The sequence below is a fragment of the Ursus arctos genome, unplaced genomic scaffold (assembly GCF_023065955.2).
Source record: "Ursus arctos isolate Adak ecotype North America unplaced genomic scaffold, UrsArc2.0 scaffold_37, whole genome shotgun sequence".
Lineage (NCBI taxonomy): Eukaryota > Metazoa > Chordata > Mammalia > Carnivora > Ursidae > Ursus > Ursus arctos.
Window position 1 is genome coordinate 4794837 of NW_026623053.1, and position 71578 is coordinate 4866414.

Genomic DNA, 71578 nt, shown 5'->3' on the forward strand with positions numbered 1-71578 from the left:
GAGCCCTGTGTGTGTGTGTGTGTGTGTGTGTGTGTGTGTGTGTGTGCATGTGTGCGTGCATGTGTGCGTGTTCCCTTGTGTACAAGTGTGAGTGTGTTGAGGGTTTTGATGTGGAAGGAAGTAAAATAAGAGGACCAAGAAAGAAAATTTCTAAGACACAGAATAGCCATGCGTCCATGGCTCTTTATAAGAAGAAATGATCACTTTTAAACCCAGGAGAAAATTGGCTGTTGGTCTTTGAGGAATTGAGAAGAGCACATAAAAAACTTCCCCACATCTTGCATAGTACTAAGCTTTTTGATTTTTGCTCACCAGTTCAACTTTCCTTTACTTAGAGAAGTGTTTCAGTTCCTCCCTCTTAACCCCTGGCAGCCACTGATCTTTTACTGTCTCCATAGTTTTGCCTTTTCCAGAATGTCCTATAGTGGGTATCAAACAGAATACAGCCTTTTCAGATTGGCTTCTTTCACTTAGAAATATGCATGTAAGTTTCCTCCACGTCTCTCCATGGCTTGATAGCTCATTTCTCTTTAGCACTGAAAAAGATTCCCTTAATCAGGCTGTACCGTAGTTTACTTACCCTTTCTTCTACCGAGGACATTGTGGTTGCTTTCATGGTTTGGCAATCATGGATAAAGTTGCCATAAACATTTTTGTTCAAATTTTTGTGTAGGCAGAAGTACACAGCCATTTGGGTAAACACTAAAGATTGTCATTGCTAGATCATACGGTAGGAGTTTGTTTAGTTGTGTAAGAAACTACGCTTGTGTTCCAATGTGGCACAACCACTGGGCGCTCCCGTCAGCCATGTGGAGTTTTCCTGTTGCTGGACATCTTGCCGGTGTTAAAATAAAGAAGAAAGAGACCAGACCTGAAAATTCCCTGGCTAGACAAAACCAGTTTAGTTCTAGAAATAAAGCTTAATTTAGTTTATTTGGCCAGACTACCTTGACTTGTATCATTTTTTGCTGTGCCTCTGAAAATCATTAGTGAAAACCGAACTGTTTCTGAAGTTTGGTGTGAGGTACCCACTGACTAATTTCTGATATAATGTACAACATTTCTGATATTATAGCCAATCGCCATGAAGAACAGACACTCACTGCCTCACTCTTAGCTGTTTTCTAACGATATACCCCTGAGCTTCATTCCATGCTTTGGTTTGAGTGCTCCCAGTTTATGAGCTGTCTTTTCAGTGTGTGCACATGACACTTTCACTAATTACTATGTTAGTGACATTTGTTGGTTTTACTTGGGCTACTTCTAAGGTTCTGAAACCCGCATTTGTGGTGTTAGTGTTGTGGCGTTTTATTCATTTTTTTAAAAAATTCATTTGTATCATGTAAAGAACAGTTACCATGAGATAGAGCCTCCTAAAATTTTGTGTACAATGCATGATCATTGGTTATGGGTACAGTGCTGCACAGGAACTCTCTTGTTTTCACCTTGCTGGATTAGTAACTAATTTGACTATTTTAGATACCATATTAGAATGGAATCTTGCACTGCTTGTCTTTCTGTGACTGGCTTATTTCAGTTAGCATAATGTCCTCAAGAGTCACCCATGTGGTTGCATATTGTAGGATATCCTTTTTTTCTTTTTAAGGCTGAATAGTAATCCATTCATGTACATACCACATTTTCTTTATCCATTCATCTGTTGTTAGACATTCATGTAGTTTCCCCATCTTGGCTATCGTGAACAGCGCTGCAATGAGCATAGGAGTGCTTAGTATCTCTTCGAGATCCTGATTTCAATTCTTTTTGATGTGTACTCAGCAGTGGGATTACTGGATCCTATGGTAGTTCTGTTTTGAACTTTTTGAAGATCCTCTCTACTGCTTTCCATGGTTACAGCATTGTGCATTCCCACCAACAATGTGCAAGTGCTGCAGTCTCTTCACATCCTTGACAACACCTACATTTTGTGTTTTTGATAATAGCCATCAATTTTCTGAAATGTATAACTTATGGATGATACCAGAAGTTATTGTAAAAGCAGTGGCAAGTACATTGAGAGAGTCACCATTAAAAAGGAACTAGGAGGCCCTGGGTGCCTCAGTCAGTTAAGCATCTGTCTTCCACTTGGGTGGTGATCCCAGGGTCCTGGGATCCAGTCCCCCATTGGGCTCCCTGCTCGGTGGGGGGTCTACTTCTCCCTCTGCCCCTCCCCCTTGCTCATGATCTTTCTCAAGCTCTCTTTCTCTCTCTCAAATGAATAAATAAGTCTTTTTTTTTTTAAAGGAACTAGAAAATGATACATGTTTAAAGCATGTGCTTTTATCTGTCACTGTTAAGTTGTGGTTAATACCAACATATTCAAAACCGAAATCCTTAATAGGATGGTCCATTTTCCCATATCTGCATGACTGTGTGAGGTTGTATTTCATGGGGTTTGATTGGCATTTTCCTGATAATCAGTGACATTGAGTGTTTGCTCACATACTTGTTGGCTATTTGAATGTCTTCTTAAGGAACTCTCTATTCTAGTCCTTGGACTGGAATATTGGCTTATTCGTTTTTAATTGGCTTATTAGTTTTGTTTTAAAAACTATTATGGTAGGAGTTCCTTATACAGTTTGCATATTAACCCCTTATCATATATGTGGTTTGCAAATATTCTCTCTCATTCCGTAGGATGACTTTTGATGCTGTTGATTGTTCCCCTTACTGTGCCGAGTATTTAGTTTCATTTGGTTTTTAACCTCTTTTTTTTTTTTTAAGTAGATCTTCCTATTGTAGGCGTTAGCTTAGTTTGCTAGCTAGATGTTCTATTAGACACCTTTTGACTGCCTCTTTGGCTGAACTGACACTCCTTTGGGATCTCTCTGGTGGCTGTGGTGGCTGTCGCGGGTGAGGAGGGGGCTTTAGACTTTGTACCCTGGGCCTCAGGAAAATCCCATCCCATCTGCTCACCTTTCTTGGTTGTCTCCTTTTAGGATTATGTCTTCAGCAATATGGAGAAATAGTTTTAAATTTTGATTCAATTCAATCATTTCCTTTTATCTGTGTTTTGATTACTGATATATTTGGATTCATTTCTAGTATTTTGGAATATACTTCTTTCTTTCTTTTCTCTTCTGTTGTACTGATAGAATTTTCTCTTTTTCGTTGCTGACTTGGAAAAAGTAAAGTGTCTTTCTGTTTTAATGACAATATTCTTAAATTGTGTGTGTGTGTGTGTGTGTGTGTGTGTGTGTGTGTTGTGGAAGTGTGTACATTTTTTTCTATGTCTAATTTTATTCTGTAATATTTTTTCCTTGTATATACCACTGCTTCTCTTTGAGTGTGCTTTTTCTTTTGCTGATTTACTATATTTAGAAAACCTCAGTGACTGGTTGTAGAAAACTGTACATTATCTGTACTAACAGGACTGTATTTCAGAGAGAGTTTATGAAATGAGCTGATAAACTATAGTTGCAATGCACATTAAGAAAAAAATAAAAAATGAAAACCTTCCAACCCAATATTCAGAGCATGAATTATATTCATCCTTCTTCAGGCCCTTTGTCCCTGACTTTCCTCCACATGGAGTAATTTTCATCTGCTGGTCCCATGGCTATTCCTTCAGTTCTTCCTACTCTCTGTTCCTAGCAAAACATGTGCTCATGTGAGGAATGCTTAATAAGGCTTATTGTAGTGCAGTACTTCCTGGATTAAATAAAACATCTTAGCCTTTAATCAATAGAGGAAAGGATGTATAAATGGACGTATATCCACAGCATGGAATGTCATGGAACAAAGAATGTGTATGGGTTAATATAGGAAGATCTACAAGATTTACTATTGAGTTTATAAAGGAAGTTACAGAAAGGTATACCCAAAATGTGTATTTGTATTATAATATAGGCTAAATAAAATACTATATATTTTCTGTTGATTCAAATCTAGTAAAACGTCTGGAAACATCGACTCCAAATTGTCAAGATGAACAAAGAAATAATGTAGTAAGTGACAAAAGGGTCAGAATTGGGAGTGACGGTCAAAGGGATTTTACTGTCCAGGTAATGTTTTATTACTTTAATAATTCATATATTCACAAATTTCTCCTATTGTTAAAGGTAATAAAAAGTCATAAAAGTCATCCTAAAGGTTTATCTATACTGTCCTCAATTCTTGTCACCAAAAAGAGGAAAGGAGAGAATGATTATCTTCTTCGTAGGATTTTGTCCATCGACCTGATGGATTTGTACGTATTTGTCCCTCCTCTGGGGTCACATAGTTTTTAGTTTTCACTCCTCTTGGGGTCCTACTCTTTCACTCTATTATAATTATGTATATTTTTGCCTTTCCCTGTAGACTGTAAGCTAGTATGTTTTTGACTTTTATATATTTTATTTATTTGTTTGTTTTTTAAATTTTATTTCCAGTTAGTTAATGTACAGTGTTGTAGTAGTTTCGGGTGTACAATAGTGATTCAGCCCTTCCACAGAACAGCTGGGGCTCATCAGGACAAGGACAGTCTTCGTCCCCTCACCAATGAGCCCATCCCCCAGCCCTCTCCCTCTTAACCATCAGTTTTTTCTGTTTAGTTAGGAGTCTGTTTCTTGATTTATCTCTGTCTATCATATCCTTTTCCCTTTCCTTGTGTGGCTTGTTTCTTAAATTCCACATTTGTAAAATCATAGGGTATTTGTCTTTCTCTGGCTGACTTATTTCCCTCAGCATTATACTCTCAGTCTCCATCCATGTCATTAAATGGCAAGATTTCATTCATTTTTTAAAGATTTCATTCTTTGTTTATGGATAAATAATATTCCATTACACTTTTATATATTCTGAACATCTAGTAAATTATTCCATTGAAACAAAAAGCTCAAGAATTATTTATGGATTTCTTTTGAACTAAAGTACATAAACAGCACATGATGCTTTTCTTGCTTTTCTTGCCTTTTTTCTTCCCAGTAAGCCCTTTGCAGCTAAAAAGCTCTATGAAGAAGCCATTGGGACACATGACAGATTATCATATGGAATACCCTGGGAAAACAGATCCCCTGGCAACTAGCATATAAATTAATGTAAATTATTCAAATAAAGAAGGCTCAAAAAAATAAATGGTTTTCAACAAGTAGAGATGAGTATATTTTTTTGTTAAATATAGGTGGTTCTTTTTCAAAGAAATGTAAGACAATGTGCATGATATTTTTAAAGTCTGAATTCAGCTTTTTACTCCTGGAAATACAAATATAGTAAAATAATTTTATTGAAGATTGGGCACTATACTTGTCTTCCTACATTTATTTTCTATTTCAGTAAGATAATACTCAGTAAATAAGTACTTTATTTTATGCATGAATAAAGGGAGGATTTTAGAGCAAAAGTGACTTGGTGCAGCTCATATTATTCCAAAGTTAGTGAATCTAAGGTGACATAAGAGCTTACCCTCTGAGTACCTCATACAGAATTCGCTATAGAATCACAAAATCTAAATAATTTCTATTGATCAATTTGTAATATGTGTTGACATGTATCACGGACAATAGTATCCTTTTAAGTCATTTCTAAATAGCACCTTGTGGGGAAGAGCTCACGGAAATTTTCATTGTGTTCCATGAAAATCCGTGCTCTTCCTTGCATTTTGAATGAATCTATAGATCACGGTTTTATAACATCATTCCCAGTTTGGGAAAGGGAGCAGAGAGCTTCCAGGATTCCCCTAAAGAACCCATCTCTGTTGTAGCCAGAGACAAAGACTTCTGACCCCAAACCCAAAGTTGAAACTTGCATGTGTAAGGATTCCAGCACACAGGGAATCCCAGCCTGCTCTGGTTGTTATGTTGACGAAAGGGCATTGACAGGAAAGACTGGGTCCCTGAAAATTCAGATGAAGGTAACCAGGCAGACTCCCAAAGCTGGGAGCAGAGCCAGCTTCTTGAACAGGGGACCTGGGCAGTTACACAGCCCCCCACTCTCCCAAGGAAGCCTGCCCTTGGTTTAATGCTGGGCCCTCACTATCTTGAAATTCATAGTAATTTTATCTTTGTCCTTGTCCTTTCTAAGGGAGTCCCGTGAGTGGGAGGAGCAAGTGCCTGAGCAGAGAGACACGTGAGGCAGGAGGACACAGGCAGGAGCGCTCACAGGCTTGGGGTCTGGTTCAGGGCAGGCGGCATGTGTGCTGAGCAGTGGGCAGGGCCACCTGGGGTCTGTGGCTGCTTTGGACTAGCTGGGGCTTTGATGTCAGCAAAGGGCTTAGTAAATATTGTAGGGAAATTACTACAGAAGGAAAGTGTTTCCGCGGATGTTTCAATAAAGCTGTTTGGCAGTTTCTTATACAACTAAACATACTCTTACAGTCCGATCCAGCAGTGGCTTCCTGAGTATTTACCCAAAGGTGTTGAAAACTTATGTCCACACACACAGATGTTTTATAGCAGCTTTATTCATAATTGCCAAAACCTTGAGGTAAGTTGCATGTTTTTCAATAAGCGAATGATTAAATAAATAGTGATATATCCAAACATGGGAATATGATTTGCTGCTAAAAAGAGAAGAGCTCTATAAAGCCATGAAGAGAAAGGGGAAACTTATATGCATTTTACTAAGTGAAAACAGCCCATCTGAAAAGGCTACAGACGGTATGATTCAGATTCTATGACATTCTGGAGAAGGCAAAACTCCAGCAGGAATAAAAGACTGTGGTTGTCAAGGGTTGAGGGGAGCAGGAGGGATGAATAGAGCACAGAGAATACTTAGTGTAGTGAGCTAGTCTCCATGACACCCCAATGGTAAATAAGTTCAGTTCATTACACAGAACAAAGGAGATCAGGCCAGCAGCCCAACAGGACCATGGGCTCAATTCTCTCGCTCCTTGTACCCCCAGCTCCCGCGCCACAGAAGCAACGTGACTCCTGATTGGCCCATTTCCTGCCGGCCTGACAATGGGGTTGGAAGGAAGCCTGTGTCTATGTTATCAGTTCATTTCTTCTTAAGTCAGTTAAAGAGAGACAGAGGGTGCCGTTGCTACAGGTTTGAACGCTCGATCCTATTTAGAGGAGCACAGACACAGTGGAAGCAGCAAGGGTTTAGCCGGAGTGCGCAGGGAGCCCGTAGCTCAGATCCAGACAGGGTCAGGCTTCACACCTTCACGCGGTGGGCGTGTCTGTCTCCTACTGCCTGGGACCGCAGAGCACCAACTTCAGGGCCTTCTCTCCATCCTGCGAAGCCAGACTGGGTGCTGAGAGTCTCTCTCTCTCTTTTTTTTTGGTTTGCTTTTGTGTTTGTTTTTGCTGAAATACAGTGATGATCATGTGACATCTTTTTTTTTATTATGTTATGTTAGTCACCATACAGTACATCATTAGTTTCTGATGTAACGTTCCATGATTCATTGTTTGCATATAACACCCAGTGCTCCATGCAGTACATACTCTCCTGAATACCCCTCACCCGGCTAACGCATCCCCCCATGCCCCTCCCCTCTGAAACCCTGTTTGTTTCCCAGAGTCATCTGTACTGGCATTTAGTTTCTAGGGGTCTGCTCTGTGATGCAGCTTGTACTAGGGTTCATTCCTTCTTACTAATGCCTCCAGCGTAGATGTGCTCAGTCTGCATACTGGCCGTTTCCCTGCTTCCCACCTGTCTTATCCACAAATGCTCATAGCTAGGGGCTCTTGGGGGACACTGTGAAGGTGCAGAGTGTGAATTTTCCTCTTTGTTCCTGCCCTTGACTTCAGCACACCTTTAAAAATCGCTTCTTGCCAATACATGGTTCAGTTTGCACACTTCCCAGCACTCTTGTTTGTTTAATGTTCCACACTCCAAAATCCTCATTCTCTCCGTTTCTTTCCTTCCACCTCTAATCGCATTCCCACAGTGCCTTAAAATTCAGATGGTAATGGGTGGTCAATAATTGGTCTTGTATTGTATCATCCTCATATATTTGCTTGGAAGGCAGATGTGTAGAGTAGACATCTTAACAAGAATCTCCCCATAATTTTTGTTAAAGTTTTTATTTATTTATTTGAGAGTGAGAGAGGGCAGAGGGAGGAAGGGGGAAGGGCAGAGGGAGAGGGAGAAGCTGACTCCATGTTGAGCAGGGAGCCTGACACCAGGCTGAATATGAGGCCCCTGGGATCATGACCTGAGCAGAAGGCAGATGCTTAACTGACTGAGCCACCCTGGTGCCCCTCCTCAAATTTTTTTTTAATTACAGATTTTACCATTTTAACATTCATTTTTACCATTTTAACATTTTTTGTGTGTATAGTTCAGTACCATTAAATACATTTATGCTGTTCCTCAACCAGCAACACCATCGATTTCTAGAATTCTTTTCATCTCAAAAACTGAGTATTTGTACTCATTAAACAGTAACTTTCCATTTCTTCATCCCTCCATCCCTGGAAACTGCCATTCTGCTTTCTCTTTCCATGAGTTTAACTACTTTAGATAACTCGTAAAAGTCAATGATACAATATTGGTCATTTTGTGACATTTCGTTTGACGTAGTGTCCTCGGGGTTCTTCCTTGTTTCAGCATGTGATTGAATTTCTTTGCTTTTCAAAGTTGGATACTGTCCTATCCCATTTTGTTTATCCATTCCTATTTGTTGATGGACTTTTGGGTTGCTTCCACCTTTTGGTAGAAACAGGAATTCATCAACATCTCAATATTTTTGGTATATAGACAAATTCCTTCCATTTTTGAGTATATTCCACAAGTGGACTGCTGGGTAGTAAGGCAATTCTATTTCTAAATTTTTGAGAAACATTTATACTTGTGAACTTGAACAACTATGCTATAGACTGGGTTACCACAAGCAAGTTTCAAGGAACAGAGTGATCACTAGTTATGAACGGAACTCCAATATCACTGAATCACAAAATCCTAGAAGAGTTTGTCACTTTTGCTACAGCGCATTGCATAGATCAGGGGTCACTAATTGGTCTGGTTGGAATGGTGAAGCCGATACCCAGTGGTCAGCTCCTGAATAGCAGTTTGGGTATCGTAATATATTTTCCTTCCAATTTTGGGAAAGGGGCCAAACCTGCACACATTTAAATCTCTTTCTTAGTTCCACTTGTATAATAAAGAACCTGTTAAAGAGTGTCTTAAAATATTTCGAAGGCTTTGGAAGAAGTCATTCTGCTACCCTCCAGGCTCTCTCTCAAATTTTCTCGATCATCAATCTTTAGTGGCAAAAACAAGGAACATGTTTTTGCCCTCATCCAGCTCTGTGTTCAAAAGTCTTAGCTCTGTCATCAAGTTCTTGATACTTTTGACCTTCCTTTAGTATTTGTAAAATAGGAGAGTGCTATCTTCTTTAATCTTTTGTTGTGAGAATTTATCAATAATGTGTCCAAAGTGATTGAGAATAGCAGATGAGCAATTTAGGAGGGTATCTCAATAGGTACAAAAAAGCATTTGACAAAACCCAGATCCATTCCTGAGAGAATCTCCTAGCAAAGAAGGAATTGAAGGGAATTTCCTTAAGGAAAAGGGGGCTCACTCAAAAACCTACATCAAGTGTCATAGTTGATGATGAAATCTTAAATGCTTTCTGCTTCATTTCAGAAATAAGGGAAGAGTTTCGGCTCTCAGCACTTGTAGTTAATATTGATGTAGAGGTTCCAGCCAATGCAATATGGCACGTAAAAGAAACAAAAGCCATACAGTTTGGAAAGGGTGAAGTGAACTTACCTTTATTAACAGCCAGCATAATTGAGCAGAAAACCCAGGGGAATCTACAAAACAGCTACTAGAACAAATTGGTCTAACAAAGTCAAATGTGCACCTACCATATTCCACTCCCAGAAATCGATCCAATAGAAATGAAAGCGTATGTCTATAAAAATCTTGTACACAAATGTTCATAGCAGCTTTATTTGTAACAGCCCCACTGGGACTAATCCTTAGGGTAGTGGCAGGTGAATAAACACATTGGTTCATAGGCACGTGACGGGATTCTACATAGCAGCAAAAAGAAACGAAGTTTTGATAATTAAGACTATGGAAGGTTTGGAAAGTAACTATGCTGAGAAGAAACCAGACAAAAGAGCACATAGGAGTCCATTTATACAAAAGTATAAAATATACAAACTAATTCACAGAAGGGTTCTCTGAAATGGGGGCGGTGAGGGTTGAGAGAAGGATTACAAAGAAATGTGAGGGAACTTTTGTGGTGATGCATATGTTCATTATCTCAATTGTGGTGATGGCTTCACAAATACCTATATACGTCAAATCATACAGAATTGTTTAATTGTGTGCAGTTTATGGTTATGTAAATTATGTATTAATAAAGGGTTAAATATCCAAATTTACTATGCAGTATCTTCCCTCAATGACATGCAAGTCTTCTTGTGTGACATCAAATGCAAACTACTTCTCCTGTTGGCTTTCATTGGCCTGAAATTATCTTTTTTTAAAGTTATGCATAAGAACTTTTTTCATCCATGTGCTAATCTGTTTATTTTCAACCAGCATTATCACAGCCTATTTCCCATTGTTCCTGCATATCTGAATAGACATTTGTAGTGGCTTGTCCAAAATTGCTTTCTAGCGTAATGATGAGGCAGGTTCTGACAATGTGATTTGGAAGACGAAGGGGAAGTGAAGGGGTGCATGAACCAAAACAGTATCCAGGCCTGAATTTCTTACTTCACTCTGCACCTGGAAAACCTTTCCCACATTGGCTCTGGACTCCTGATGTTCCTCGACCTGAATGTGTGGGGAATCGACTCCAGGAAACAGCTGAGCTAAGCTTCCTTATGTGTCTAGAGTAAATGTTTACAGGGCTTTACGGAAGATGAGTCCCTCTCCAGAACTTTTTCATGAAAATCCTGATTTCTTACCTTTTGGGAAAAGTTACTTGATTAATATTTGACAACAAAATGTGTCAGATGGATGGTAATAGAAAGCATCCTTTAGGCTAAACCTGTTAGGAGGATAGGATTAGTATTGGTGACTAATTCACATATTCTAGTCACCTTATGTTGGAGTCAATAAAACTGTGAGAACATAAGAATCTCAGATCATCTGTAGGGTTTCAGTGACACCATGTATGATGTTTCTTCTGTCTATAATTCTTATATTTCACTTTTTAATTATTCTAAAAATCAGAAATATTTGACTATTACAATGTTTGATTATCAAATAGTGTGACTTCTTCTGAATGCTTTTCTTAAAAAGTAGTATTTCTTGCAATTGCTAATAATTTAGGAACAAGTAAATAGGGTAATTCAATTAAAGGCCATTTGTTCATTATTTTTGTTTAATTTAAAAGTATTTAGTTAGTACTTAAAAAATGACAGTCATGGTTCTAAATATTGGGTTACAGGCTGGCCCACATGGACGCATGAGAATGTGAAGCACTGTAGTAAGATGCTTAGAAGATTGTTACCTCCAGCTACGGAAACGCCGTGGGATGCTGTGTTAATGAACTTCCATATCAGGTAGAGTCTTAAGAACAAATAGATCTGAGAGGACAGGACTGCTGTTGTTCAGACTTCCAAGGGCACCTGAAGACTGACATGTGCCTCATGAAGTCAGGGATGAAACACTTGGCCAACAGGCATGCACATCAGTCCCCGTCCCCCAGGGGGCGCAGCTTCCTACCTCAATCACATTTCCTGTGTGAAATGTGGGCTTGCACTGATCATTTCTCTGTCACTCCAAGGTTTCTTCGTGGTAAGAATGAAGAGCATTATTTAGGTGACACTGCAGAGATGAAGTGTTCTCCAGGCTTCGTGACTGTGGCACTCTTAATCCTTGGTGAGTAAAATGCCTCTTAAAACTTGGGATTCTTTCTTCCATTGTGTCTGCAAAATCTTTAACTCTAACGCTATCCAAGAGCTTTATGCCCAAGGTGACACAGGTCTCTTTTCTCTTTCCTCAGGACAAACCCATGGAGACTCAGTGACCCAGACGGAAGGCCAAGTGACCCTCTCAGAAGAAGCTTCCTTGACTTTGAACTGTACTTACTCAGTGCCAGGTTCTCTCGCTCTTTTCTGGTATGTGCAGTATCCGGGAGAAGGTCCACAGCTCCTCCTGAAAGCCTTGAGGGACAAGGAGAAGGGAAGCAACAAAGGATTTGAAGCCACCTATGCCAAAGATTCCAAATCCTTCCACTTGGAGAAAGGCTCAGTGCAAGCATCAGATTCAGCTGTGTACTACTGTGCGGTGAGTGACACAGTGACGGGGACTGCAGGGGGAGCTGAGCACAAACTCTGAGCAGAACAGGGGCCTGGATGCTGAGTGTCTCTGACTGACCCACTGTGGTTCCAGCTCAGTCTGTGGTTGTCTGTCCCTCAGTGTCTGCATGATAACAAAAATCATACAAATGACTAGAGCACAGAAACCGGAAGTATCATCACCAACACCAGCTGTTCCTTAGCGAAACTGAGGACAGTTTGATGCCAAGAGTCCCTCAGCCAGGGCATAATTGATTTCAAGGTAAAACCACTAACAATGAAGGGGTCTATTCTCATCCCTGCAGTGAACGTCCAGCCCCACAAGATGTTCAGGGCAGCCTGGTGGGTGTTGCTGTGTCTGTGACACTTTTAGAGACACACGGTGTGTCTGAGAAGGTGATGTCCAGTGTCTTCCTGACAGAGTGTGGCAGGAGAGGTGACGGGAGAGCTTCAGCCCCAAACCAGGTTTCAGTAGAGAAAGAAGGGAAGGGAAGAAAGGAGGAGAAACACATGTACCAGAGCAAGGAAAAGAGAGTTTGGGGACTCTGCCCTGCTTTCTTTTCTAGTGAATCAGGTGGCAGACACAGGCTAATATTCAACATGAAGGAGTGGGGGCAGAAACAACTTTGAGGAAGTAGGTCATGTCCTGGCCGGTTAAATAGGTCAGTTGGCTTTCTGACAGTAAAACTCAAGTGAGATGGTGCAAACCGCACACTATTTCTGTATCAGGACAAATTGTCAGGAACAGTACCTTAAATGAGTGGATAAATTACATTTGCAATGTGCATTAAGAAAAGTAATAGAAAAAGGAAAAACTGCCCACAGATAATCAGAACATGAATTCTCTCCATTCTTCCTCAACCCTTTGGCCCTGACTCCCCTCCGACTAGAGTAATTTTCACCTGTTATCCTCATGGTTTATTCCTTCCGTTCTTCCTAGTCTCTGTTCTAGAAAAACATGTGCTCATGGGAGGAATATTTAATAAGGTTTATTGTAATGTAGTATTTCCTGGATTAAATAAATCATCTTGACTTTTAATCACTAGAGGAAAGGATGTATTAATGGGAGTATATCCACAGTATGGAATATAATGGAACAATGATGCATATAGGTTCATAGAGTAAGACGTATAAGATTTACTATTGTGTTGATAAAGGAAGTCACAGAAAGGTATACCCTGAATACATATTTGTATTATAATAAAGTCTAAATAAAATACTATATATTTCCTTTTGATCCAAATTCAATAAAACATCTGAAACGTCAAACTCCAAATTGTGAAGATGAACAAAGAAATAGGGTAGTAAGTGACGAAAGAGTCAGAATTGGGAGTCGTAGTAAAAGGGCTTTTCCTCTGTAGGTAATGTTTTATTACTTTTAATAATTCATATATTCACAAATTTCTATTGTTAAAAGTAATAAAAGGCATAAAAGTCATCATAAAGATTTATCCATATTCTCCTTTATTCTTATCACCAAAAAAAAAAAAAAAGGAAAAGGAGATAATATTTACCTTCTTGATAAGATTTTGTCCAATGACACAAACTATACTTATTTCTCCCTCCTCTGGGGTCATATGTTTTTAGTTTCCACTCCTCTTAGGGTCTTACTCTTTGACTCTATTAAATCATGTAACTTACATGTAGACTGTACACTGGTACGTTTTCCACTTTTATATATTTTATTTGTTTGTTTATCCTTTCAATTTTATTTCCAGTTAGTTAACAAACAGTGTTATAGTAGTTTCAGGTATACAATAGAGTGATTCAGCCCTTCCACAGATCACCCGGGGCTCATCAGGACAAGGACAGTCCTTCATTCCCTCACCAATGAACCCATCCCCCAAACCTCTTCCTACTAACCATCAGTGTGTTCTGTTTAATTAAGAGTCTGTTTCTTCCTTTATCTCTCTCTATCATTTTTTCTTCTTCTTCGGTTTGTTTTTTAACTTCCACATGAGTGACATCGCATGGTATTTGTCTTTCTCTGACTGACTTATTTCCCTCAGCATTATACTCTCTAGCTCCATTCATGTCATTGCAAATGGCAAGATTTTGTTCTTTTTTATGGCTGATTAATATTCCATTACTCGTTTACATATTCTGAACAGATAGTAAAACATCCCATTGAAAAGAAAAGCTCAAGGATTGCGGATTTCCTTTGAACTAAGGTAAAGAAATCAAATAAATAGCACAAGATGAGAATTACTTAATTATTTTCTGATATAATTTCCTAGAAGTTCCATTTTAAAAGTAGGATTAGGTTCACTTGTAATCCCCATTCAATCCAAGCAGGTGTCTTCTTTTCTGACCATCTGCATTTCCTTCATCAGGAAGCTTGGAATGAAAAGGGCTGGGGATCTGGGTCTGCTGAATTGCTTGGTCTGAAGGGGTCTTTGCTGACTGCTTCAATCCTCCAGGGGGCACTCTAGGCTTTACAAGAAACAAAGACTTTCTGAGGGCCCAGGGTGAACAGTTAGAGAACAGAACTCATGTGAGCCTGTCCAATTACAGATAGCAAAGGTAGGTGGAGAGGGGGGACAGGGATTGTGTAAGTGCATCTCAGGTTTTGAGTTCTGCCATGGCATAGCAACTTCAGACATCTGGAGGCCATATCTCTAGAAATCCATTATGCGCATAATTCTTCACAGATAACCAGGACAGGATTATTTCTGGGTATTGTGACCATGGAAACTCAACAGAGAACATCCCATTATCTGTTGTCAATTGTTATGAATAAAATCGCCCAAACTTACTGGCCTTGAAATTATTTCAATATCCCAGATATCTTACCTTTTCATACATCTCTGCTGAGAGTGGAGAGAACAAGAATGAAGAGAAGAAGAGGGGAAAAAATAAGGAACAAAAATAGAAGGAAAGGAAGAGGACAATATTGACGTTGAGCAGCAACGAGTGGCCCAGTCAGACTCAGCTCTGTGGGCAAGCAGGGTGTCCACCAGTTGCACTGGAGAGGTGGAGAGGTAGAAATGAAATCAGAGAGGACATTATGCAGACAACCTATTTTTCACCAACCAACTTCTGGTTGGAATCATTTTCTATGCAGATGGTGACTGTCTGTCTTGGTTTCTAGAACTCTCTTGATTTCAAGAAGTTGTAGTTACTTCTGCAATACACAATGCATGCTATCAGATAGTTTTCCTTTATTGGTGTTTTTATATAATTGAATTGTCACATTGTCTTCAAACTATGCAATTTTGGGAATGGTGTCACTCTTCCCTATGTGTCTTCAAGGTTCTTTGTAACCCCTTTTAGGCCCTGACTCTACTAGAAATATCATTCACCTTTCCTCCCACACCGTGCCACAAATTTCTTACATAAAGTGTTCTAAGGTAAAGCCCTCTTATCCTCCTATACTGGAAATATTGCCTATCCCTCCCTGCCCTGTTAGCAAGCACAATTTTGGAGAGATTCCTATGCAGTGCACCTGGGTCACTGTGGGTGAGGTCTCGAATTCCACGAATCACAAAGCAGAGGTGTGATTGGTGCAAAGGTTCTGTGGGAACCCATTGAGTGTAAGAACACAATTTCTCTAGACCGAGGACTTTACACTCTGCAGACTGAGGATGTGGGTAATTCAGCCCCAAAGAAGAAATATGAAGAGCCACTGGGGAGCTCTGCTGGGGCTCCTGTGGGTCCAGGTTTGCTGTGAGTGGGAGCGTCCAGACGGGGCTGGGGAGCGGTCCGCAGCCTGCAGTGGTGGGGGGAGCTGACACTGAGCTCCTAGACAGTACTACAGCCCCAGGGGTGTGTCTCCGGACATTTTACAAGTTTGAAATCTGCATCAGTGACCCCCTGGAGACTTGACTTGTGTTTGTTCTTCTCTTTCCACGCAGGGGTGAGAGGGCTGGAGGTGGAGCAGAGCCCTTCAGCCCTGAGCCTCCAGGAGGGAGTCCGCGCTGCTCTGAAGTGCAATTTTTCTAGCTCAGTGCAGAGTGTGCAGTGGTTCCGACAGAAACCCGGGGGCGGCGGCCTCACCCGGCTGATTTACGTGGCTTCGGGCACGAAGCAGAGCGGAAGGTTCAACTGCACACTGAACACGAGGGAACGGTCCAGCACCCTCCACATCGCGGGCTCCCAGCTGGAAGACGCCGCCTCCTACCTGTGCGCCGCGGAGACACAGTGCTGCCTGCTGATCTGGGGCCTGCACGCCAACTGCAGCTGCACCTGCGCCTCGGCCCCTCCCTGGGGCATCTGCACCCACAGCAGCCTTGGCTCCTTTTCAGATTTTCAGATCTATGTTACAGCACCTTTTCCCTCCAAAATGAGACCCATCAGGGTTCTCATTTCACTTGCTTTTCTTGCCCTTATTTTTCTCTACCATGGACACTTTGGAGCAAGTGATAGAGATGCCCCTATCTACTGCCCTGGGAAAGCAGACCTTCTGGCAGCTAGCATATAAATTATATGTAAATTACTCAAATAGAAAAGACTCAAAAAAAATAGATGATAATGAAGAAAAGAAAGAGATGACTAAATTTTTTAGTTACCTATAGATGGTTCTACTATCAAAGGATAGTAATGAGTATATGTGTAATGTTTTTTCCAGTCTGTATTCATCTTTTTCCTCTTGGAAATAAAAATATAACGAAATAATTTTAGGGGCGCCTGGGTGGCTCAGTCACTAAGCTTCTTTCTTCAGCTCAGGGCGTGATCCTGGCATTCTGGGATCGAGCCCCACATCGGGCTCCTCTGCTGGGAGCCTGCTTCTTCCTATCCCACTCCCCCTGCTTGTGTTCCCTCTCTCGCTGGCTGTCTCTCTCTGTCAAATAAATAAATAAAATCTTTTAAAAACATGATTTTATTGAGGGTCAAGCACTCTACTTATTCAATTACATATACCTTTTATTTCAGCAAGGTAATACCCTGTAAATAGTACTTTCATTTCATGTAAGAATAAGTCAGGATTTTAGAGCGTAAGTGCCTTAGATGAGCTCATATTATTCCAAAGTTAGTGACTCTAGGGGGACATGAGAGCTTATCCTCTGAGCACCTGAGGAAGAAGACACTTAGAATGACAAAATCTTAAGGATTTCTATTGCTCAGTTTGTACAATACGTACATATCACTGCCAGAAGTGTCCGTTTAAGTCATTTCTAAATAGCACCTTGTGGAGAAGAGCTCATGGAAATTTTCACTCTGTTCCATGAAAATCCATTGCCCTTCCTTGCATTTTGAGTGAATCTACGACTCATGATTATGTAACATCATTCCTAGTTTGGAAAAGGGAGCAGAGAGCTTCCAGGATTACCCTAAATGATCCCCATCTCTGTTGTATCCAGAAACAAAGACTTCTGACCCCAAACCCAAAGTTGAAACTTGCATGTGTAAGGTTTCCAGCACAAGGGAATCCCAGCCTGCTCTGGTTGTTATGTTGATGAAAGGGCATTGACAGGAAAGATGGGGTCTCTGAAAATTCAGAGGGAGATAAAGGGCAGACTCCCAAAGCTGGGAGCAGCCAGCTTCTTGAGCATGGGACCTGGGCAGTTACACAGCCCCCCGCTCTCCCAAGGAAGCCTGACCTTGGTTTAATGCTGGGCCCTCACTGTCTTGAAATTCATAGTAATTTTATCTTTCTTTGTCCTTGTCCTTTCTAAGGGATTCCCATGAAGGGAGGAGCAAGTGCCTGAGCAGAGAGATGCGTGGGGCAGCAGGACACAGGCAGGAGCGCAGGCAGGCTCGGGGTCTGGGTCACGGCAGGTGGTGTGTGCGCTGAGCAGCGGGCAGGGCCACCTGGGGTCTGTGCCTGCTTTGGACTAACTGGGGCTTCGACGTCAGCAAAGGGCGTAGTAAATATTGTCGGGAAATTACTACAGAAGGAAAGTGTTTCCGTGGATGTTTCAATAAAGCTGTTTGGCAGTTTCTTGTACAACTAAACAAACTCTTACAGTCCGATCCAGCAGTGGTTTCCTGAGTATTTACCCAAAGGGGTTGAAAACTTATGTCCACACACACTTGTACAGAGGTGATTTATAGCAGTTTTATTCGTAATTGCCAAATTTGGAAGTTAGCAGCATATCCCTCAATAAGTGAATGAATACATAAATGATGGTCCATCCAAAATGGAATATGATTCAACGCAAAAAAGAAACGATGTATGAGGCCATGAAGAGATAGGGGAACGTTGTATGCATTTTACTAAGTGAAAACAGCCCATCTACATAGGGTATGATTCAGATCCTATGACATTCTGGAAAAGGCAAAACTCTGGAAGGAGTAAAACATTGTGGTTGCCAACGGTTGAGCGGAGCAGCAGGGATGAAGAGCACGGAGCACGGTCAGGGCAGTGAGCCCACATCTCCGACACGACAGCGGTGGATGCGTACTTACATTCGTTCACACCCACAGAATGTACAACACAGGCGTGAGCCCCAGGAGACCTGCGGGCTTTGGGCGACCTGATGTGGCAGCATAGGCTCCTTCACCATGGAATGTGTCCGGGGTGGGGGTTTGACAATAGCAGAGGCGATACCTGTGTGGGGGCACGAGGAGCACCAGAAGCCTCAGTACGTCTGCCTCGGTTTTATTAGAACCTGGATGAGATGGTTGAAAAGAAGAAAGTCTTTCAAAAATTAAATTCAGAGACATGAAACTAATATGTATGAAGAGTGAAAGCATTTTAGATAAATGGCTCCCCTAGAAACATTACCTGATGACACCTTTTCCTGGTTTTTGTATAAAGATCCCAGATTTTCATTTTGAAATGATCTCACAAATTGTATAGATATCTGTGGTTGGAAATTTTGAAACTCCAAAGTAAGGTTTCAAGGAGAAAGCCAGAACCCAGAAAGAAATTAGGCTGTTTTATCTTTTATTTTATTTTATTTTATTTATAAAAGATTTTATTTATTTATTTATTTCCAGAGAGAGAGAGCAGGAGTACAAGCAGGGGAGCAGCAGGCAGAGGGAGAAGCAGACTCCCCACTGAGCAAGGAGCCAATGTGGGACTCGATCCCAGGACCCTGGGATCATGACCTGAGGAAAGGCAGATGCTTAACCATCTGAGCCACCCCGGCATTCCTATTGTTTCATTTTTTGTCTACAAGCAACTCACTTTATTTTTTTCACTTTTTTGTTATTTTATTTTATTCATTTTTATTTTATTATGATCTATTAGTCACCATACAGTACATCATTAGTTTTTGATGTAGTGTTCCACGATTCATTGTTTGCGTATAACACCCAGTGCTCCTTGCAGTATGTGCCTTCCTTAATACCCATCACTGGGCTAGCCCATTACCCCACCCCATTCCCTTGAAACCCTCATAAGTAGAAAATATTCTATGAAACAATCAGGGAGCTGGGAACTTTGTCCAATGGATGGCCTCATCTTTGCAACAGGTAATACATGGAAGAGCATTATTCATATGAATGGTCACATTCAGTCCCCTACATTCAGTTCTGAGTGTCACGCCTCAAAAGCGCAAACATTGGCCTAAGTATCTATCTTGGAGAAGAGGGGAATTTGCCCAGAGAAGAGTTTGAGAATTTTTATTTAATAAGGAATGGGTGAGAGAAAGGAAATTTCCCCGAATTAAGACGTTTTCCTTTCATAAAAACAATTTCATATATTCACATATGTTTATATATTGAGTTGATGTTCTTCACCATAGCTGCCTTTAAATCTTTCAGGGTGGGAGAGGTGGAAGGAAGATTTGTTAATTCTTTGTCAATTCAGAGGATCCATGAGTAGGAATCACAGGACAGGGGCTTCCACTTTTGGAAATGAGGTCGTCTTCCTTCCCAGGAACCTTTTCACCTGATAGTTCTTTAGGGCCAGGTTCCTGCTGGTACCATTCCTGGAACACATGCAATATTTATCCTTCCCTGGATTCATTCTCACAGAGGTCATCAGAAATTTCCAGAAATTAATGTGAATGAGAAAGAGGTTTTGGCAGAGAGAGATAATTCTGGAAACTCAAGGACTGGAGAACTTTATCAATGAGCATCAGGGAGAGAACACTGTAGTGGCGTTTAGGAGAAATCTGATGGAGTATGGAACGTGAAGCAGTGTTACCAGGAAGTGGGAAGCGTGACAGGATAGATGGTAACACTGAAGAGGAAATCGTCCTGGGGCCACGAGTCAGTAATTGCACTGGAGGACATGTTGTCCATTTTGATTGGAGAAAATGTAATCACCTCAAGTATAAAGTTATAAACGGTTATATTTTCTGAGTTTGCATCTTGATGTTTCCTCAGAATTTCTACTCTGTCTTTCAATACTTCGCATTATATAAGACACACAACATTCGAAAAGATTTCTTAAATCATGTCAGATTTCTCTGTGCAACTTATTCAAATTTGGGTCAAAAGTTGCCTTTGTTGACATAGTATTAACTGATGGAAGTTACTCCCTTGCTCTCTTGTCATCGAGATTTGGTCCTTTACTTTTTTGTCACAATCATCTTAACTGAGGGAAGATTCCACATTTTGACTGTTGGTATTGTCAGTCCTCTGGAAATAAAATAGCAAGGTCATGGGCAAGACCAAGTAGGAGGAGCAGAGTCTGAGGTAAGAGACATTTGAAATATCAACTGATGCTCTCTCTCTTACTCTAATCCTTGGCTTCCATGTTCCTTTTAGAAATAGTTTCTCTCCATAAAGACAATTGAGGACGGTAGATTTGGCAGAAAGAGAAGGTTTTCTATTTTCTTTGCTGAAGGGAGTAAATCTTGATTCCTTCCTGATTTCAGACATGTGCACCAGGCCCATCACGGAATAAACAGCGATAGCATCTACCTCTTTCCAGCTTACTATCAGTGACTCAGTGGTGCACAGAGGTATAAATCTTGACCTCCACATTCTCACTGTGCACTCCATCCCTGATCTAACATATAATTTGCTTGACTGACTGCCGCCTTGCTGCACAGAGGCACAGGAGAGAAGCGCATTTCCCCGGTGAGATCAGTAGCGCTGTGACCACAGACGGAAGTGCGCCTGCGCCAACGCAGAACACGTGGAGGGATTGTTTTCATGCATCTGGTGCACTAGACTGTGGCAGGAGCAGGGCCTTTTTCTCATTGGCTGGTGAACAACGTGGAAAAGTCCTCTGTTAGAGAAAGGGGCGGCCTGACAAGAGCAGGAGATGAGCTGACTGGAGGCTGCAGTTCTGAAGCTGGTCTAACGGGGAGGAGCCATGAGGACATCCAGGGGAGCTTTAATCGTGTTCTCGTGGCTGCAGCTGAGCTGTGAGTTGACAAGTATGGGACACGGAGGATATTAGTGCACAGCCTTCAGAAGTCAAGACTGGCTTTACTCTGTTTCCTCCCATTAGTGTAGAAAAGAGCATTCAGAAGCGTAGGAACCTGGAATCTCTTCTCCTTTCTCTGACATTTTCTTTCTGCACAGGGTTCAGCCGAGGAGAGACTGTGGAGCAGCGGCCTTCTACCCTGAGTGTGCGGCAGGGACGCAGCTCTGTCATCAACTGCAGCTATTCAGACAGTCGTTCAGAGTACTTCCCTTGGTACAAGCAAGAGCTTGGAAAAGGTCCCCGGCTCCTTATATACATTCGTTCCAGCATGACCACAAAAGAAGACCAAAGGCTCACTGTCTTACTGAACAGGACGGCCAGACATCTGTCCCTGCACATCGCAGACACGCAGCCTGAAGACTCAGCTGTGTACTTCTGCGCGGCAAGCACACACTGCTTCCCAGACACCTGCTGCCTGCACTCAAACCTGCCACGGGCCAGTCCCCTGGTCTTTGACACAGACCTTCCAGGATAGCGTTTGTGCTGTTGTTTGTCTGTAGGTGGAAGCTAATGTGTTAGATGTTAAAAGCATATATAAGGCTGTTAGGATCAAGATGACGCAGACAGGTCAGAACACTTTGTTGGATGACTGTTGTTTAATGGATTCTTGAATGGAGTCAGTAACGGTTTATTTTCAAATTGAGGTTTTAAGGAACTCTCCATTTACTATTGAGACTCCTCTCCTATAAATAACCCATTAGACCAACATTACAGTCCCTATTATAGATGGGCACTTAAATATTGTGTTGCAAAAGTAGTATTTATGATTTTTCTAATTCTAAAACATTATATGCCAAACATGAAAGTATGGAAGGTAGAAATATGAAAGTGATAATTCTGTAAACAATTTTGGGTACTGAGACTCTCAGCTGGAACAGAGAGAACTATGACATCACCCACACACTTGCTCCACCAGGAAACCCCTGCTTCGTGTTCCAGGGCCACAGCAGCACATACCCAGCAATCCTTCTCTCACCCTGTCAGGCTCCCCTCACTGTGCCAAGCCCCGAAATTGATGAAGAAGAAGGAGAAGAAGAAGACAATTTCAGTCTAGTGGGAGAACTCAAACATGTTTCTCTCCAGGCTTCTGAGGGTGCTCGTGGCTTCCGTGTGGCTAGGTAAGACGGTCCCTGTGGGAGTGTGCCTCCTCTATGACCTAAAATCATGAGGGATAGTCAGGATCTTGTGGATACCTTGGGAAGGAGGGACGACAGTGTGTAAAATGGAAGTCTTTGTGCCACATCACATATTCCCGAAGTCTCTGATTCTATGGTTTTTTTTTCCTTCAGGATCCAGTATTGCCCAGAAGGTAACTCAAGCCCAACCGGCGATGTTAGTGCAGGAGAAGGGGGCTGTCGCTCTGGAATGCACACTTAGTACACGTGACCCGAGTTACAGTCTACTGTGGTACAAGCAGCCCAGCAGTGGGGCGATGATTTTCCTGATTCGTCAGGATTCTTACAGCCAGCAAAATGCCACTGATGGTCGCTACTCACTGAATTTCCAGAAGACAAGAAAATCCATCCAACTTGTCATGTCAGCTTCAGAGCTGGAGGACTCCGCAGTGTATTTCTGTGCACTGAGTAAGGCCACAGTGAGCGGCGTGATGGAGGGAGGTGTACCCAAACCCAGGGCTCTTCCTGATGCCCCTCCCTGCTATTGGGCCTGAGGGGGGCATTGCCATCCCAGACAGGAAGTGGCACAGGTACAGGCTTAGAGAGAAAGCCTCCCTCTAAGAAATTACCTCTCCAGGTAAGGGTTATCGTGCATCAAACACTTCCTCATCCATGAAAATTTGTGTGAAATTGTTTATTGAAGACTAGAATAGTCACAATAAACGGTTTGCCATTTTGCAATTAGATTCAGCTAGAATGATAGGCTAAGGAAATTTAGAAACATTTGACTCAAAAAGTAGCAATAATGTGTGTGAATTGTCGTATTTTTTCAGATCTATTTGTTCAGTAAATATTTATTGAGCATATATTATGTTACAGGCATTGTTAGACTAAGGAAGGCGGTGAAATGTCTCTGTGGTTTTCCTTTTTTTGTTTTATATCATACCATTTTATATCATTTAATGATTTAGTGTAATTAGGTTTGTTTGCTGTGAGTCATCATACTGACATTAAGTTTCTAAGAGACCTGCTCTTTGACGTAGTTCATACTAGTGTTCATTGCATCTTATTAATACCTCTAGCAGAGATGTGCGCAGTCTGTGTACTATGGGTTTACCTGCTTCCCGCCAGTCTTTCCACAAATGATCATAGGGGCTCTTAGGGGGACGGGGTGAAGAAGCAGAGTGTGAATTTTCCCCTTTATTGGTTCCTGTCCTTCACATCAACACTCCATCAAAGGTATTTTTTTGTAAGATTTTTATTTATTTGAGAAAGAAACAGAGCAGGGACAGGGGGAGAGGCAGAGGGAGAAGCCAACTCCCCGCTCAGCAGGGATCCCAATGCGGGGCTTGATCCTGGGACTCCAGGATCATAACTTGAGCTGAAGGCAGCTGCTGAACCAACTGAGCCACCCAGGTGCCCCCTTCCAAGGTATTTTTTGCAAACACGTGGCTCAGTTTGCACACTTCCAGCACTCTTTGTTTGTTCGAAGTTCCATACTCCAATATCCTCATTTTCTCCATTTTTTCTTCTTCCACCTCTAACCCCATTCCCGCAGTGCCTTAAAATTCAGACGGTAATGGATGGTCGATAATTGGTCTTGCATTGTATCATCCTCTTATATTTGCTTGGAAGGCAGATGTGTAGAGTAGAGATCTTAACAAGAATCTCTTAAAACGTTTTAATTACAAAATCTTACCATTTTAATATTCAATTTACCATTTTAACAATTTTTAAGTGTACAATTCCCTGGTATAAAATACATTAACACTGTTGTTCAATCACCACCACCATCCATTTCTAGTATTCTGTTCATCTTGAAAAACTGAGTATTTGTACTCACTAAACAATAACTCTCATTATTCCATCCTTCCTTTCCTTGGGAACTACCATTCTGCTTTCTCTTTCCATGAGTATGACTACTTTAGATACCTCGTAGAAGTGGAATTCTGCAGTATTGGTCATTTTGTGACATTCTGTTTGGCATAATGTCCTCAGGGTTCATCCATGTTGCAGCATGTGACAGAGTTTATTTCCTTTGTAAGGTTGAATAATATTCCAGTGTATGCACATAGCACATTTTGTTTATCCATATCTATCTGTGGATGGACTTTTGGGTTGCTTTTGCCTTTTGGTGGAAATAGGAATTCATAAACATCTCAATATTGTGGGAATATAGCCAAATTCTTTCCATTTTTGAGTATATATCAGAAGTGGATTGCTGGATCATAAGGTAATTCTATTCCAAAATTTTTGGAAACCTTTGTAGTAGTTAATTGAAACAACTACGCTCTTAGACTTTGTTTTCACAAGCGAGTTTCAAGGACCAGAGAAAGAGAGTGATTACTTGTCATGAATAGAGCTCCAGTATATGGGTGAATCGGAAAACCCTAGAAGAGTTTGTCTCTCTTGCTACAGTGCATTGCTTCAATCGGTGGCCTAATAATTGGTCTGGGTGGAATGGCGAAGCCACTATCCAGTGGTCAGCTCCTGAATAGCAGTTTGGGCATCCATTATAATATGTTTTCCTTCTTATTTTGGTAAGATCCAAACCTCCAATTATTTAATTCTTCTTTAGTAGTTCTATTTGCATAAAGAAAGTACCTGTAAAAGACTGTCTTAAAGTATTTCAAAACTTGAGAAGAAGTCAGTTTGCTACCCTCTAGCCTCTCTTTCAGTTTTTCTCGGACAACCATCTATAGTAACAAAAACAGGGACCAGGCTTTTGCTATCATCCAGCTGTGTTGTAATCTATTAGCTCTGCCATGAACTTTCTTGATACTTTTGATCTTTGTTTCATTATTTGTAAAATGGGAAGTGATATCTTCTTTGGTATTTTATTATGACAATTTATCAATAATATATCCAAAAGATTGACAAGTAAGAGATGAGCCGTGTAGGGGGGTATCTCAATAGGTACAGAGAAAGCATTTGACAAAATCCAGGTCCATTCCTGATTAAAACTTCCGCCAAATTAGACAGAATGGAAGGGAACTTCCTCAGCTTAAAAAAGGGCTAACAAAAGACCTACATCAAATGTCATACTTGATGGTGAAAGCCTAAATGCTTTCTCCTTAGTTTCAGAAATAAGGGACGAGTTTTGGCTCTCAGCACTTGGAGTTAATATTGATGTAGAGGTGAAACAAAAGCCATACATTTTGGAAAAGAAGAAGTGAATTTACCTTTAATAATAGCAGCATAATAGTCTGAGCAGAAAATGCGAGGGAATCTACAAAACAGCTACTAGAACAAATTGGTTTAACAAAGTCAAGTGTACACCTACCATATGATCCAGCCATTCTACTCCCAGATGTGGACCCAAAAGAAATGAAAGCATATGTCGATAAAAATATTATACACAAATGTTCACAGCAGCTTTATTTGTAAAAGCTCCACTGAGACTAACCCATATGGTTATCAAGAGGTGAATAGACAAATTATTTTATAGGCACATTATGCGATACTATACAGCAACTGAACAAAAGCCCTGATAATTATAACCATGAAAAATTTAAAAATAATTAGGTTGAGAAGATGCCAGACTAAAGAGTGCATATGATTCCATTTATACAAAAGTATAAAGTATACAAACTAATTCATGACAGAAGTGTTGTCTGGAAATAGGGGTGGGAGAGGGTTGAGAGGATTACAAAAAGACATGATGAAACTTTGGGGGGCGATGCATATGTTCATTATCTCCATTGTGGTGATGGCTATATATATATATATATATATATATATTTATTTATTTATTTATTTATTTATATATGACGTATGTATATGTCAAATCTTGTAGAATTGCTCACTTTAATTTGGTGCAGTTTATTGTTATGTAATTTATGTATCAATAAAGCTATTAAATATCTAAATTTACCATGAACTATCTTCCCTAAATGTTGTGCAAGTCTTCTTGTGTGACACAAAATAGAAAATATTTCTCCTGTAGGATTTCATTGGCCTGAAACCATGTTAGTTTTTTTTTAATTGTAGATAATTGCTTTCTGCATCATGAGCTATACTGTTTATTTTCAGCTGGCATCATCCCAACCTGTTTAGCATTGTCCCTGTATATCTGAATAGAATTTTGTAGTGGCTTGTCCCAAATTCCTTTCTAGCATAACTTTGAGGCAGGTTCTGACAATGTGATTTGGAAGGTGGAGGGAAAGGGAAGGGATACGTGAACCCAAACAGTATCCAGGCCTGAGTCTCTTACTTCACTCTGCATCTGGGTAAGCGTTGCCATGTTGGCTCTGGACTCATGAAACTCCTTGACATGAATCTGTGGAGAGATCTGCCTCCAGAAAACAGCCTTGGCCATTTCCATATGTGTCTAGAGGTAACCGTTACAGGGCTTTACAGAAGATGTGTCCCTCTCCAGAGCTTTATTCTCATAATCCTGATTTCTTACCTTGTGTGAAAAATGTTTGATTAATGTTTGGCAACAAAATGTGACAGATGGATGGTAATAGAAAACACCTTTGAGACTAAAACCTGTAAAGAGTATAGCATTAGTACTTGCTGCCTGATTCTTATACACTAGTCACCTTATGTAGGAGTCAATAAAACAATGAGAGCATAAGAACCTCAGATCATTCTATGGGTATTTGACAACTTCACTTCATGTTTGGTGTCTCAAATTCCTGTTTTTCACCTTTTAATGATTCTGAAAATCAAGAATATTTGACTAATAAGTGTTTGCCTATAAAATAGTGTGACATTTCTTCTGAAAGCTTTATTAAAAAACAGTATTTCTTGCAATTGCTAATAATTTAGGAACAAGGAAATACTATGGTATATCAATTAAAGGACGTTTGTTCATTTTTTTGTTTAATGTAAAAATTATTCAGAGAATAGCTAAAAAATGACAGTCATAATTCTAAATATTGGGATACAGTGCCAGAATCACTCAGCAATGACTTGAATTCCTATTACTTTTTCCGTATTCAACTTGGCCCATTTCCTGGCAGTCAGTGGGTTATACACTGGCCCACATGGACACGTGAGAATATTGTAGAATATTGTACTAAGATGCTTTAGAAGATTGTTATCCTCCAGCTATAGAAAGGCCCTGGGATGCTGTGTTAAAGAACTTCCATATCAGGTAATGTCTTAAGAACAAAATGGACCTGAGAGGGCAGGATTGCTCTTGTTAGACTTCCAAGGGCACCTGAAGACTGACATGTGCCTCATGAAGTCAGGGATGAAACACATGGCTGACTTGGGGAGGATTCTGGCCAACACGCACGCACTTCAGTCCCCGTTCACCAGGGGGCGCAGCTTCCTGCCACAATCACATTTTCTGTGTGAAATGTGGGCTTGCACTGATCATTTCTCTGTCACTCCAAGGTTTCTTCATGGTAAGAATGAAGAATATTACTTAGGTGACACTGCAGAGATGAAGTGTTCTCTAGGCTTCGTGACTGTGGTACTCTTAATGGTTGGTAAGTAAGATCTTTAAAATTTGGATTCTTTCTTCCATCGTGTCAGAAAACTTTTAACTATAATTTTATCCAAGAGCTTTATGCCCAAGGTGACACAGGTCTCTTTTCTCTTTCCCCAGGACATATCCATGGAGACTCATTGACCCAGACGGAAGGCCAAGTGACCCTCTCAGAAGAGGCTTCCCTCACTATAAACTGTACCGATACCACAACTGGGTATCCCACTCTTTTCTGGTATGTCCAGTATTCTGGTGAAGGTCTACAGCTCCTTCTCAGTTCCTCAAGGGACCAGGAGAAAAAAATCAACAAAGGTTTTGAAGCCACCTTGGACAGTAAATCCAAATCTTTCCACCTGGAGAAAGGGTCAGTGCAAGTGTCAGATTCCGCTGTGTACTACTGTGTCATGAGAGACACAGTGACGGGGACTGCAGGGGGAGCTGAGCGCAAACTCTGAGCAGAACAGGGGCCTGGAGGCTGAGCGTCTCTGACTGAGCCACTCTGGTTCCAGCTCAGTCTGTTGTTTGTCCCTCAGTGTCTGGTTGATAGAAAAATCATACAAACGACTAGAGTATAGGAACCAGAAGTCACATCCCCAACCCCAGCTGTTCCTTAGTGACACTGAGGACAGTTTGATGCCAAGAGTCCCTCAGCCAGGGCGTAAGTGATTTCAAGGTAAATCCACGTAACAGTGAAGGGGTCTCTTGCTCATCCTTGCAGTGAACGTTCAGCCCCACAAGTTGTTCATAGCACTGTGGTGGGTGTTGCTGTGTCTATGACACTTTTAGAGACACACGGTGTGTCTGAGAAGATGCCGTCTGCCAGGTGTCTTCCTGACAGAATATAGCAGGAGAGGTGACGGGACAGCTTCAGCCCCAAACCAGGTTTTAGTAGAGAAAGAGGGGAAGGGAAGAAAGGAGGAGGAACACATGTACCCGAGCAAGGAAAAGAGAGTCCGGGGACCTCTGGCCTGCTTTCTTTTCTAGTGAATCAGGTGGCAGACACAGGCTGATATTCAACATGAAGGGGTGGGGGCAGAAACAGAATGGAGGAAGAGGGTCATGTCTTGGCCAGGTAAATAGGTCAGTTGGCTTTCTGACAGTAGAAACTCAAGTGAGATTGTTTTCAGTACCCAGGAAATATGGTGAGAGAAAATGCTCTTGCACTGATATTATAGAGATCGATAGGTGACACTTGGAGGGAAATCCTATAGATTCCTCTAACTCCTCTTTTGCAACCTCTCGCAGAGAGCCACAAATCATGGAGTTGGGAGAATGCATGGGAGTAAATAAATTTTTTCAAGGAATAATAGAAAAAGCAATGTCTCTATTCCACTGCCACCTTTGCTAATATTGTTGCAATCCTCTTTATTTTTAAAATATATTTTGAGATTTATTTATTTAACATAAAGAGCTAGGGAGATTGAGAGATAGAGTGAGAGAGAGTGGGGGTGGGGGGTGCAGAGGGAGAAAGTCTTCTGAGGCCTACTCTGAGCCAGACGGGGGCTGATCTCACCACCTTAAGATTGTGACCTGAGTGAAACCAATAGTCAGCTGCTAGCCAACTGCACCAGCCAGACGCTCTTAGATCTTTAAATTATTATCTCCTTATCAGTATATTGTATGAATGAGCTATGACCAAAATATTAATACATTTCCTTATATATTAATTATATATTCTTGGTTTAAATGAATTTTTTATTTTGTTGTTTAAAATAAAATTTTTTTCAAAGCTCTAGAAATATAAATGCATGTCAATATGTACTTAATTCAAAAGAGTATATAATAAGAATTTTCCTGACATTTCAATAAACAATGTAAACTAGGATTGCCCGGCTGGATGAGTCAGTAGCACCGAAACTCTTGATCTCGGGGTTTTAAGTTCCATCCCCATATGTGTTATGAGATTACTTAAACTAAAGTCTTTTAAAAAAAATTCATGGTACATTAATGCTTTTCTCTTGATTTGTCTAAAACTCTATTAAAAAGATAGTAAAGACATCCCAAAGGGCAGGAAGCTGCAAACACAACGTGAAACAAGTAAAGAAGCTACTAGCAAACAGTAATGTCAACCAACTTTAGAAAATGTGTTGTATATGGAGAAAGGCAAACTTGCCTGAAAGACTAGCTAAAGAAGAAAACCAAGTCTAGTGTAGAAGAAACTCGTGTGTGTTGTGCCCTCCAGTAAGGGTTAGGGAAAGGAAGCACCACATAATTTTGGATAATTGAGGAAGATGGTGTTGCCCACATTGGTGTGTGCATGCGTGCGCGCGTGCGTGTTTGTGTGCCCGTGTGCGCGTGTGTTGAGGGTATTGGGGTGAAGGAAGTAAAATAAGTGGACTGAGTGAGAAAACTTATGTCACAGAAGAGCCATGCATCCATGGCCCTTTATAAGAATCAATGATCACTTTCTTAACCCAGCAGGAAATTGGTTGTTGGTCTTTGAGGAACTGAGAGGAGCACATAAATAATTTCCCCAAAATCTGTGTATTACTAAGCTTTTTGATTTTTGCTCACCAGTTCAACTTTCCTTTACTTAAAGAAGTGCTTCAGTTCCTCCCTCTAAGCCCTGGCAATCACTGATCTTTTACTGTCTCCATACTTTTGCCTTGTCCAGAATGTCCTGTAGTGAGTATCAAACAGAAGGCAGCCTTTTCAGATTGGTTTCTTTTACTTAGAAATATGCATGTAAGTTTCCTCCATGTCTATCCATTGCTTGATAGCTCATTTTTAGCTATCGAATAAAGTTTTTTTTTGTCTGATCTATAAAGAAATTTTCAAACTCAACACTCAAAAAATCAAAAAATACATTCAAGAAATGGGCAGAAGAATGAACAGACATTCCTCCAAAGAAGACATACAAATAGCCAACAGACACATGAAAAAATGCTCCACATCACTCGGCATCAGGGAAACACAAATCAAAACCACAATGAGATACCACCTCACAACTGTCAGGATGGCTAAAATTAACAAGTCAGGAAACAGCAAAAGTTGGTGAGGATGCAGAGGAAAGGGAAGCTTCTTACACTGCTGGTGGGAATGCACGCTGGTGCAGCCACTGTGGAAAACAGTATGGAGGTTCCTCAAAAAGTTAAAAATAGAACTACCCTACAACCCAGCAATTGCACTACTAGGTATTTACCCAAAAGATACAAACATAGTGATTCATAGGGGTGCACGCACCCCAAAGTTTATGGCAGCAAGGTCCCCAATAGCCAAAATATGGAAAGGGCCCAGACGTCCATGGACAGCTGAATGGATAAAGAAGATGTGGTCTAGATATACAATGGAATATTACTCAGCCATTAAAAAGAATGAAAACCTGCTGATGTGCAATAACATGGCTGGAACTAGGGGGTATTACGCTAAGCGAAATAAGTCAGAGAACAAATACCCATGATTTCACTCATATGTGGAATTTAAGAAAGGAAGCAGATGAACATAGTGGAAGGGAAGGAAAAATAAACAAGAGGAAACCAGAGAGGGAGGCAAACTCTAAGAGACTCTTAACCATAGGGAACAAACTGAGGGTTGCTGGAGGGGAGGGGAGGGGGTGGATGCAGAACTGGATGCTGGGCACTAAGGAGGGCGCTTGAAGTAATGAGCACTGGGTGTGATATGCAACGGATAAATCACTGAATTCTATCTCTGAGACTACTAATACAGTATATGTTAATTAAACTGAATTTACATTAAAAATTTAAAATATAAAATGCAACTTTGAAAAAAAGAGAAGACTCCTTTATCTGTCTATACAATAGTTTATTTTACCTTTTCTTCTACTGAAGGACATCTTGGTTGCTTAGATGTTTTGACAATTATGAATAAAGCTGCCATAAACATTTGTGTGCAAGTTTTTGTGTAGGCAGGTTTTCCAGCCATTTTGTTACACATCTAGGATTGTCATCGCTAGATCATTTGGTAGGAGTCTGTGTAGTTGTGTAAGAAACTGCTAGTCTTGTGTTCCGATGCGGTGTTACCATTGTGCATTCCCGTCAGCCATAAATGAGGTTTCCTGTTGCCGGACAGCCTTCTGGTATTAAATAAAATCCAAACAGATCAGCTTTGAAAATTCCCTCGGCAAAGATCACTTCCAAAATCAGTTTAGTCCTACAAATAAAGCTTGATTTAGTTTATTTTGTCAGACCAACTTGACCTGCATCGTTTTGGCTGTGCCTTTGGAAATCCTAAGCGAACCTTGAACTGTTTCCCAAGTTTGATGTGAGGCACCCACTGAGCCATCTCTGATATCAGTTACAGCAACTCTGGTATTATAACCAGTCACTGTGAAGAAGATACGCTCCGGTCTCCTCACTATACAAACTGCTTTCTGACAATATACCCCTGAGCCTCATCCCATGTTTTGGTTTGAGTGCTTCCACTTCATGAACTGTCTTTTTGGGATGTGCACATGACACTTGTACTAATTAACACTTCGGTGACATTCATTGGATTGACATGGACTGTTTCTGAGTTTTTGACACCAGCATTTGGTGGTGTTAGTGTTTTGGATTTTGGCCATTCTAATAGCTGAGATTGTGCTGTCTTATTTCTTTTTAATTTAATTTGTAACGTGTTAAGAATACTTACCATGAGATAGAGCCTCTTAAACTTTTAAGTTTATACATGATACATGTATTGTTGGTTATGGGTACAATGTTGTGCAGCAGCTCTCTATTCTTTCACCTTGCTGGATTATTATCTCCCCCTTACCCTGTCCCCAGAGCCCGTGGCAACCTCTTTATTGGTTTTCACTCTTTGATTCTATGAATTTGAGTATTTTAGATACCAGATTAGAGCAGAATCTTGCATTATTTGTCTTACTGTGACTGGCTTATTTCAGTTACCATAATGTCCTCAAACTTTATCCATGTGCTTGTGTATTTTTCTTTTTACGGCTGAATAGTACTCCACTTAAGTATATAGCACATTTTCTTTATCCATTTATCTGTTGTTGGACATTCAAGTTGTTTCCCCTTCTTGGCTATCGTGAAGAGTGCTGCAATGAGAATAGGAGTGCTTAATATCTCTTTGAGATCCTGATTTCAATTCTTTTTTTTTAGATTTTATTTATTTATTTATTTATTGTCGGAGAGAGAAGGGAGAGCACAAGCAGTGGGAGCAATGGGCAGAGGGAGAAGCAGGCTCCCCACTGAGCAGGGACCCTGGGATCATGACCTGAGTTGAAGGCAGACACCTAACCGACTGAGCCACCCAGGTATTCCCTGATTTCAGTTCTTATTGCTATATACTCAGCAATGGGACTACTGGATCATGTAGTAGTTCTGTTTTAAACTTTTGAAGACCCCCTATACTGTTTTCCATGGCTACAGCGTTATGTATTCCCACCAACAGTGTGTGAGTGTTCCAATCTTTTCATATCCTCAATGACACCTGAATTTTGTATTTTTGATAATAGCCATCATTTTTTAAATGTATAACATATGGATGATATCAAAGAATTTATTGTAAATGTAGTGGCAGATACTTTGAGATAGTCATCCTTAAAAGGAAGTAGAAAATTACAGATATTTAAAGTATCTCCTTTTTTCTGCCACCTTTAGGTTGCGGCTAGTACCAACATTTTAACTACTGAAATTGATAATGGGATGGCCCATTTTCACATAGTTGCACGACTGTGTGAGGTGATCTGTCATTGGGACTTCGATTTGTATTTTCCTGAAGATTAGTAACATTGAGTATTTTCTCACATACGTGTTGGCCATTTGAATATCTTTTTTGAAGAAATGTCTATTCTAGTCCGTAGACCATTTTTAATTGGCTTATTAGTATTTTTTAAAAAACTATTATTATAGGATTCCCTTTTATAGTTTAGATATTAGCCCCTTATCATATATGTAGTTTACAAATATTTTCTCCCACTCTGTTGATGACTTTTGATGCTGCTGGTTGTATCCTTTGTTGTACTGAGCTTTTTAGTTTGATAAAGCCCCTTTGTTAGTTTTTGCTTCTGATGCCATGTCATTGATTATTGCCAAAACCAATTGTGGAACTTCTCTTCGACATTTTCTTTTCAAAAAAGTAACTTTAAGGGGTGCCTGGATGGCTCAGTGGGTTAAGACTTCGACTCTTGATCTCGGCTCAGGTCATGATCTCAGGGTTGTGAGATTGAGCCCGGTCGGCGTCAGGCTCCGGACTGAGTGTGGAACCTGCTTAAGATTCTCTCTCTCTCTCTCTCCCTCTCCCTCCCCCTCCCCCAGCTTGCATGTACTCTATTTCTTTAAACAAAAAATAATCTCTTAGTTTTTGACTCTTTCTATTCTTTTGCTATTTCTGCAGGAATCTTTGTTATTTCCTTTCTTCTGTGGACTTGAAACCTACTTTATTCTTTTCCTAGTTCCTTGAGCTGTAGGTTAGGTTACTTATTCGGTATCTTTTGTTAGGATATTAGACCTGCATACATAATTCCTAGGGGGATATCTAAGAGAAAGGAACACTTTATTTATTTATTTATTTGTTTTTTAAGATTTTATTTATTTATTTGACAGAGAGACAGCCAGCGAGAGAGGGAACACAAGCAGGGAGGAAGAAGCAGGCTTCCAGCAGAGGAACCTGATGTGGGGCTCGATCCCATAATGCTAGGATCACGCCCTGAGCCAAAGGCAGACGCCTAACCACTGAGCCAACCAGGCGTCCCAGGAACACTTTAATTTAGCAATCAATGCACTAAAGCATGCATGTAAAGATAGCTGTTAAAATGTTTAAGATACTTATATGTGTAGGTATGACTCCAAGATTGCTTTTTGTGATAGATTTCATTTAATGGGATACTAAAATCGACCCTCCTAGTAAGTAAATGTGATGTTCATAAACAAGACAGCTGAAGTCTCCTTTGATTCAAATTTGCACTTGATTTCTTATGCAGAGAATGATTATACACAATTTTGATGATGGTTTCTCAACCTAATGTGTTTCAGAGGCATGAGCAATGTGTGTTTCAGTAGTTCTTAAAGCATTCCCGGTTGTGAACGAATGGAGATTTGAGGGACCACTGATGAATGTGTGGAGGCTGTTATTCACACTTGTTTTTACCCTGTGCTCTATCAAGGTGTGGGATTTGCTTAGTTTTACTTTCATCCTTTTCTGTAAATCTCAATTCCTTCTTGATATTTCATGTCTCCCAGTTTTCTTCTTTTTTCTGTTCACTTTTTTACTGGAATATTAAATGTTTAACTTCTGTCTTTTCTTTCTTAGATCTTCCCTTTGTAGGAGTTACCTTAGTTTACCATCGAGGTGTTCTCTCAGATAGCTTCGACGGATTCTGTAAGACTGACATTCCTTGCGATCTCTATCGCGGGTATGGTGGGCTTAGCGGGTGAGGAGGAGGCTTTAGTCTTTGCACACAGAGGCAGCAGGAAAATCCCATCCTATCTGCTCACCTTTCTTGGCTATTTTCTTCCAACCCTTCCACAGATGACCCAGTGCTCATCAGGGCAGGGCATCTCTTCATCTCCTCACCTATTTACCAATCCCCAGCCCTCTCCCTCTGGTAACCACCAGTGTGTTCTGTTTAATTAAGAGTCTGCTTCTTCCTTTATCTCTCTCTGTCTCATTTTTTCCCTTTTGCTTATTTGGCTTGTTTCTTAAATTCCACGTGAGTGAAATCATATGGTACCTGTTTTCCTCCGACTGACTCATTTCCCTCATCATTACACTCTCTGGCTCCAACTATGTTATTGCAAATGGTAAGATTTCATTCTTTTATACGGCTGAATAATATTCCATTCCTCTTTATATATTCTGAGATCTAGTAAATTACCCCAGTGAAACTAAAACCTCAGTGAGTATTTACGGATTTCTTTTGAACTGCAGTAAAGAAATCAAAAAATATCACAAGAGGAGTTTAACCAAGTTATTTTCTGATATAATTTTCCTAGAAATTCCATTTTAAAAGTAGGATTAGGTTTGCTTGTAATCCCCATTCAATCCAAGCAGTTATCTTCTTTTCTGACCATCTCTATTTCCTTCATCAGGAAGCTTGGAATGAGAAGGGCTGGGATCTGGGTCTGCTGATTTGCTTCGTCTGAAGGCGTCTTTGCTGACTGCTTCAGTCCTCTAGGGGGCACTCTAGGCTTTCCGAAAAAACAAAGACTTCCTGATGGCCCAAAGCTGAGCAATTAAAGAGAGAACAGAGATCATGTGAGCCTGCCCAATTATAGATAGCAAAGATGGGGAGAAAAGGGGGACAGGTTTTCTGTAAAGTTCATCTCAGGTTTTAGGTTCTGCCATTGCATATCAACTTCAGACATCTGGAGGTCATGTCTCTAGAAATCCATTATACAGATAATTCTTGGAGCACAGGTGACAGGATAGGAATATTTCTGGGTATTGTGACCATGGAAACTCGACAGAAAACATCCCATTACCTGGTGTCAGTTGTTATGAATAAAAGCCCCCAAATCTACTGGCCTTAAAATGATTTCAGAACCCTAGATATCCTACCTTTTCATACGTCTCTGCTGAGAGTGGAGGGAGCAAGAAAAAAAAAAAAAAAACAAGGAACGAAAATAGAAGGAAAGGGAGAGGACAATACTGACTTTGAACAGCAACGTGTGGCCCGGCCAGACTCAGCTGTGTGGGTGAACAGAGTGTCCACCAGTTGCACTGGAGAGGTGGAGAGGTGGAAATTAAATCAGAAGGGGCATTATGCAGACATGTATTTTACACCAACCAAAATCTTGTTGAAATCATTTTTCATGCAGATCGTGACTGCCTGTCTTGGTTTCTAGAACTCTCCTGATTTCAAGAAATTGTAGTTACTTCTGCAATACACAATGCACGCTAGCAGATAGTTGTCCTTTATCGGTATTTTTACATAACTGAATTCTCACATTGTCAAACTATGCAATTTGGGGAATGGAGTGTCTATTCCCTATGATTCATTAAGGTTCAGAGTAACCTCCTTTGAGACACTGACTCTTCTAGAAAGATCATTGAGCTTTCCTCAATGCTAAGCCACAAATCTTACATAAAGTGCTTAAAACAAAATCCCTTATACCTTCCTGTATTGGAAATATGGCCCCTACCTCTCTGCCTTGCTGGCAAGCACACTTTTGGAGAGATTACTGTGCACTGTTACTGGGTCACTGTGGGTGGAGTCTCGAGTTCCTTAAGTGGCAGGGCTGAGGTGTGATTGGTGCTCAGTGGTTCTGTTGGCAGGGATTTAGTGTAAGAACACAATCTCTCTGGACCCAGGACTCTACACTCCGCAGGCTAGGGGTGTTAGTAATTCAGCCACTAAAAAGGAAACATGAAGAGAGGCTGGAGAGCTCTGCTGGGGCTTCTGTGGGTGCGGGTTTGCTGTGAGTGGGGCCGTTCCTCATGGGTACTTAGGTGGGGTCCACAGATCACAGTAGTGGGGAGGGGGAGCTGAGAGAGAACTCCTAGAAGGTCCTACATCAAGGGGGTTTCTTTGGATATATTACAGGTTTGAAAATGGCACTGGTGACTCCCCAGTCATATCACTTGTATGTTTGTTCTTCTCTTTCCACGCAGGGGTGAGAGGGCTGGAGGTGGAGCAGAGCCCTTCAGCCCTGAGCCTCCAGGAGGGAGCTGGCGCTGCTCTGAAGTGCAATTTTTCCCAACCTGTGAACAGTGTGCAGTGGTTCCGACAGAACCCCGGGGGCAGCAGCCTCACCCGGCTGATTTACGTGGCTTCGGGCACGAAGCAGAGCGGAAGGTTCAACTGCACACTGAACACGAGGGAACGGTCCAGCGCCCTCCACATCGCGGCCTCCCAGCTGGAAGACGCAGCCTCCTACCTGTGCGCGGCGGAGACACAGTGCTGCCTGCTGATCCGGGGCCTGCACGCCAACTGCAGCTGCGCCTACGCCCCGGCCCCTCCCTGGGGCATCTGCACCCACAGCAGCCTTGGCTCCTTTTCAAATTTTCAGATCTTTGTTACAGCACCTTTTCCCTCCAAAATGAGACCCATCAGGGTTGTCATTTCACTTTCCCTTGTTGCCCTTTTTCTTCCCAGAAAGCCCTGCCTGTAAAAATCTCTACCATGGACACTTTGGAGCAAGTGATAAAGATGCCCCTATCTACTGCCCTGGGAAAGCAGACCGCCTGGCAGCTAGCATATAAATTATATGTAAATTACTCAAATGGAAAAGACTCGAAAAAAATAGAGATCATCAAGAAAAGAAAGAGATGACTAAATTTTTTAGTTACCTATAGATGGTTCTACTATCAAAGGATAGTAATGAGAATATGTGTAATGTTTTTTCCAGTCTGTATTCATCTTTTTCCTCTTGGAAATAAAAATATAACGAAATAATTTTAGGGGCGCCTGGGTGGCTCAGTCACTAAGCTTCTTTCTTCAGCTCAGGGCGTGATCCTGGCATTCTGGGATCGAGCCCCACATCGGGCTCCTCTGCTGGGAGCCTGCTTCTTCCTATCCCACTCCCCCTGCTTGTGTTCCCTCTCTCGCTGGCTGTCTCTCTCTGTCAAATAAATAAATAAAATCTTTTAAAAACATGATTTTATTGAGGGTCAAGCACTCTACTTATTCAATTACATATACCTTTTATTTCAGCAAGGTAATACCCTGTAAATAGTACTTTCATTTCATGTAAGAATAAGTCAGGATTTTAGAGCGTAAGTGCCTTAGATGAGCTCATATTATTCCAAAGTTAGTGACTCTAGGGGGACATGAGAGCTTATCCTCTGAGCACCTGAGGAAGAAGACACTTAGAATGACAAAATCTTAAGGATTTCTATTGCTCAGTTTGTACAATACGTACATATCACTGTCAGAAGTGTCCGTTTAAGTCATTTCTAAATAGCACCTTGTGGGGAAGAGCTCATGGAAGTTTTCGCTCTGTTCCATGAAAATCCATTGCCCTTCCTTGCATTTTGAGTGAATCTATGACTCATGAATATGTAACATCATTCCTAGTTTGGGAAAGGGAGCAGAGAGCTTCCAGGATTACCCTAAATGATCCCCATCTCTGTTGTATCCAGAAACAAAGACTTCTGACCCCAAACCCAAAGTTGAAACTTGCATGTGTAAGGATTCCAGCACACAGGGAATCCCAGCCTGCTCTGGTTGTTATGTTGATGAAAAGGCATTGACAGGAAAGATGGGGTCCCTGAAAATTCAGATGGAGGTAAAGGGGCACACTCCCAAAGCTGGGAGCAGAGCCAGCTTCTTGAACATGGGACCTGGGCAGTTACACAGCCCCCCGCTCTCCCAAGGAAGCCTGCCCTTGGTTTAATGTTGCGCCCTTGCTGTCTTGAAATTCATAGTAATTTTATCTTTGTCCTTGTCCTTTATAAGTGAGTCCTGTGAGGGGAGGAGCAAGTGCCTGAGCAGAGAGATGCATGGGGCAGCAGGACACAGGCAGGAGCGCACGCAGGTTCTGGGTCTGGGTCATGGCAGACAGCGTGTGCGCTGAGCAGCAGGCAGGGCCACCTAGGGTCTGTGCCTGCTTTGGACTAGCTGGGGCTTCGACGTCAGCAAAGGGCGTAGTAAATATTGTCGGGAAATTACTACAGAAGCAAAGTGTTTACATGGACATTTCAATAAAGCTGTTTGGCAGTTTCTTACACTATTTTAACTAAACATACTCTTACAGTCCGATCCAGCAGTGGCTTCCTGAGTATTTACCCAAAGGGGTTGAAAACTTATGTCCACACACACTTGTACACAGGTGATTTATAGCAGTTTTATTCGTAATTGCCAAACTTGGAGTTAGCAGCATATCCCTCAATAAGTGAATGAATAAATAAATGGTGGTCCATCCAAAATGGAATATGATTTGGTGCTAAAAAGAAACGATGTATGAGGCCATGAAGAGATAGGGGAACATTGTATGCATTTTACTAAGTGAAAACAGCCCATCTGAAAAGGCTACATAGGGTCTGATTTTGATCCTACGACATTCTGGAAAAGGCAAAACTCTGGAGGGGGTAAAAGATGGTGGTTGCCAACGGTTGAGCAGAGCAGCAGGGATGAAGAGCACGGAGCACGGTCAGTGCAGTGAGCCCACATCTCCGACACGACAGTGGTGGATACGTACTTACATTCGTTCACACCCACAGAATGTACAACACAGGCGTGAACTCCAGGAGACCTGCGGGCTTTGGGTGACCTGACGTGGCAGCATAGGCTCCTTCACTGTAGAAGGTGTCGGAGGGGGGGTTGACAATAGCAGAGGCGATACCTGTGTGGGGGCACGAGTACGAGCTGAAATAAAAAGCCTCAGTACGTCTGCCTCAGTTTTCTGAGAACCTGGATGAGATGGTTGAAAAGAAGAAAGTCTTTCAAAAATCAAATTCAGAGACATGAAACTAATATGTATGAAGAGCTAAAGCATTTTAGATAAATGGCTCCCCTAGAAACATTACCTGATGACACCTTTTCCCTGCTTTTTGAATAAAGATCCCAGATTTTCATTTTGAAATGATCTCACAAATTGTATAGATATCTGTGGCTGGAAATTTTGAAACTCCAAAGTAAGGTTTCAAGGAGAAAGCCAGAATCCAGAAAGAAATTAGGCTGTTTTATTTTTTATTTTTTTATTATTATTTATTTATTTATTTTAAAAAGATTTTATTTATTTATTTCCAGAGAGAGAGAGCAAGAGTACAAGCAGGGGGAGCAGCAGGTAGAGGGAGAAGCAGACTCCCCACTGAGGAAGGAGCCGACGCGGGACTCGATCCCAGGACTCTGGGATCATGACCTGAGACGAAGGCTGACGCTTAACTGACTGAGCTACCCCGGCATCCCTATTTTTTCATTTTTTGTCTACAAGCAACTCACTTTATTTTTTTCACTTTTTTGTTTTTTTATTTTATTCATTTTTATTTTATTATGATCTATTAGTCACCATACAGTACATCATTAGTTTTTGATGTAGTGATCCACGATTCATTGTTTGCCTATAACACCCAGTGGTCCTTGCAATATGTGCCTTCCTTAATACCCATCACTGGGCTAGCCAATTACCCCACCGCCTCCCCTTGAAACCCTCATAAGTAGAAAATATTCTATGAAACAATCAGGGAGCTGGGAATTTTGTCCAATGGATGGCCTCATCTGTGCAACAGTTAATACATGAAATAGCATTATTCATATGAATGGTCACATGAAGTCCCTTGCATTCTGTTCTGCGTGTCATGCCTAAAAAGCACAAATATTGACCTAAGTACCTATCTTGGAGAAGAGGGGAATTTGCCAAGAGAAGAGTCTGAGAATTCTTATGTAATAAGGAATGGGTGAGATAAAGGAAATTTCTCTGAATCTAGATGTTTTCCAGACATAAAAACAATTTCATATACACACATATATTTATATATTGAGTTGATGTTCTTCACCATAGCTGCCTTTAAATCTTGCAGGGTGGGAAAAGTGGAAGGAAGATAAGTTTATTCTTTGTCATTTCAGAGGACCCATGAGTAGGAATCACAGGACAGGGGCTTCCACTTTTGGAAATGAGGTCATCTTCTTTCCCAGAAACCTTTTCTCCTGATAGTTCTTTAGGGCCAGGTTCCTGCTGGTACCATTCCTGGAACACATGCAATATTTATCCTTCCCTGGATTCATTCTCACAGAGGTCATCAGAAATGTCCAGAAATTAATGTGAATGAGAAAGAGGTTTTGTCAGAGAGAGATAATTCTGGAAACTCAAGGACTGGAGAACTTTATCAATGAGTGACAGGAAAAGAACACTGTAGTGGCGTTTAGGAGAAATCTGATGGAGTATGGAACGTGAAGCAGTGTTGCCAGGAAGTGGGAAGTATGACAGGATAGATCGTAACACTGAAGAGGAAATCGTCCTGGGGCTACGAGTCAGTAATTGCACTGGAGGACATGTTGTCCATTTTGATTGGAGAAAATGTAATCACTGCAAGTTTAAAGTTACATATGGTTATATTTTCTGAGTTTGCATCTTGATGTTTTCTCATCAGTAGAATTTCTACTCTTTCTTTCAATACTCTGCATCATATAAGACACAGAGGATTGAAATAGATTTCTTAAATCATGTCAGATTTCTCTATGAAAATTATTCAAACCTTGGGTCAAAAAGTTTCCTATAGTTGACATAGTAATAACTGATGGAAGTTACTCCCCTGCTCCCTTATCTTTGAGATTTGGACTTTTACTTTTGTCACAGTCATCTTAATTGAGGGAAGATGAAACATTTTTTAAAAAAGATTTTATTTATTTATTTGAAAGAGACAGCCAGCGAGAGAGGGAACACAAGCAGGGGGAGTGGGAGAGAAAGAAGCAGGCTCCTAACTGAGGAGCTTGATGTGGGACTTGATCCCAGAACACCGGTATCACGCCCTGAGCCGAAGGCAGATGCTTAGTGACTGTGCCACCCAGGCGCCCCAAGATGAAACATTTTGACTGTTGGTACAGACATCTCTCTGGAAATCACAAGGTCATGAGCAAGACCAAGCAGGAAGAGCAGAGTCTGAGCAAAGAGCCATTTGAAATATCAAATGATGCTCTCTCTCTTACTCTAATCCTTGGCTTCCATGTTCCTTTAGAAATAGTTTTTCTCCATAACAGACAATTGAGGACAGTAGATTTGGCAGAAAGGGAAGGTTTTCTATTTTCTTTGTTGAAGGAGTAAATCTTGATTCCTTCCTGATGTCAGACACGTGGACCAGGCCCATCACGGAATAAACAGCAATAACATCTACTTCTTTGCAGCTTACTATCAGTGACTCAGTGGTGCGCAGAGGTATAAATCTTGATCTCCACATTCTCGCTGTGCACTCCATCCCTGATCTAACATGTAATTTGCTTGACTGATTGCCCCCTTGCTGCAGGTGAGCCCCTCGGAGGCACAGGCGAGGAGAAGAGCATTTCTCCGGTGAGATCAGTAGCGCTGTGACCACAGACGGAAGTGCGCCTGCGCCGACGCAGAACACGTGGAGGGCTCGTTTTCATGCATCTGGTGCACTAGACTGTGGCAGGAGCAGGGCCTTTTTCTCATTGGCTGGGGGACCATGTGGGAAAGTCCTCTGTTAGAGGAAGGGGATGGCCTGACAAGAGCAGGAGCTGAGCTGGCTGGAGGCTGCAGTTCTGAAGCTGGTCTAACGGGGAGGAGCCATGAGGACATCCAGGGGAGCTTTAATCGTGTTCTCGTGGCTGCAGCTGAGCTGTGAGTTGACAAGTATGGGACACGGAGGATATTAATGCACAGTCTTCAGAAGTCAAGCCTGGCTTTACTCAGGTTTCCTCCTGTTAGTGTAGAAAAGAGCATTGAGACCGGTAAGAACCTGGAATCTCTTCTCCTTTCTCTGACCTTTTCTTTCTGCACAGGGTTCAGCCGAGGAGAGACTGTGGAGCAGCGGCCTTCTACCCTGAGTGTGTGGCAGGGACGCAGCTCTGTCATCAACTGTACTTATTCAGACAGTGCCTCAGTCTACTTCCCTTGGTATAAGCAAGAGCTTGGAAAAGGTCCCCGGCTCCTTATAGACATTCGTTCCAGCATGACCACAAAAGAAGACCAAAGGCTCACTGTCTTACTGAATAAGACGGCCAGACATCTGTCCCTGCACATCGCAGACTCGCAGCCTGAAGACTCAGCTGTGTACTTCTGCGCGGCAAGCACACACTGCTCCGCAGACACCTGCTGCCTGCACTCAAACCTGCCACCGGGCAGCCCCCTGGCCTTTGACACAGACCTTCCAGGATAGCGTTTGTCCTTTGCTGGTCTGCAAGTGGAAGCTAATATGTTAGGCATTAAAAGCACATGATAAGTTTAGGATGGAGATGACCCATTCCTAACTCACATAAAATAGTCACCTTATGTTGGAGTCAACAGAACAGGGAGAACATAAGAGAATAATCACAGATTCAGGTGCCTGAGTAGCTCAGTGTGTTAAGCATCCAACTCTTGTTTTATGTTTTTGTTTTTTAAGATTATATTATTTATTTGGAAGAGAGAGAGAACAAGGAAGGGAAGCAGCAGAGAGAGAGGGAGAAGCAGGCTCCCCGCCAAAGAAGGAGACTGACGTGCTGCTCCATCCCAGGACCCTGGGATCATGATTTGACATGAAGGCAGATGCTTAACAGACTGAGATACCCAGGGCCCCCAACTCTTGGTTTTGGTTGAAGTTTTGATCTCAGGGTCATGAGATCAAGTCCTGCATCACGCTGCAATTTCAGCGAGGAGTCCACTTTCCCTCTCCCTCTCCCATTGCCTCACCCCTCGCTTTCTCCTCTCCCTCTCTAAAATAAATAAGTAAATCTTAAAAAAAAAAAAAAGAATCTGAGATCATTCTGTGGGATTCAACTTCATTTATGACGTTTTTTCTGTCTAGAATTCATATATTCCACCATTGAACAATTCTGATTTTCCAGAATATTTGACTATTAAAATTATTGAGTACAAAATAGTGTGACTTTTCTTCTGAAAGCCTTCGTTAAAAAGATAAGTATTCCTTATAATTGGTATTATTTTAGGACCCAGTAAATACCGTATACCAATTAAAGGCCATTTGTTCATTTCTGTTTAATTTAACAATTATTTAGGGAGTGCTTAAAAAAATGACAGTCACAGTTCTAAATATTGGGCACAGTACCAAAAACGAAGAATCACTCAGCAATGTCCTGACTTCCTATTACTTTTTCCATGTTCAACCCCAACCCATTTCTGGCAGTCGGTGGGTTACAGCTGGCCCACATGGCACATGAGAATATGAAGCACGGTAGTAAGATGCTTAGATTATTATCCCCCCACCTACAGAAATGCCCTGCGATGCTGTGTTAAAGACCTTCCATATCAGGTAGTGTCTCAAGAACAAAAGAGACCTGAGAGGGCAGGATTGCTGTTCAGAATTCCAGGGGCACCTGAAGACTGACATGTGCCTCATGAAGTCAGGGATGAAACACATGGTGACTTGGGGAGGACTCTGGCCAAACGCACGCACTTCAGTCCCCGTCCACGAGGGGGCGCAGCTTCCCATCACAACCACATTTCCTGTGTGAAATGTGGGCTTGCACTGTTCATTTCTCTGTCAATCCAAAGCTTCTTCATGGTAAGAAAGAAGAACGTTATTTAGGTGACACTGCAGAGATGAAGTGTTCTCCAGGCTTCGTGACCGTGGTACTTTTAATGCTTGGTAAGTAAAATGCCTCTTAAAACTTGGATTCTTTCTTCCATTGTGTCAGAAAACTTTTTTTTAAAGATTTTATTTATTTATTTGACAGAGAGACAGCCAGATAGAAAGGGAACACAAGTAGGGGGAGTGGGAGAGGAAGAAGCAGGCTCCCAGCGGAGGAGCCCGACGCGGGGCTCGATCCCAGGACTCTGGGATCACGCCCTGAGCCGAAAGCAGACGCTTAACTACTGAACCACCCACGCGCCCCTGTCAGAAAACTTTTGACTATAATTTTATTCAACAGTTTTATGCCCAGGTCACACAGGTCTCTTCTTTTTCCTCAGGACAAACCCATGGAGACTCAGTGACCCAGACAGAAGGCCAACTGACTCTCTCAGAAAAGGCTTCCCTGACTATAAACTGTACTTTTTCAACGACATGGTCCCCCACTCTTTTCTGGTATGTCCAGTATCCGGGAGAAGGTCTACAGCTCCTCCTGAAAGCCGTGAAGGAGAAGGAGAAGGGAATCAACAAAGGATTTGAAGCCACCTATGACAAAGATTCCAAATCCTTCCACCTGGAGAAAGGCTCAGTGCAAGCGTCAGATTCCGCTGTGTACTACTGTGCCATGAATGACACAGTGACGGGGACTGCAGGGGGAGCTGAGCGCAAACTCTGAGCAGAACGGGGGCCTGGATGCTGAGCGTCTCTGACTGAGCCACTCTGGTTCCAGCTCAGTCTGTTGTTGTCTGTCCCCCAGCGTCTGCTTGATACAAAATCATAGAGATGCCGAGAGTATAGGAACCAGAAGTGTCATCCCCACCCAGCTGTTCCTTAGTGACACTGAGGACAGTTTGATGCCAAGAGTCCCTCAGCCAGGGAGTTGTTAATTTCCAGGTAAAATCACATGGTCTCTTGCTCATCCTGGCAGTGAACGTCCAGCCCCGCAAGTTGTTCAGGGTATCCTGGTGGGTTTTGCTGTGTCTGTGACACTACTAGAGACACATGGTGTGTCTGAGAAGGTGGCCTCTGCCCAGTGTCTTCCTGACAGAGTGTGGCAGGAGAGGTGATGGCAGAACTCCAGCCTCAAACCAGGTTTTAGTAGAGAAAGAAAGGAGAAGAACACATGTACCCAAACAAGGAAAAGAGAAGCCAGGGAACTCGGTCCTGGCTTGTTTTCTAGTAAATCAGGTGGTAAACACAGGCTGATATTCAACTGAAGAAGTAGAGGCAGAAACAGAATGGAGGAAGTGGGTCATGGTCAGCCAGTTAAATAGATCAATTGGCTTTCTGACAGTAAGAACTCAAGGAGATCCTTCTCAGAGCCTAGGAAATATGGTGAGAGAAAATGCTGTTGCACTGATGTTTCCTAACAATATAAATAGATAGGTGACACTGAGGGGGAGATCCTATAGATTTCTCTAATTCTTGTTTTGCAAGCTGTCACAGAGCCACAAATCATGGGATTGGGAGAATGTATGGGGGGTAAGTGAAGTTGTACGAAGAATAATAGAAAAGCAGTTGTCTGTATTGCAGTGCAAGACTTTGCCAAAAAGGTTGCAATCTTCTTTATTTTTTAAAATATTTTTAAGGTCTTATCTGTTTACTTTAGAAAGAGAGTGAGAGACAGCCAGATGATGTATGGGGGGGATTTGGGGGGTGCGGGAGGTGGGGAGAAAATCTCAAGCAGACTCCTCATTGAGTGGGGAGCCTGACATGGGGCTTGATCTCAGGATTCTGAGATCATGACCTGAGCCAAATGCAAGAGTCAGTTGCTTAACCAACTGAGCCGCCCAGGTGCCTGGTGATCTTCTTTAATTATTAGCCACTTCAGTAGATTTTATGAATGAGCCGTGATTAGAATATTAATACATTTCCTTATATATTAGTGCATATTCTTGGTTTAAATCAATTTTTTATTGGTTTAAAATATAATCTTTTTTGAGACCTCTATCAATATAAATACATGTCAGAATGTACTTGAAACAATTCAAAAATTTATATAATAAGAATTTTTCTCTGACATTTGGATAAAATGGTAGACTAGGGTTACTGCTAGCTCAGAAGGTAGAGCTGCAATTCTGGATCTCGTGGTTGTAAGTTCGAGCCCCATGTTGGGTGTTGAGACTACTTAAAAATAAAATCTTAAAAAAAAAACCCATGCTAGATTAATAATGCATGTTTACCTCCTGATTTTTATAAAACTCTATTTAAAAAGATAGTAAAGATATCTGAAAGGGCAGAAAGCCGCAAACAGAGAGAGAAACAGGAAAGAAGTTCTTAGCAGGCAGTGACACCAACCAATTTTAGAAAATGAGCTGTAGATGGAGAGGGGCAAACTTGCATGAAAGACTAGAGAAGGGGAAACCCGGGGCTGGTGTGGAAGCACCTCAGTGTGTGCTGTGCCCTCGGGAAAGGGTCAGGGGAAAGAAGCACCACATAGTTTGGATAATTGAGGAAGATTGTGTTGCCCACGTTGGGGGTGTGTGTGTGTGTGTGTGTGTGTGTTGAAGGTATTGAGGTGGAGGGAATAAATTATGTGGGCCACGTGAGAAAATGTCTAAGTCACAGAACAACTGTGTACTCCTCGGCCCTTTATAAGAAGCAATGATCACTTCTAAACCCAACACTGCAAGCTGGTCTTTGAGGAATTGAGAGGAGCACACAAATAATTTCCCCTCATCTCGTGTATTACTAAGCTTTTAATTTTTGCTCATCAGTTCAACATTCCTTTACTTAAAGAAGTTTTTCCCTTCCTCCCTCTAACCCCTGGCAACCACTGATCTTTTTACTGTTTCCATAGTTTTACCTTTTTCAGAATGTCCTATAGTGGGTATCAAACAGTACAGCCTTTTCAGATTGGCTTCAAGAAATAGGAAGATCCGTAGGAGAAGGAAGGGAAGAATGAACGGGGGGTAAACAGAAGGGGGAATGAACCATGAGAGGCTGTGGACTCTGGGAAACAAACTGAGGGCTTCAGAGGGGAGGGGGGTGGGGGATTGGGGTGGGCCAGTGATGGGTAGTAAGGAGGGCACATATTGGATGGTGCACTGGGTGTTATATGCAAGTAATGAATCATGGAAGATTGCATCAAGAACTGGGGATGTACTGTATGGTGACTAATATAACAAAATAAAATTATTACAAAAAAAGAAATATGCATGTAAGTTTCCTCCACGTCTGTCCATGGCTTGATAGCTCATTTCTTTTTAGCACTGAATAAGATTCGCTTGTCTGGCTGTACCATAGTTTACTTACCCTTTCTTCTACCGAAGGACATCTTGGTTGCTCTCATGTTTTGGCAATCATGAATTAAGCTGCTATAAACATTTGTGTGCACGTTTTCGTGTAGCAGAAGTTTCCAGCCATTTGGGTAAACACTAAAGATTGTCATCGCTAGATCATTTGGTAGGAGTCTGTGTAGTTGTGTAAGAAACTGCTAGTCTTGTGTTCCGATGCGGTGTTACCATTGTGCATTCCCGTCAGCCATAAATGAGGTTTCCTGTTGCCGGACAGCCTTCTGGTGTTAAAATAAAAACCAAACAGAGCAGCCTTGAAAATTCCCTGGGCAAAGATCACTTCCAAATCAGTTTAGTCCTACAAATAAAGCTTGATTTAGTTTATTTTGTCAGACCAACTTGACCTGCATCGTTTTGGCTGTGCCTTTGGAAATCCTAAGCGAATCTTGAACTGTTTCCCAAGTTTGATGTGAGGCACCCACTGAGCCATCTCTGATATCAGTTACAGCAACTCTGGTATTATAACCAGTCACTGTGAAGAAGATACGCTCTGGTCTCCTCACTATACAAACTGCTTTCTGACAATATACCCCTGAGCCTCATCCCATGTTTTGGTTTGAGTGCTTCCACTTCATGAACTGTCTTTTCAGATGTGCACATGACACTTGTACTAAATAGCACTTTGGTGAAATGCATTGGATTGACCTGGACTATTTCTGAGTTTTTGACACCAGCATTTGGTGGTGTTAGTGTTTTGGATTTTGGCCATTCTAATGGGTAAGACCTGTGATGTCTATTTTTTTTTTTAATTTATTTAGTATCGTGTAAAGAACACTTACCATGAGATATTTTTTCTGTTCCATGAAAATCCATTGCTATTCCTTGCATTTTGAATGAATCTATTACTCATGATTTTGTAACATCATTCCCAGTTTGGGAAAGGAAGCAAAAAGCTTCCATGATTACCCTAAACATCCCCATCTCTGTTGTAACCAGAGACAAAGCCCGCTGACCCCAAACCCTAAGTTGAAACTTGCATATGGAATGATTACAGCACACACTGAATTCCAGCCTGCTGTTTTTTTATGTTGATGAAAGGGCATTGATAGGAAGGCCTGTGCCCCGAAAATTCAGATGGAGGTAAACGGGCAGACTCCCAAAGCTGGGAGCAGCCAGCTTCTTGAACAGGGGACCTGGGCAGTTACACAGCCCCCCGCTCTCCCAAGGAAGCCTGCCCTTGGCTTAATGCTGGGCCCTCGCTGTCTTGAAATTCATAGTAATTTAATCTTTGTCCTTGTCCTTTCTAAGTGAGTCCCGTGAGTGGGAGGAGCAAGGGCCTGAGCAAAGAGACACATGGGGCAGCAGGACACAGGCAGGAGTGCTCGCAGGCTCGGGGTCTGTGTCACGGCAGGTGGTGTGTGCGCTGAGCAGCGGGCAGGGCCACCTGGGGTCTGTGCCTGCTTTGGGCTAGCTGGGGTTTCGACGTCAGCAAAGAGTGCAGTAAATATTGTTGGGAAATTACCACAAAAGGAAAGTGTTTCTGTGGATGTTTCAATAAAGCTGTTTGGCAGTTTCTTATACAACTAAACACAGTCTTACAGTCCGATCCAGCAGTGGCTTCCTGAGTATTTACCCAAAGGGGTTGAAAACTTATGTCCACACACAGATTTGTACACAGGTGTTTTATGGCAGTTTATTCATAATTGCCAAATTTGGAAGTTTGCAGCATGTCCTTCAATAAGTGAATGAATAAAGAAATGGTGGTCCATCCAAGATGGAATATGATTTGGTGCAAAAAAGAGATGAGCCATGAAGTGATGAAGGCATAAGGGGACTTTATATGCAATTTACTAAGAGAAAAAAGACCATCGGGAAAGGCTACATATAGTATGATTCCAATTCTATGACTTTCTGGAAGGAGCAAAACTATAGAAGGAGTGAAAGACTGTGGATGCCAAGGGTTGAGCGGAGCAGCAGGGATGAAGAGCACGGAGCACGGTCAGGGCAGTGAGCCCACATCTCCGACACGACAATGGTGGACACGTACTTACATTCGTTCACACCCACAGAATGTACAACACAGGCGTGAGCCCCAGGTAAACTGCGGGCTTTGGGCACTATGACGTGTCAGCGTAGGCTAGTCCGTGGTGGAAGGTGTCCGGGGGAGTTGACCGTGGAAGGGGCGATACCCGTGCGAGGGCAGTGGTGCACTGGGACCTCAGGACACCTGCCTCATTATCTTGGAACCTGGTTGAAATGTTTGAAAATAGGAAAGTCTTTAAAAAATTAAATTGAGAGACATGAAACTATTATGCATGAAGACTTAAAGCATTTTCAAAAAATGGTCCCCAAGTAACATTACCTAGTGACACCTTTTCCCTGCTTTTTGAATAAAGATCTTACATTTTCATTTTGAAATAATCTCAAAACTTGTATAGGTATCCCTGGCTGGAAATTTTGAACCTCCAAACTAAAGTCTTATGGAGAAATCCAGAATCCAGTAAGCAATTAGGCTGTTTTAGAAAGTGCTCCCCACTTTTCATATTGGTGAGCTCACCCGCCTCCCCTCGGTTGTCTCCACTGCGGAGATTCTTTCATTTTTTCATACAATACATAAATAATATGTAACAGATACCTAGAAGAAATACAACTGCAGAAGAACATCCTGTTTACCCATGGCTCAGCCATGGGGGCCCCTGGTCTCACTGCCTACGAAGGGCTTTCCACTCAGTGAATGAAGTTCCATTTTTTTCCATGTTAATTTGGATTTAGTTCTCCTTGGCACCTTACTGATCTCATGGAAGAAATGAAAACCCAAACAGGACCTCATTCTGAGGATTGTGTGTCTATTCTGAAGAGGGTCAGGATCGACCTCAGATCCACTATACCCCGTGTGGTTGTGAAAATGGACTTGGGGTCCATGATGCAGGTAATTTCATCCCACTCTGACACCAGTCCACACTGCACACAAACAGTTCTCAACACATATTTGCTTTATAGTATCAAAGGAATTTGGAGCTGGATGAGCCCTTAGAAATTCTTGAGTCCAACTTCATTTTACAAAACAGAGACTGTAACCAAGATGACAGTATGGAACAATTAGGTACTAAATGAGCTGTGTGAGAAAGAAAGTGGGTTTCCTACTTCCTTTAAAACATTCTTTCCCCTGCCTCTGTGCTGTGGGACCATCCTGCTATGTAAAGAGAAAGTGTTTAATGCAAGCCCAGCCATTTAGATCTCTGCAGTTTGGGTCTGATAAAGCCGTGGTCCAATCAGTTTCAATGCCTGAATGGAGAGGTCCACTTTGTGTAAAAGTCTGAGACCTTAGGCAGGAAGGGAGACTCAGGCTGAGCCGCTGTTACTCTACCAGCAAACTCATGTACCTCTCACTGTTTCTGTAGGACAAAGCCAAAGGTGGTGGTGCCGTGTGAACACCGACATGCATTTCTAAGGACTTTTCCCAAAATGGCAAATACATTTCTTATCCCAGGTGGACATCCTTTGAAGTCACAATGACTATAATGACTATATTTCACACATTGTCAGCAAAATGATCATTGGAATGAAGACTCATGTAGCTGGAAGTCCATGAAGATGGTAGATGAAGGTTTTCTAGGCCAACACTTTAACAAAAAGTAAAGCAATATTCTATGAAATCATCATGGAGCTGGGAATTTTGTTCCAAGAATGGCTGTTTCTCTGCAATAGTTAACTCATGGAAGAGAGTCATTCATGTGAATGGCCATATTCAGACCATTACATTCGTTGTCAGTGTCACACCTCACAAGTGCAAATATGGTCTTATCGGTCTCTGAGAAGAGGGAAATTTGCCCAGAGAAGAGTTTGAGAATTCTTATTTTATGGGAAACCGGTGAGAGAATGGAAGATGCTCTGAATCAAGAAGTTTTCCAAACATAAAACAATTTCATATATGTGCATATATTCATATATGTGCAGCTATCTTCACCATAGCTGCCTTTAAATCTTTCAGGGTTGGAGAGGTGGAAGGAAGATGAGTTTATTCTTTGTCATTTCAGAGGATTCATGAGTCGGAATCACAGGAAAGGGACTTCTGCTTTTAGAAATGAGGTAGTCTTCATTCCCAGAGACGTTTTCTCCTGGTCAGTTCTTTAGGACCAGTTTCCTATTGGTACCATTCCTGGAGCACATGCAATATTTATGCTTTCCTTAATTTATTCTCACAGAGGTCATCAGAAATTTCCAGAAATTAATGTGAGTGAGAAAGGGGTTTTGGCAGAGAGAGATAATTCTGGAAACTCAAGGACTGGAGAACTTTATCAATGAGTGTCAGGGAAAGAACACTGTAGTGGCGTTTAGGAGAAATCTGGTGGAGTATGGACCGTGAAGCAGCGTTGCCAGGAAGTGGGAAGTATGACAGGATAGATGGCTGATACTTTAGAGGAAATGGTCCTGAGGGCATGAGTCAGTAATTGTATTTGAGGACATGCCATCTATTTTGATTTGAGAGAATGAAATCATTTCACAAATAAACTTTTGTGGTTATATTTTCTGAGTTTGCAGGTTGAGGTTTCATCAGAATTTCTACTCTGTCTTTCAGTACTTTCCAGAATATAAAACACATAGCATTCAAAAAGATTTCTTAAATCATGTCAGATTTCTTTATGTAAATTAGTACAGTCTTGGGTCTAAGTGTTTCTTATAGTTGAGATATTAAGAACTGATGGAAGTTATCCCCCCTGCTCCCTTATTATTTAGATTTGGTCCTTTACTTTCTGTTTTAGTCATCTTCAGTAAGGGAATAGTCCACATTTTGACTGTTGGTACGGTCAATCCTCTGAAAAAAAGCAAGGTCATGGGCAGGACTAGCTAGGAGGAACAGAGCCTCAGATCAGAGGCATCTGAAATATCATATGATCTTCTCTCTCTTACTCTAAGCTTGGGTTACACGTTCCTTTTACAAAGAGTTTTCTCCATGAAAAATGAGAATGATAGATTTGGCAGAAAGGGAAGTTTCTCTAACTTCTTTTTTAAGAGAATGAATCATGATTCCTTCCTGATTTCAAACATGTGTACCAGGCCTATCATGGAATAAACAGCAGTAACATCTGTATCTTTCTAACTTACTACCAGTGACTCAGTGCTGCGCAGAGGTATAAATCTTGACCTCCACATTCTCGCTGTGCACTCCATCCCTGATCTAACATATAATTTGCTTGACTGATTGCCGCCTTGCTGCGTGTGAGCCCCTCGGAGGCAAGGGCGCGGAGAAGCGCATTTCCCCGGTGAGATCAGTAGCGCTGTGACCACAGACGGAAGTGCACCTGCGCCGACGCAGAACACGTGGAGGGCTTGTTTTCATGCATCTGGTGCACTAGACTGTGGCAGGAGCAGGGCCTTTTTCTCATTGGCTGGGAGATCATGTGGGAAAGTCCTCTGTTAGAGGAAGAGGACTGCCTGGCAAGAGCAGGAGATGAGCTGGCTGGAGGCTGCAGTTCTGAAGCTGGTCTAACGGGGAGGAGCCATGAGGACATCCAGGGGAGCTTTAATCGTGTTCTCGTGGCTGCAGCTGAGCTGTGAGTTGTCAAGTATGGGACACGGAGGATATTAGTGCACAGTCTTCAGAAGTCAAGACTGGCTTTACTCAGGTTTCCTCCCGTTAGTGTAGAAAAGAGCATTCTGAAGCGTAAGAACCTGGAATCTCTTCTCCTTTCTCTGACCTTTTCTTTCTGCACAGGGTTCAGCCGAGGAGAGACTGTGGAGCAGCGGCCTTCTACCCTGAGTGTGCGGCAGGGACGCAGCTCTGTCATCAACTGTACTTATTCAGATAGTCTTTCAGTCTACTTCCCTTGGTACAAGCAAGAGCTTGGAAAAGGTCCCCAGCTTATTATAGACATTCGTTCCAGCATGACCACAAAAGAAGACCAAAGGCTCACTGTCTTACTGAACAGGATGGCCAGACATCTGTCCCTGCACATCGCAGACACGCAGCCTGAAGACTCAGCTGTGTACTTCTGCGCGGCAAGCACACACTGTTCCCCAGACACCTGCTGCCTGCACTCAAACCTGCCACCGGGCAGCCCCCTGGCCTTTGACACAGACCTTCCAGGATAGCGTTTGTGCTGTTGTCTGTCTGTAGGTGGAAGCTAATGTGTTAGATGTTAAAAGCATATAATAAGACTATTAGGATGGAGATGACGCAGACAGGGTTAGAACATTTTGTTGAATGACTGTTTTTTGGTGGATTCTTGAATGGAGTTAGTAATGTTTTATTTTGAAATTCAGGTTTTAAGAAGACTTTACATTGGCTATTCAGAGTCTTCTGCTGTAAATAACCACTAATACAGTCCTTATTATGAGTGGGCACTTAATACTAGTTTCAAAGATAGCATTTATAATTTTTCTGATTCTAAAACATCACATGACAAATATAGAAGTATGGAAAATAGAAACATGAAAGTGATAATTCTGTAAACAGATAATATTGCTAATATTCCTTTTAGTCTCTACAAATATTTATTAGAATTACATTCATGATTTTTTCACTTTATGGATTTTGCTTTGAGCATTTGCCACTTCATCAAATCTTTCCCTCAAAGATCTGGTGTTTTTTTTTAATTTTATTTATTTTAAGTTTTCATTTAACTTGTGATTCAAATAGCTCTTTGAGGTATTTTCATTAATTATGGTTTCATATTAGTTTTGTTCCTCTGTATTTGGGGCAAAGTTGACTGCTGAAATTTTCTATGTGCTTTGATCACTTTCTTGTTCAGAAATTGTGAACAGGGGCGCCTGGGTGGCACAGTGGTTGAGCGTCTGCCTTCGGCTCAGGGCGTGATCCCGCGTTATGGGATCGAGCCCCACATCAGGCTCCTCCCCTGGGAGCCTGCTTCTTCCTCTCCCACTCCCCCTGCTTGTGTTCCCTCTCTCGCTGGCTGTCTCTATCTCTATCGAATAAATAAATAAAAAATCCTTAAAAAAAAAAAAAAAAAAGAAATTGTGAACAGGTTTTCCTTTAGAGCCCGGGAATGGTATGTACTATTTGTGCGTTTGAGGGAAATTAAGATAGGGAGTGATTTGACAATGTGAGTTTCAGATAAAACTCAGAAATCTACTCTCGTTTACAAAATTTTGTAAGTCTCTGTTCACAATTACCCTCTCGTAGAATTTAGGAGACAGACTTTTGTATTTCACTCACTGATATATTTTTAGTAAGTAGCACAAACTTTTTCACATAATTAATTACCAGTAGATGTTAAGGAAAGAAGGAGAATTCTGCTACTTACTCATCATTTTAATTTAAGCTTTATGATTGAATTAAACTTATAAGTTGATTTTGAAAAGAAATGTCCTTATTCTGTATATCCGATTATTTGATTGTTTTACAACATACTGTTTCTTTCCACGTATATGCGTTTCTTTTTTAATAAAGCTCAGTTGTTTGAAGATAATTTATTCTTGGACTTGTAATTTTCTGTTATCGTTATAATGAAAATCTTCCTTCTGAGATATGTGGGAAATTTTTACATGTGTGTGTCAGCCACCTTACTAGTATTAGCAGATTGCACAAAGGCATTTGGACTAATGGCTAATGTAGAGATGACGGCTGCCAGCCTCCCTGCCACGTGTTCACGTTTGACAGAATTAAACATTACTAGCCACAATGCTCTTTAAAAAAAAAGAAGAAGAAGAAGAAGTGGTATCTCTAGTGTTGGAAAAAAGTCAAAGGAAATAAAGAAGTTGTGTAAATATTTAATTCCCTCATTCTTCCACCCCTGCTCAAGGGTAGGCTCCCGTCGAGTCCCTCTAAGTCTTCCTAACTAACGGTGGATCTAACTGGCAATGGGCAGAGTGAGAATGGTTCCTCTTAGCTGAGTTATGGGTGTGAGTTATTTGCTAACTGGCTGTTCTCATTGGGAAACGCATCAGATTAAATTCAGTTTATCACACAGAACAAAGGAGGTCAGGACTGTAGCCCAACACGTGGATGGGCTTGATTCTCTTGCTCCTTGTACCCCTAGCTCCCTGCAGCAGAAGCAACCTGACTCCTGATTGGCCCATTTCCTGCAGGCCTGACAATGGGGTCGGAAGGAAGCACGCGTCTATGTTATCAGTTCATTTCTTCTTAAGTCAGAAGCGAGACAGAGGGTGCCGTTGCTACAGGTTTGAACGCTCGATCCTATTTAGACGAGCACTGACGCAGTGGAAGCAGCAAGGGTTTAGCCGGAGTGCGCGGGGAGCCCGTAGCTCAGATCCAGACAGGGTCAGGCTTCACACCTTCACACGGTGGGCGTGTCTGTCTCCTACTGGCTGGGACCGCGGAGCACCAACTTCAGGGCCTTCTCTCCATCCTGTGAGGCTAGACTGGGTGCTGAGAGTCTCCCTTTCGTTGGCTTTCTCCAGGCTGGTGCTGACTGCTTCTGCATGGTTTCTCCAGATCCAGGAGATGGGCTGCTTTCTGCAGATGCTCACTAGCCGCTTACAGAAGCTCCCTCTTGCTGCCCCGGAGTGCGTTGGTGGCAGGTCGCAGGGTGCGATGATGTGTGGGTGAGGCACTGAGTGTCGTGTGTGCCCGTGGACCATCTGTGGGGAGCTGCAGGCTAACCATGGAGGCTGTGCCATGGCTTCTGGGTCCCTGTTGGTTTACTGCCCCCCAAGAGCCCTGGGTGCTGTTCTGCCAAGTGCACCCCGCTCCCCAGTGAGCAGTACCCCTCAGTGTTCTGGCTGGGCTAGAAAGAGGTTTCTCTCTGGCAGCCCCCTCCGGAGCTGGAGGGCCATGTGTTCACTCACATGTTCTCACTTCCCTCCACGCGGAAATCACAGGCTGGAAGGTTTCTCTGGGCTCGGAGCCGTGTCACGTGGGCGGGGGTGAGGAGGGTAAAGTGAAATTGGTCTTCGTGCCCTCCTCAATCTGTCCAATCTCAGATTGTTTTGTTCCATGGTGTGCTGTGTCTCCTCTCTGGACTTCTTCACAGGCACTCTCTTTGGTTTAGTTATGACTATGAAAATCTCTGGGTTTTTGGGGGGAAGGGGTGGTGGAGATGGTAGAAAATTACTATTTTGCCATTTTGATGTCAGTGTTGAAATTATTTATTTATTTATAATACCTCGATCGAGTTTTTAAAAAGATTTTTTAAATTTATCTGAGAGAAAAAGAGAGAGACAGAAGGGGTGTGCAGGAATGGGGGAGGGGTGGTGGGAGAGGGAGAAGCAGACTCCTGGCTGATCATGGAGCCCAATGCAGGGCCACATCCCAGGACCCCAGGATTATGACCCGACCTCCCGGCAGACCCTTAGCCAACTGAGCAAACCAGGTGCCCCTACATTTTTTATTTTAAAATAATTATGTAGAAAATTCACTATTTTTGGTGTCCATTTCTGTGAATTTTGAAATTTAACACATTGTATAGATCATGTCACCATCGTACAATCACTGTACAGAATAGTTTCTTTGCTCTCCCAAGCTCGCTTTTGCCATTCTTCTGCCATTACACGCTTCCATATCCCCCACTCCTCGCAACATTGGTCTACTCATATTTTTGTGTTTTAAAAGCGTCCAATTGATGGCAGCATGCAACACACAATCGTTTGAGAACTGCATGTCTTGGTGGGAGGAAGCACATGCTACCGGGCACACCCATGACCTCACCTCTGTCACCACTCTCAGTGTTTCCTACCGCTGAGATTTTGAACTTTGATGTTATTTTCATAGGAATAGCTCATCATTTCAAGTGTCTGAATTCCTTTAGAGACTTGACACATAGTCTACAAAATATGTCTGCCACTTGATATCGCAGAGATTGTGCTGAAGGTTGGATCAGCTCATGTAATCAAGATGAGTCACGTGCTGTGCACGAGTTTTTTTGTGCAAACGTCATCTTAAATTTTTATCAGTAGATACTTTTTCACATTTTAAGGGTAACTGAATTGATGAAGATTCACTCTAGCAGTAGCATTAGGGTATGGTTATTACTTGTTTTTTCCAGGAGTTCATATGAAATGACACATCCAGTGATTTTTTAAAAAATTATTTCATTTATTTTAGAGAGAGCTCAAGTGGGAGGAGCACAAGAAGAGGGAGAGAGAATCCCACACGGGCTGCCCGCTGAGCACGGACCACAATGCAGGGCTCAATCTCATGATCTTGAGATCTCAACCTGTGCTTGAAACCAAGAATCTAGTGCTTAACCAACTGTTCCACCCAGGCACCCCTGCAATAATTCTTAAACTTTGTCGCACTGGCAATGGCTGTGCAGAGCTGAACTACAGCACTGTGGTGGGTATTGTCTCAAATAAAGGCTATGCGTATGGAATTTATTTTATTAATAGGAGAACAAAGTCAAGATAATCAGAAATACGTAACACTTCACCATTAAAATGGGAAAATACCTCTAAAGGTTCAAAATAACCTCAAAAGAATGCAATGGAGTAAAATTGGTGGTACCAAACATATAGGAGAGTTCTCTTCTAATGGCCTGGGTGGAACTGTCTGCTTTATGCAATTACATGCTCATTTCAATACGTGCACGCACAAGTATTTCAATGCTTGCATGTACTCTTATCTGTGCACTGTTTCTGCTGATTCTCCAGAGAACCTCAGTTAAAGATCTCCAATACAAGTAACTCTCTCAATTCCTGTCAGTGAAGGATGCATAATGTCATACTAGTTGATAAACATGTAACCAAGGATCCATTTCTCCTACTTTATCTGCCAAACTGGTAATAAATTGTATATATAAGGTCATTTCATATATCTCAAGGGCAGTTTTTTCTGGGATTTTGTTCAGAGCACCAAAGGTTTAGGTCATGTGATGGTGATTAAATGACTGTCCACAGAGCAGTCTGTACCTGGGATGAAAGGAAGAGTGTCTAGTTCAATTTGTGAAGGTTGGAATGCGTGTGGTTGGGGCATCTGAGTTATGTGGGCCACAGTGAGCAGTTTGTCACGAGCCCGTCTAGGACTTGTAAGGGAAGGATGCAGGGCCATGAGGGCTAAGGCTGTACCAGGCCACAGTAGTTCAAGGGGAACTGCTACAGTAACTCATTTCAGTGTTAATATTCCATTTGATGTTTCCACTTTTCCAGAGGGTTGGTGTGTGACAGGAGAAGTGAAGTTTCTGTGTGAGGCCTAACCTTACCTAACTGTCCCAGAGAAATTTCCTCTGCTACCTAGAGAGTAATTGAAATGGCATAGGCAGTAACACAAAATCCAGTTGATATTTAACTCTTGTGATTGCTGCGGCTTTCAGGCAAGAGACTGGTTCAACCCACGTAGAAAATAACGTACCATTACCTGTCCACCCTCATAGCTCATGGAGGGAACGCAACTGTGTCAGATCCCTTCGGAGATACTCAGATGTTTCCTTAGGACAGTATTTCAGGGCGTATTCTACCTTCCAGATTTTATGGGATTTCCTTGACTCCCAGAAAGGCATGGACAGCCCCATCGTCAGCCATCCTAGAAAAGTCTCCCCACTAGTGTTTGTTTAATGTTGTGTCCAGTGTATTCCCAGCGTGAAGTGTTGTCTCTGGTGGATCGTAGCAAGTGCTCCCTAGAGATCATTTGGTTGCACCAGGCAGCTGTCCTGACTTTGATATATCTTGTTTCCACGGATCAGGAAAATCAATCATTCATAGTGATTCTTTACAAAATTTAGTGCCAAATTTTCTGTAACTAAGATGGGATTATTGAGCTTTTCCATGCTTTTGTCTTTATCTTTTTAAAGAGGTGGTTACATCAGGCTCTTAGTTGGAAATGTATATTCAGATGACCTTCTCAAGCATTTTTTCTTAGCTTTTACAATTGTCTTTTTACTGAGACATTGTATTTCTTACACTATTTTTTTTTAATTACATGAATACAGCAAATACTCATGAATTTGCTGTGCATTTCTCATAGGATGCAGGAGACACATGAAAGGGTTAAGAAAAGTTAGAAAGTTAAGAGACCTCATCTTCTTTATAGTATTTGGAAGTTGTGACCAACATTAAAAACATATTGACCAACACTGACCTCATAATTTTTTTGTAAAATGACATATATATGAGATTTTCATTAATTCAGCTTCTTGAATTACTGTAGCTTCTCCAAGGTTTAGATTTTATAAAGGGGTCTGGAGTAGCAATTGCATGCCCAGCCTCATGTTGTCTCTCAGTGTTTTAAGGACTCTGGCCAACAGGCACTATTTCAGTCCCTGTCCACCAGGGGGCGCAGCTTCCCAGCACAATCCCATTTCCTGTGTGAAATGTGGGCTTGCACTGATCATTTCTCTGTCACTCCAAGGTTTCTTTATGGTACGAATGAAGAACATTATTTAGGTGACACTCGAAGATGAAATGTTCTGCAGGCTTCGTGACTGTGGCACTCTTAATGCTTGGTGAGTAAATGTATTTAAAATTTGGATTCTTCCTTCTTTTGTATCAGCAAAAGCTTTGACTATAATTTTATCCAAGAGCTTTATGCCCAAGGTGACACAGGTCTCTTTTCTTTTTCCTCAGGACAAACCCATGGAGACTCAGTGACCCAGACAGAAGGCCAAGTGTCCCTCTCAGAAGAGGCTTCCCTGACTATAAACTGTACCTATACCACAACTTTGTATCCCACTCTTTTCTGGTATGTCCAGTATCCGGGAGAAGGTCTACAGCTCCTCCTGAGTGAGTCAAGGGACCAGGAGAAGGGAAGCAATAAAGGATTTGAAGCCACCTTGGACAGCAAATCCAAATGCTTCCACCTGGAGAAAGGCTCAGTGCAAGCGTCAGATTCAGCTGTGTACTACTGTGTCCTGAGTGACACAGTGACGGGGACTGCAGGGGGAGCTGAGCGCAAACTCTGAGCAGCACAGGGGCCTGGATGCTGAGTGTCTCTGACTGAGCCACTCTGGTTCCAGCTCAGTCTGTGGTTGTCTGTCCCTCAGTGTCTGCTTGGCACAAAATCATAGAGACATCGAGAGTATAGGAACCAGAAGTCACATCCCCACCCCAGATGTTCCTTAGTGACATGGAGGACAATTTGATGCCAGGAGTCCCTCAGCCAGGGCGTAAGCGATTTCAAGGTAAAACCACGTAACAATGAAGGGGTCTCTTGCTCCTCCTTGCAGTGAACATCCAGCCCCACAAGTTGTTCAGGGCAGCCTGGTGGGTGTTGCTGTGTCTGTGACACTTTTAGAGACACACGGTGTGTCTGAGAAGATGCCGTCTGCCAGGTGTCTTCCTGGCAGAATATAGCAGGAGAGGTGACGGGAGAGCTTCAGCCCCAAACCAGGTTTCAGTAGAGAAAGAGGGGAAGGGAAGAAAGGAGGAGGAACACATGTACCCGAGCAAGGAAAAGAGAGCCCAGGGCCCTCTGCCCTGGTTTCATTTCTAGTAAATCAGGTGACAGACACAGGCTGATATTCAACATGAAGGGGTGGGGGCAGAAACAGAATGGAGAAAGTGGGTCATGTTCTGAATAGGTAAATAGGTCAGTTGGCTTTCTGACAGTAAGTACTCAAGTGAGATAATTCTCAGCGCCCAGAAAATACGGTGAGAGAAATGCTCTTGCACTGATGTTTCCCAACAATATAGATCAATACGTGACACTGGGAGGGAAATCCTATAGATTTCTCTACCTCCTGTTTTGCAGCCTCTCACAGAGAGCCACAAATCATGGGTTTGGGAGAATGTATGGGAGTCAGTGAAGTTGTATAAAGAATAATAAAAAAGCAATATCTGTGTTGCAGTGCAAGACTTTGTCATTATTGTTCAATCTTCCTTAATTATTATCTCCTTATCTGCAGATTTTATGAATGAGCTATGATCAGAATATTAATATATTCCCTATTATGTTAGTTATATATTCTTGGTTTAAAGTATTTTTTTATTTACTTGGTTTAAAATGTAATTTTTATTTTCCAACCTGTGTAAATATAAATGCACGTAAAAAATATACTTTAAACAATTGGAAGGATATATAATAAGAGTTTTCTCAGACATTTGAATAAACATGGTAGACCTGGGTCCCTGGCTGGCTCTGTGGGTCGAGCTGGGACTCTGCATCTCAAGGCTTTGAGTTCGAGCCCATGCTGGGTGTAAAGATTACTTAAAAATAAAATCTTTTAAAAAATGGTAGATTAATAATACACCTTTATCTCTTGATTTCTCTTGTATTGTTTTTTTAAAGGATTTTATTTATTTATTTATTTATTTATTTATTTATTTATTTATTTTTGAGAGAGAGTGTATGAACACAAGCAGGGGGAGGGGCAGAAGGAGAGGGAGAAGCAGAGTCCCTGCTGAGCAGCGAGCAGGAGACAAGGCTCAATCCCAGGACCCTGAGATCCTGACCTGAGCTTAACTCAGAAGCTTAACTGACTGAGCCACCCAGGCGCCTCTCTAATACTCTTTAAAAAATTTAGGAAAGACATTCCAAAGGGCAGAAAACCATAGGCACAAACAGAAACATGAAAGAAGCTATCAGCAGGCAGTGATGCCAACCAATTCCAGAAAATGAGCTGTATGTGGAGAGGGGCACATTTGCATGGAAGACTAGACGAGGGGAAATCCGGGGCCGGTGTGGAAGCCCCTCCATGTGGGCTGTGCCCTCGGAGAAGGGTCAGGGAAAAGAAGAACCACACATTTTTGGAGAATTGAGGGAGATGTCATTGCCCACACTGGTGCACGCCTGTGTGTGCACGGGTGTGCATGTGTGTGCATGTGTTGAGGGTACTGGGGGAGAGAAGGTATATAAGAAGACCGGGTGGTCCCCTCGAGTGCTCAGAACTGAGCGTACGAACCATGGAAGCTTACTAGGTTCAACTGATGTAATCGGAAAAATATAAATTCAAAAGATTGATAACCTAATGGCCAAACTCTGCTGTCTATTCTGGCCTTTTTTTTTTTTTTAAGATTTTATTTATTTATTCGACAGAAATAGAGACAGCCAGCGAGAGAGGGAACACAGGCAGGGGGAGTGGGAGAGGAAGAAGCAGGCTCATAGTGGAGGAGCCTGATGTGGGGCTTGATCCCATAATGCTGGGATCACGTCCTGAGCCGAAGGCAGACGCCTAACCGCTCTGCCACCCAGGCGCCCCTATTCTGGCCTTTCTGAGCAGAGCTGAGCTGTGGCGATGAAACAGTGAGGAGAAGGAGACTTCGGTGACAGGATGTATGGTCTGAGGGCTGCAACCCGAACTCTTCGGCAAAGAGTGATTCGATTTTTCTGTCTTTGGGTCCAACATAGGCATCTGAGCAGACATGGGTCGTGAGAAGGAACACTGGTGTAACAATATGCTACATTGAAAGAGCGACGGTGATTAGTCTAAACACTTTACTTTCTTATCATAAAGTGATTTATCTCTACCTTGGGTGAATTCACATAGTGTGAACATACATGACTCTTACATTCTTTTTTCATAATTCTTAAATCTTATGTGGTTTCCATAATTCATTACATGTAGTATTTAAAAGTTATAGAGTGCTTCGTGACTTTGCATGTCATTCTTGCACCCGGGCCATGCTAATTTTCTCTGTATCATTCTAATTTTAGTATATGTGCTCCCAAAGGGAGCCCCACCTGTCGTATTTTCGGTAAGTGCCACGCACCCACTTTATCACACATGTAATGAATGAACATCACAGTTAAACCATCAATCCTCAAATCCTCATTTCAATATAAATTTTGCTCATGCTTATTTTCAGATGTAAGGTTTTCAATTAAAGTTGCTTAATGGAAAAGAATTTTCGGTAGTGAGACTTTCAGCTGGAACATAATTACGACAGGACCCACACACTTGCTCCACCAGGAAACCCCTGCTTTCTGTTCTGGGGCCACAGCAGCACATACTCAGCAATCCTTCCCTCACCCTGTCAGGCTCCCCTCACTGTGCCAAGCCCCGAAACTGAAGAAGAAGAAGGAGAAGAAGAAGACATTTCCATCTAGTGGGAGAACTCAAACATGTTGCTCTCCAGGCTTCTGAGGGTGCTCGTGGCTTCCGTGTGGCTAGGTAAGACGGTCCCTGTGGGAATATGCCTCCTCTATGACCTAAAAGCTTGAGAGATAGGATCTTGCGGATACCTTGGGAAGGAGGGACGACAGTGTGTAAAATAGAAAGTTCTTTGTGCACATCACATATTCCTGAAGTCTCTGATTCTATGCTTTTTCCTTCAGGATCCAGTATTGCCCAGAAGGTAACTCAAGCCCAACCGACGATGTTAGTGCAGGAGAAGGGGGCTGTCGCTCTGGAATGCACATTTAGTACAAGTGACCCAAGTTACAGCCTACTGTGGTACAAGCAGCCCAGCAGTGGGGCGATGATTTTCCTGATTCGTCAGGATTCTTACAGCCAGCAAAATGCCACTGATGGTCGCTACTCACTGAATTTCCAGAAGACAAGAAAATCCATCCAATTTGTCATCTCAGCTTCAGAGCTGGAGGACTCCGCAGTGTATTTCTGTGCACTGAGGGAAGCCACAGTGAGCGGCGTGATGGAGGGAGGTGTACCCAAACCCAGGGCTCTTCCTGATGCCCCTCCCTGCTGTCGGGCCCAAGGGGGGCATTGCCATTACAGACAGGAAGTGGCTAGGGCTGTGGCAGCACACGTGTAGGCTTGGAGGGAAACCTCACTCTAGGAAAATACCTCTCTGGATAATTTCCTTCCTCATCCCTGAACATTTATGTTGTAATTGTTTACTGAAGACTAGAATCGTCACGAAAAAGAATTTGCCCTTTTGTAATTAGATTCAGCTACAACGATTGGCTAAGGAAGTTTAGAAACCCTTGACTCAAAACTCAGTAACAATGTGTGGGAATTGCAGGATTTTTCAGATCAATTTGTTCAGTACATATTTATGTGTATATTATGTTACAGGCATTGTTTGAGTAAGAAAGGCCATGAATGTCTGTGTGATTTTCCTTTTCTTGTTTTATATCATGATGTTTTATACCATTTAATGACTTAGTTTAATTCGGTTTGTTTGCTGTGAGTCATCATATTCACATTCAGTTTCTCACGTGCCTGCTCTGTGACGTAGTCCGTACTGGTGTTCATTCCATCTTACTAACGCCTCCAGTGCAGCTTTGCTCAGTCTGCATCCTGGACGTTTCCCTGCTTCTCACCAGTCTTATTTCCAAATGCTCATAACTAGGGGCTCTTAGGGGGACACTGTGGAGGTGCAGAGGGTGAATTTTCCTCTTTGTTCCTGCCCTTGACTTCAACACTCCTTCAAAAGCACTTTTGCCTGGTATTTCCCAAAGAGGCAGACGTAGTGAAGAGAAAGGCCGTATGCACCCCAATGTTCATAGCAGCATTGTCCACAATAGCTAAATTGTGCAACGAGCCGAGATGCCCTTCAACAGATGACTGGATTAAGAAGATGTGGTCCATATATACAATGGAATATTACTCAGCCATCAGAAAGAACGATTTCTCAACATTTGCTGCAACATGGACGGCACTGGAGGAGATAATGCTAAGTGAAATAAGTCAAGCAGAGAAAGACAACTATCATATGATCTCTCTCATCAATGGAACATAAGAACTAGGATGATCGGTAGAGGAAGAAAGGGATAAAGAAAGGGGGGTTAATCAGAAGGGGGAATGAAACATGAGAGACTGTGGACTATGAGAAACAAACTGTGGGCTACAGAGGGGAAGGGGGTGGGGGAATGGGATAGACCGGTGATGGGTAGTAAGGAGGGCACGTACTGCATGGTGCACTGGGCGTTAGACACAACTAATGGATCATGGAACTTTACATCAAAAACCAGGGATGTACTGTATGGTGAATAACATAATAAAATATTATAATGAAAAGAAAAAAAAAAGCACCTTTGCCAACATGTGGCTCAGTTTGCCCACTTCCGGGCGCTGCCTGTTTGATCAATTCTCCACACTCCAAAATCCTCATTCTCTCCATTTTCCTACTTCCATCTCCAACCCCATTTCTCCAGTGTCTTAAAATTCGATGGTAATGGATGGTTGATAATTGGTCTTGCATTGCAACACTCTCTTATATTTGCTAGAAAGGCAGATGTGTAAAATAGAAATCTTTAGAATCTCTTCAAACATTTTTAATTATAAACTTGTACCATTTTAACATATATTTTTACCATTTAAAAAATTTTTGAGTGTACAGTTCGGTGGTATTAAATACATTTATATTGTCGTTCAACCAGCAACACCATCCATTTCCAGAATTCTTTTCATCTTGAAAAACTAGGGGTGCCTGGGTGGCTCAGTTGTTAAGTGTCTGCCTTCAGCTCAGGGCGTGATCCCGGCGTTCTGAGATCGAGCCCCACATCAGGCTTCTCTGCTGGGAGCCTGCTTCTTCCTCTCCCACCCCCCTGCTGCATTCCCTCTCTCACTGGCTGTCTCTCTCTGTCAAATAAATAAATAAAAATCTTTTTAAAAAAAAAGAAAGAAAAACTAAATACTTGTACTCATTAATCAATCACTCTCCATCGCTCCATCCCTCCCGTCCTTGAGAACTACCGTTCTGCTTTCTCTTTCCATAAGTTTGATGACTTCAGATACCTCATAGAAGCGGAATTCTGCAATATTGATCATTTTGTGACATTTCATTTAACATAATGTCCTCAGGGTTCATCCATGTTGCAGCATGTGACAGAGTTTATTTCCTTTGTAAGGTTGAGTAATATTACAGTGTATGTACCTACCGCATCTTGTTTATCTATATGTATCTGTGGATGGACTTTTGGGTTGCTTCTACCTTTTGGTGGAAATAAGAATCCATAAATATCTCAATATTGCGGGTATATAGCCAAATTATTTCCATTTTTTAGTAGAATCCTGAAGCTGAATGTGGTTATTCTTAGAAAACTTATTGGAAGCCCTAACTTGTGACTGTGGAAGCAGCTAAAATGTCAGCAGTGTTACTGTTCTCAGGCTATTAAATGCAATGGTCCAGTAGGAGCAGGACCCCATGATGCCCAGGGGCAGGACATAAGCTAAAAGCTCATGTAATCCTCAGTCCCCCCTTTCTGCACCTGGCGACTGCTCGCCCAGACCTCCCACTCCTCCCTTATCCCATGACTGACTCACTGCGTGCCTACATGTAGGGAAGAGTGCAAGCCTGCTTCAAGATACTTGCCATCCCCTTCTACTCCTTTCCTATGCTTGGAGGCATCTGTCCCTGCTTTTCTGATAAAAAAAAACAAAAACAAAATAAGAGCTATCTGCAGGATTCAGCTGCTGCGGCTCTCCCTTGCAGAGGCAGCCCTGCACAGCCGCTCAGACGGGTGTCTGAGAACTTTGTTTCAGTGCGCGACAACAGTTGAGTTTCTGGATCATAAGGCCATTCTATTTCCAAATGTTTTGGAAACGTTTATAGTAGTTAATTGGAGCAACTATGCTCTGGACTGCATTATCACAAGCAGGTTTCAAGGAACAGAGAAAGAGAGTGACCACTAGTCATGGATGGGGCTCCAACATATCAGTGCACCACGAAACCCTGGAAGAGTTTGTCACTCTTGCTACCGTGCATTTTTTAAATCAGGTGTCTACTAACGGGTCTAAACGGAATGGTGAAGCCCCTATCCAGTGGTCAGCTCCTGAGTATCAGGTTGGGTATCCATTATGCTATGTTTTCTTTCCTCTTTTGGTAAAAGAGACAAACTTGCAATTATTTAATTCTTCTTCATCAGTTCCATTTGCATAAATAAAGAACCTGCTAAAGGGCGTCTTAAAATATTTCAAGGGCTTGGGGAAAAGTCATTAGCGACCATCTGGTCTCTCTCTCAATCCTTCTCTGACAATAGTCTATATTGATCAAAACAGGGAACAGGCTTTTGCTATCATCCAGTTCTGTTTTCTAAACTATTAGCTCTGCCATGAACTTTCTTGATACTTTTGAGCTTTGCTTCATTATTTTTAAAATGGGAGAGTGATATCTTCTTCAGTATTTTTTGTGACAATGTATCAATAATATATCCAAAGAGTTTGACGAGGTTAGAACTAATGAGCAATTTAGGTGGGTAATCTTAACAGGTACAGAAAAATATTGGACAAATCCAGATTCATTCCTGAGAGGAAGTCCCAGCAAATTAGATAGAATTAAAGGGAATCCTCACCTTTAAAAAGGGCTCAACAAAAAGCCTGCATCAAATGTCATACTTGATGGTGAAAGCTTAAATGCTTTCTCCTTAGTTTTGGATGTAAGAGAAGAATTTTCATTCTCACTTGTATATAATATTGAAGCAGAGTTTCCAGCCAATGCAATAAGACACGTGGAAGAGACAAAAGCCATACAGTTTGGAAAGGGTGAAGTGAACTTATATTTATCAATAGCAACATCACTGAGCAGAAAATGCAAGGGATTCTACAAAGCATCTACCAGAACAAATTGGTTTAGCAAAGTCAATTGTACACCTGCCATACGATCCAGCCATTCTCCCAGATATGGACCCAAGAGAAATGAAAGCTTATGTCTAGAGAATATCTTAAACACAACTGTTCACAGCAGTTTTATTTGTAACAGCGCCATGGGACTAATTGATAAGGTCATCAATTGGTGAATAGACAAATTGTTTTATAAGCACGTGACGGGATAGTACACAGCAACAGAAGAACCTGCCTTGATAATTATAACCCATGAAGAATTTAAAGATAAATATGTTGAGAAGAAGCCAGACAAGAGTGCAATTTGTACAAAACTTATACAAAATGATGAAATATGTAGACTAATTCATGATTGGAGTGTTTCCTGGATATAGGGGCAGGAGAGGGTTGAGAGAGGGATTAAGAGACACGAAGAAACATTTGGGGTGATGCATGTGTTCATTATCTTGATCGTGGTGATGGTTTTATAAATATATACATGTGTCAAATACTATAGAATTGTTTAATTTGGTGCAGTTTATTGTATGTAAATTATGCATTAAAAAGCCATTAAATATCCAAATTTACTATGCAGCATTTTCCCTCAACATTGTCCAAGGCTTCTTGTGTGACCTAAAAAAGCAAAATATTTCTCCTGTAGACTTTCATTGGCCGGAAACTATGTTTTTTCTTTAAGGTATAATGTCTTTTGCATCCATGTGCTATATACTGTTTATTTTCTTTCTTTTTTTTTAAAGATTATTTATTTATTTGTTTGTTTATTTATTTATTTAAGAGAGGGAGCTAGAGGGAGTGCAAGCATGGGTGGGGGGAGGGGCAGAGGGAGAGGAAGACAGGGAGGGCGAGAATCTGGAGCAGACTCCTGGTGAGCCTGGAGGCCCATGGGGGCTCCATCCCAACATCCAGAGATCATGACCCCCGTCAAAACCAAGAGCCTGAAGCTCAACTGACTGAGCCACCCAGGCACCGCCTGTTTATTTTCAACCAGCATCATCCAACCTCTTTGGGATTCTCCCTTTGTACCGGAATACAGGTTTGTAAGGGCTTGTCCCAAATTCCTTTCTAGCATAGTTTTGTGGCAGGTTCTGACAATGTGATTTGGAAGGCAGAGGGGAAGGGAAGAGATACATGAACCGAAAGTGTTTCCAGGCCTGAGTTTCGTACTTCACTCTGCATCTGGGAAACCGTTCCCATGTTGGCTCTGGACTCATGAAGCCCCTTGACCTGATTCTCTGGAGAGTGGCCTCCAGGAAACAGCCTGAGCTAAGCTTTCATTTATATGTCTGGAGATAACTGTTTACAGGGCTTTACAGGAGATGTGCCCCTCTCCAGAACGTTATCCTCATAATCCTGATTTCTTACCTTGTAGGGGAATCTTTCTTTTTTAAATCTTGGCAACAAAATGTAACAGAGCCATGGTAATGGAAAGCATCCTTGAGGCTAAAACCTGTTAAGAGTGCAGCATTAGTATTTGCTGCCTGATTCCCATACACTAGTCACCTTATGTTGGAGTCAACAAAACCGTGAGAACATAAGTAAGAATTTCAGATCATTCTATGCGGATCTGACAACTTCACGTATGATGTTTCTTCTGTCTAGAACTCTTATTTTTCACTTTTTAATGATTCTGAAATTTAGGAATAGTTGACTATTAAAAATTTGGCTATAAAATACTGTTGACGTTTCTTCTAAAAAGCTTTTATTAAAAAGATAGTATTCCTTATGATTAGTATTATTTTAGGACCCAGTAAATACTGTATTTCAAGTAAACACCATTTGTTCATTATTTCTGTTAAATAACAAAGATTTAGCGAGTACTTAAAAACTGACAGTCACAGTTTTAAATATTAAGGCACAATGCCAAAAACACAGATTCTCTCAGCAATGACCTGACTTCCTATTACTTTCTTTGTATTCAACCCCATCCCCTTTCCTGGCAGTCAGTGGGTTACAGGCTGGTCCACATGGACACATGAGAATATGAAGCACGGTAGTAAGATGCTTTAGAAGATTGTTACCCTCCAGCTACAGAAACACCCTGGGATGCTGTGTTAATGAACTTCCATATCTGGTAATGTCTTAAGAACAAATAGACCTGAGAGGACAGGACTGCTGTTGTTCAGACTTCCAGGGGCACCTGAAGACTGACATGTACCTCATGAAGTCAGGGATGAAACACATGGCTGTTTCCCAGAGTCCATAGTCTCTCCTGATTCATTTCCCCTTCTGTTTACCCCCCCCCCATTCTTCCCTTGAGAGGGATGGAGGATTGGGTCAGCCCGGTGATGGATATTAAGGAGGGCACATACTGCGTGGAGCACTGGGTGTTATATGCAAATAATGAATCATGGAACAACTGCATAAAAAACTAAGGATGTACTGTGCGGTGACTAACATAACATAATAAAAAATTATTATTGAAAAAAAAAGAAACACATGGCTGACTTGGGGAGGATTCTGGCCAACACGCACGCACTTCAGTCCACGTCCACCAGGGGGCGCAGCTTCCTACCACAATCACATTTCCTGTGTGAAATGTGGGCTTGCACTAATCATTTCTCTGTCCCTCCAACGTTTCTTCATGGTAAGAATGAAGAACACTATTTAGGTGACACTGCAGAGATGAAATGTTCTCCAGGCTTCGTGACTGTGGTACTCTTAATGCTTGGTAAGTAAAATGCCTCTGAAAAATTGGATTCTTTCTTCCATTGTGTCTGCAAAACTTTTGACTATAATTTTATTCAAGAGTTTTATGCCCAAAGTGACACGGGTCTCTTCTTTTTCCTCAGGACAGACCCATGGAAACTCAGTGACCCAGACGGAAGGCCAAGCGACCCTCTCAGAGGAGGCTTCCTTGACTATGAACTGTACTTACTCAACTGGGTATCCCACTCTTTTCTGGTATGTCCAGTATCCGGGAGAAGGTCCACAGCTCCTCCTGAAAGCCTCGAGGGACCAGGAGAAGGGCAGCAATAAAGGATTTGTAGC

The 71578-nt window shown here is 41.9% G+C and overlaps 1 non-coding gene and 9 gene segments (V, D, J or C); 9 read left to right on the top strand and 1 right to left on the bottom strand.

Annotated features, from left to right (window-relative positions):
• The first annotated feature begins 11636 nt into the window (after positions 1-11636).
• On the top strand, positions 11637-12171 carry LOC113249051 (T cell receptor alpha variable 9-2-like). The segment is given in 2 exon segments: positions 11637-11712; positions 11837-12171. Coding segments are annotated over 2 exon segments (381 nt in total).
• A 3574-nt stretch (positions 12172-15745) lies between these two features.
• LOC125283589 (T cell receptor alpha variable 22-like) lies at positions 15746-16551 on the top strand. The segment is given in 2 exon segments: positions 15746-15797; positions 15986-16551. Coding segments are annotated over 2 exon segments (618 nt in total).
• Positions 16552-21248: 4697 nt separating this feature from the next.
• Positions 21249-21874, top strand: LOC125283584 (T cell receptor alpha variable 13-1-like). The segment is given in 2 exon segments: positions 21249-21337; positions 21498-21874. Coding segments are annotated over 2 exon segments (429 nt in total).
• Positions 21875-22468: 594 nt separating this feature from the next.
• LOC113249378 (T cell receptor alpha variable 14/delta variable 4-like) lies at positions 22469-28409 on the top strand. The segment is given in 3 exon segments: positions 22469-22517; positions 22689-22982; positions 28075-28409. Coding segments are annotated over 3 exon segments (678 nt in total).
• Positions 28410-37225: 8816 nt separating this feature from the next.
• LOC125283578 (T cell receptor alpha variable 22-like) lies at positions 37226-37970 on the top strand. The segment is given in 2 exon segments: positions 37226-37277; positions 37471-37970. Coding segments are annotated over 2 exon segments (552 nt in total).
• A 5035-nt stretch (positions 37971-43005) lies between these two features.
• LOC125283574 (T cell receptor alpha variable 13-1-like) lies at positions 43006-43632 on the top strand. The segment is given in 2 exon segments: positions 43006-43094; positions 43256-43632. Coding segments are annotated over 2 exon segments (429 nt in total).
• Positions 43633-44978: 1346 nt separating this feature from the next.
• LOC113249091 (T cell receptor alpha variable 9-2-like) lies at positions 44979-45914 on the top strand. The segment is given in 2 exon segments: positions 44979-45060; positions 45384-45914. Coding segments are annotated over 2 exon segments (381 nt in total).
• Positions 45915-53744: 7830 nt separating this feature from the next.
• LOC125283568 (T cell receptor alpha variable 13-1-like) lies at positions 53745-54638 on the top strand. The segment is given in 2 exon segments: positions 53745-53833; positions 53995-54638. Coding segments are annotated over 2 exon segments (429 nt in total).
• Positions 54639-60588: 5950 nt separating this feature from the next.
• Positions 60589-61090, top strand: LOC113249375 (T cell receptor alpha variable 9-2-like). The segment is given in 2 exon segments: positions 60589-60634; positions 60756-61090. Coding segments are annotated over 2 exon segments (381 nt in total).
• A 2607-nt stretch (positions 61091-63697) lies between these two features.
• Positions 63698-63802, bottom strand: LOC125282613 (U6 spliceosomal RNA). Its single transcript, XR_007189690.1, has one exon. It is a non-coding gene; the product is annotated as a U6 spliceosomal RNA (small nuclear RNA).
• Between the last annotated feature and the right edge of the window lie 7776 nt (positions 63803-71578).